Here is a 72,089-nt window from a genome sequence, read left to right as displayed (position 1 = left end):
ATCGAACGCTCCTTCGGCCTCCTGAAGGCCAGGTTCAGGTGCCTCCATAGGACAGGTGGGTCCCTATTCTACTCACCGAAGAAGGTGTGTGACATCATCATCGCCTGCTCCATGCTCCATAATTTGGCATTGCGACGCCAGGTGCCTTTTCTGCAGGAGGATGATCCAGATGACGGTGTTGTAGCAGCTGTGGAGCCTGTGGACAGTGATGAGGATGAAGCTGAGGAAGACGAAAACGACAACAGGGAGTCAGTCATACAGCAATATTTCCAGTGAGACACAGGTGAGTACATTTTCAGGTTTAACATTACATTAACTTTCACACGTCTACCTCTATCCTGTACCTACATTTCACTCACTATTTGTTAATTGAGTTGTCCCCTTCCATTTCAGTTTCACAAATGTGGTAACCTACGTGTCAACAGCTTGCACCCTTGAAAGGCTTGTGATGTGTGACATTGGTATATTGGCCTTCCAATGGGTAACCCTTTTTGACACTGTAATTGACAATACAAAGTTCAAAATCATAGACTGACTCCAGTTTTATTAGTGTTTCAAGGGTGTTTATTTAAGTGCAGAAAAATGAAGGGGGGTTGTGAAATCGGGATGGGTTATGGTGGAAGAATGTCCATGGCAGAGTCCAGTCTATTACTCTCACAGGTACATTGCACATCTGGCCATTGGAAGTGGAGCTGGGGCAGTTCCAATCTGGACAGGGTAACAAAGTGGGACAGTGGGGGGACAATCAGGGTAGTCTTATTTCCTGGCGGGGGTCTTGCCATCTTGCTCTGTCCTGTTCCTGGATCTCAGGGACTGCTTTTGTGGTGGTTGTCTGTCTGCAGGGGGTGGGGTGATGGTGTGGTGGTCCTGCGGCTGGGCATCCTGTCCACTAGCGCCGGCAGAGGTGGTGGGCATTTCATCGTCGTGGCTAGTGTCAGGGGCCCCTTGGAGTGCCACGGTGTCCCTCAAAGTCTTTTGAATGTCCGTCAGCACCCCTACGATGGTGCCCAGGGCGGAGGCGATGGTCCTGAGCTCCTCCCTGAACCCCAAATACTGCTCCTCCTGCAGACGCAGGGTCTCCTGCAACTTGTCCAGGACCGTTGCCATCGTCTCCTGGGAGTGGTGGTATGCTCCCATGATGGAGGAGAGGGCCTCGTTGAGAGTAGGCTCCCTTGGCCTGTCCTCCCTCTGTCGCACAGCGGGCCCTCCCAGTTCCCCTGTGTTCCAGTGCCTCCGTCCCCTGGACCGTGTGCCCACTACCACTGCCCCCATGTCCCTGTTGTTGTTGGGGTGGTGGGTTAGCCTCGGTGCCCTGTAGTGGTGGACACACCGCTGATTGACCTGTCCTGGGTAGGGAGGTATGGGCCCACTGGGTGGGTGCTGTGCTGGTGTTACCAGAGGATGGAAGTTCGGTGTTGGGATGTGGCTGGGCAAGGGGAACCGACTGTCCTGAGGCCCACAATGGTCCGGGCTGGTCATCAAGATCCAGTAGGGCAGAGCTGCTGTTGTCACTGTGGGCCTCTTCTGGGGGTGGAGTGGTGTTGTCTGGACCCTCTGGTGTGGTGACGTTCATTCGGGTTCCTGCGGGGGGATAAGTACGTGATTATTGCATGTGTGTGTTTCATGGTGTGCAATGGTTGGGTGTGCGTGTACCCCAGTGCAGGCATTCCTGTGTGGGGGCTTGTGTGCTGATGGTTGGGGGGTGTTCTGGGTATGTGCAGTGGGCATGCTTTAGTGATAGGTATCCATGCTTAGTTGTGTCATGCAGGTCTTGGGGTTGGGATGGGTGGTTGGTGTTATGGGTACATTAGTGAGGAGTTAGGGTGATAGGGGAGGGTGTGAGGGTGGGGGTGTGTGATTGCATGCAGGTAGGGTGGGGGATATGATAGTGAAGATTTGACTTACCAGTGTCCGTTCCTCCAACGACTCCTCCGAGGCCCTCAGGATGCAAGATGGACAAGACTTGCTCCGCCCATGTTATTAGTTGTGGGGGAGGAAGTGGGGGTCCGCCGCCAGTCCGCTGTACCGCGATGTGGTGCCTGGAGACCGTGGAACGCACCTTCCCCCGCAGGTCGTTCCACCTCTTCCTGATGTCCTCCCTATTTCTTGGGTGCTGTCCCACGGCGTTGACCCTGTCCACTATTCTTTGCCATAGCTCCATCTTCCTGGCTATGAATGTGTGCTGTACCTGTGAGCCAAATAGCTGTGGCTCTACCCGTAGGATTTCCTCCACCATGACCCTGAGCTCCTCCTCAGAGAAGCAGGGGTGTCTTTGGCGTGACATGGGGTGGTGTGGGTGAGGTGTGGGGTGGTGTATGTGTTGATGAGTGTGGTGAGTGTAGTGGTATGTGTTGTTTTGTGCGTGGATGTTGTGTGGGTGATGGTGTAGTGTGCCTCTGTGTGATGGGGTTCTCTATTGTGTGCTGTCTCTCTATGGCGTTCTCTCTAATTGTGGGTCGTAGGGGTTTGTGGGTGATGTTGGTGTGTGTTTTATATTGTGTTGGATGTGTGGGAGTGTTGTTTGTATGTGTATCAGGTGTGTGTATTTGGAATTGTCCAATGTGGCGGTGTTTTGGAGCTGTGTGTGTATTTTGAGCGCGGCGGTGTGTACCGCCAATGGAATACCGCGGTTGAAAGACCGCCGCGTGGATTCGTGGGTCGTAATGGCATGGGCGTGTTTCTGTTGGCATGGAGGTGGAGGATTTGTTTCCGCATGTTTATCGCTGACCTTTGGTGTGGCGGTGTTGTGTGGGTGTCTGAATTTCGGCGGATTCCATGATGTGTGTCATAATAGCTGTGGCGGGCTCCCGCCGCCGCGGCGGTGTGTTGGCGGTCTTCTGCACGGCGGTAAGCGCCTTTTACCGCCAATGTTGTAATGACCCCCTATTGTATGTTGTCAAATTCTTGTCTGAGTTGGCAGATAGGGGTCTGACATATCGTACCATTAATGCATGGAGATCTGCTATTTCAGCATGACATGTCCTTTTGCAGGGGATACTGGTTGCAGAACACCCCTTTGTTTGACGGCTGTTGTGGGGCATTTGCCTCTCAATTCTCAAACACATTATTCCTCTTTGTGGGATGTAAATGTGGAGTTGCAGATGTTGGAATCTTGGCAAGATAACCAATGTCTGTCGCACAAGGAATTGACTGATAAGTGTTCTATTCTTTTGCATCTCATTTCTTGCAGGAGGGTATTGGATGTCCATGCCCTTGATGTTACTGCCCATATGTCTAGCCTCAACTGGGTGCCATTTACCGTCTCCAGACAGACCAAGTCTAATAGTAGAGTAGTACATTATCCGGCTTGCCCAGATCATCCTAACATGTGTGGTCTATTGTCTAAGAGCCTATGAATCAATGACTGAGGACTATTGTCCTGCAGGAACCAGACAACTTTTCTTATCTCTTAAAAAAACCTTTTAAGTTGGTGTCTGCAAATGCTGTTGCTCGTTGGGTGAATGGGTTCTAGAAGAGGCTGGCATCGACACGCTGCTTTTGGGCACACTCTCAGAGCAGCAGATTGGTCTTCAGGCTCTGCCTTTAAGACGTTTTATTTTAAACCCATTACAGGCATGGCATCTCTAGTTGTAAACCAGCTTTAAACAAGTATAATCCAAGCCTCCAGTCCTGTCATAGAATATAACATTTCCTAGCTATTGTGAAGGAAATTTTCAATTCTGTTAAGGACACGAAGACGAGGATTATCCAACCCACAACTTCATAGCTGTTGTCCTCATGCCCTCTTCGAGTATGCAGCCTACGAGTATAAGGATGCGTATAAGTTTCTGACTTTCTGATGTTGATTGCTAGATCTTGTATGTCAATAGTAATTTTTCTTAATTAGGAATAATTAATGGTGTATGCAAATTCTATAATGTTTTGTTTATACATTGTATTCTTTGCCTTTATGGGATGCTATGGTTGCTATTTTCGCTGTTTATCTTCATAGGGTCTGACCAGAAGCAAGCCTTTTGAAAAGAGGATGGTGGCGGACTGCACACATGAAGAAAGAAGTGCTTTTCCTTGTCACTGTTTATATATATATATATATATATATATATATAGGACATTCTATCTGGTTACTGGAGTTGCCTTTTTTAAAGACTCACAGGAGTTGTAGTCTTTGTTGTTTTTTGGGAGGAAAATAAAGGAAGACTGAAGCATAATCCTTGCCTCTGACTCCTTAATAGAATTTAAACTTTCCTTCATGATAGCTAGGACATTTTGTTCAATCTATATTTTACTGTTTATTGTGATGGTACAGTTTAGGTATAAGGACTTTTAGAGTGACAATCTTTTTCATAAAATTCCCTTGTGATATAGATGAAGAACACCCATCTGTGTAATAAAATACAATGACTGTACTGCCATTATGTTTCAGACTCTGAATGAGACAAGGATCTTGACAAGGTTAACAGAAATTCAGGAGGTCTTGCTTTAAATGGTTGTAGAGGAGTGCAGTTAGTGGACCTGTAGAAATGTGAGCTCAGAAAAGAGGGCAAGTTGTTATTTTTAGAGCCGTGCTTCTTATCCTTTTGTGTAGCCTCCTTAATTATTTGTAATACTACATCTTTTGAGCTTCATCCAGCTTCTTCTCTCTCCTCCTGTAGATGTAATTGAAAAAACTATTTTTTTTCTAAATCATACTGCCTTCGCTTTAAAATGTCTCTATTCTAGCTTTATGGGGTTCCCAGTCTTTCATGACTTTTATACTTTCATTTTTTATATTCCCTGTGTCAAAATAATATTGCTGTTTCATTGTTAAGCACGCAGATATTTTTTGATCAGGCTGTACATGTAAAGTTGTAAATAAATAAGAAAACATAAATGTCAGTTCTAAGAAACTGTAAAGCACGAACCGGCACTCTACCTTAAAGTGTTCTGTGGTTTATTATCAAATATTTTACTCCTCTTTTGCTTGTACAATTACCAATAACTACTTTTTGTGTGGCTTAGTCTGAATAAATATAAGGTCATTAGAGTGCTGAGGTATAAACTTTTCCCATATTGATGTTTAACAACATATGCTTGCCCTCTTCGTCTTTGGGTAGCTCCATGTATTGACACAAAAGTGAAAGAAAAGTTATTTTATTTTTTCTGTAAGTTCAGAAAAGATTTTTATTCTTTTATATGTTAACAGAAGGCATAATAATAATAATAAAAACTAAAACAAACAGCAGAATGAATTGGTAGGTAATATCACAGAATTTTATACATAGTTTGTTTGTCTTTGTCAATGATGTAACAATGAGTAGGTCGACAATGTAATGTAAGCATACATGGAACATAGTACTGGATATGCTAATTAATCAAAGAAGAGAAAATAAGAGAAGAGAATAGACAGAGTAAGAGAGAAGGTGAGCGATATAGAGTAAGGTATGTGGCTTATTTCTGTAGGAAGTAGGTAATTTGGTTTGCTGGCAGCTAAGCGGATTGAGCTCTAGGTATTGAGGATGAATCATCCAGAAGAGATTGTTCATGGGGGTTTACTGGAAGCAAAAAATGTATCTAGGGTGCCCCATATGTTATGTGAGTGAGTTTTTCATGGGAAATGTTGGAGCGCTCTATTTTTGGCACCGCGTATCTGAATTAACCACTTCAGCCAGGATTTAAAATTAGTTTTGTGCGTGGTTTTCCAATTTGCGGTAACCAATTTGATTGCTGCAGAGAGCATAAGGTCAAGAAAGAGGCGATCCGATTGCGATTTGATATTGTTATCTAGAAAGCCAGTAATTAAGTATGAAAAATCATTTCTTGGAATAATGTGGAACAATTTGGAGATAAAAAGGAATACTTCTAATCAAAATGGTTGAACCTGTGTATAAAAAAGATCCGGTAAGGAAGATCCCCATTTTCTTTCTGGCAGTTCCAACAAATAGGAGTATCTGTTATGTGTATTGTGTGAAGGCGAAAGGGTGTCCAGAAAATATTATGTAATGTCCAAAGTTTAGTCTGCAAAAGAATAGGGGTGACTTTGTGTAGAGTCACTGATCTCCAGATTTTTGTCCAGTCCGAGTCTGTAATCACCGACCCAGATTGGATATTCCAGAAGGCTAGGGTTTTCTTCAAAGAGTTGGTAGTTGATGGTTGGAGGAAATGGTATAGCTTAGAAACCTGATGTTCAGTTTTGAATAATTTCAAGGTAAGGGGAAGAATTGACGGGTCTTCGTGAAGGGAGTGAGTTTTTGACAGTGCTACTTTAAGTTTGAGGAAGTTATAAAATTTCTTGTCCTCAATATGGTATATATATATATATTGTAGGTTCACAAATGTATGAGGGTTGGAGGGCGTACCTAGTTGCTTTGGATAGAAAATGCCCTTGTTTATCCATGATTGCCAATGGAGGGTTTGTCCTTTGTATTTGATATTTGGGTTGTGCCATAGGGAAGCAGAGTTGGAGAGTTTCAATTTAACTTGTAGTTTATTGTTAATGGAGAGTAGTGCATGTTTCGTATTCCTGAATATATATTTAGAATATGGTATATGTTTGTCAGTAGAAGTGAGTAGGGTTGCCGAGTCTAGGTTCCCTAGTATGGCTTTTTCTGCTTCAAACCATAGAGGGGTGTAATTAGAGACTGGTGAAAGCCAGTAAGATCCTTGTTTGGCAAGAAATGCTGTCTGGTAAGTTCTGAAGTTGGGTAGGTTAGGACCTCCCAGATTTTGGGGAAGTTTTATTTTGTGTAAGGCTATCCTAGGTTTCTTACTTTTCCATAAAAAGTTATTGATTATTTTATCTGTTTTATGGTGGAAGTCATCTGTTTTATGGTGGAAGTCATAAGGGGAGCATACTCACTAAATAGTTCACTATGGGAGATATCATTTTTATTGTTTCAATGCGACCCCACCAGATGATGAATTTAGGAGACCATCCCTCTAGGAGTTGTTGGATTTTTTCCAGAGTTAGGTGTTCATTATGTATTAGGGTGTCTATTAGATCTGATCCAAAATCTAAACCTAAGTATTTTATGTAATTTGGTTGTCATGTTAGACCTGAATTCCCCAGTAGAGTTTGTGGGCATAGTGGGTTTAGTGATTTCACTTCTGATTTATCTCTGTTTAATTTATAGCTGGATACATGACAATATTGTTCAATTGTGTCCACTAAGGCCTGAATGGGGGGTTGAGGGTCATCTGATAAGATTAAGATGTTGTCTGCGTAGACTCTCAGTTTAATTTTTTTATTATTATAGAAGTCTATACGTGCTATCTGTGGATTATTATTGAAATGTGAGATTAATGGTTCAATGGCTTTCAGGAATAGGGAGGGTGAGAGTGGGCAACCTTGTCTCATGCCTTTTTTGAGGTTATAGGGCGTAGAAACGATGCCATTTACAGAGATCGCGGCTCTAAGGTTACTGTATAGTGCCATGATCATTTTTATGAAGACCTCTCCAAGGTTAAAATATTTAAGAGATTGTTCCAGAAATGTCCATGAGACCTTGTCAAAAGCCCCTTCTGCGTGTAATGCAATAGCCACTGAAGGCGTAGATAAGTACTTGGCTTTTCTATGGCATGGCAGAGAAGTCGTGTATTATCATTGGCCATTCTGTTTTTCAGGAACCCTACTTGTGAGTTGTTATTAGTTGAGGTAGGAAGGGATTAAGTCTTTTGGCAAGGATTTTTGCATACATTTTGCAATCAAGGTTTATTAGCGAGATTGGTCTGTAATTCTTTGGCAGTAAAGAGTCTTTACCTTCTTTGGGTATGACAATAATATGTGCGTCGGCAGCTGTGCCAGTAATTTCCCCAGAGGAGGCGTATGTGTTAAATAGTTTTAAGAGAGAGGGATGGAGGGAATTTGTAAATGTTTTATAGAATTTGCCATTTAAGCCATCTGGTCCAGGAGCCTTATTATCTTTTAGTGTGTTAATTGCATCCGTGATTTATTTTGTTTTATGTAGGTATGTCTTACATTGTTCAGGTGTAGTCTGGTTGTTTTCGGAGTATAACTCTGTATAGAATTGTCTAAAAGTGTCTATGATATATTGCGGATTGATGTGGACTACATGTTGCTTATCCGTAATGGCAGATATATTCTTTTGGTTTTGTTTATGTTTTAAGAGTGAAACTAACATTTTCCCTGCCTTGTTGGATTCACATAGTTTAAGGTCCTTAAATTTATTCATCCACACTCCAGCACGTTCGGTAAGTATTCTGTTGTATTCATATTTCTTAGAGGTAAGCTTATTGAGGAACTGTTTATCTAGTGTTATGATATGGGCAGCTTTTAAGAGGTCAATTTCACATTCTAGCTCCAAAAGAGTTGTTCCTTGCTTTGTTGATTCTAGTTTTCAAATCTGAGTGCCTCTTAGGTTAGCTTTAAGAGCATCCCAGAAGGTATGAATATGGACATCTGTGGTAGCGTTATTTGAGCAAAAATCAATAATGGCCCTCAATTTGTTGTATATTTTCTTGGTCTTTTGAAATCTCGTCGTTAAATCGCCATTTTTTTGTCCGGTTTCTGGATATGAAGACGAGAAAAAAGGGAGAAGGAATAAAGGAAATGGAAAAGATACAAGATGAAAAAAGACGAAAATCCCCATTCCCACGTAAGTAACCCTCCCCCCCCCCTTACTTTGAAATCATGCCATGGAGATGGTGACAAAGAAGAGCAAAAACGTCTCTCGTGGCAATGCGGAGTAATAACAGCTGTAACATGTATACGCTGCTAAACGATTACTATTCCAGGGGAGACTAAACAAAGGACTAACTAGTCCTGTACCTCAGGTTAGGATATATTTTTGTCAACAAGTGTTAGTATTTAAACAACAGCACAAAAATATTATAATCTTCTCAACATATTCATCTAGTAAAGTTATTCTAGGAGTGATAACCTAATTGTCTAGCATTATGAGTGTATCAAGAGATAGCCTCATGTATTATGTTCTACTTTTAGCCAACAGGATGGAGTGGGAATTCTTAGTTGATGAAGTGATACAATGAACATAGCTCTGATATCAAACCCCGACAAAGCCTAATAGCAAGGACAGGTTCCTATCGTGTAATTTACATAAGTCTGTAAAAAAAAAAACATTATTTACAAAGATTGCAAGGTTTTGTTCAGTGTAAAGGAAGTTACGGTTTCCTTTTGTTTGATAATGATCTATTTACGTCCATTTCGTGTTCTGCCAAATTGTCCAAATAAGATTTTAGTGCATTACGATCGTTGAAAATTTGGTATTTTCCTTCTACTATGATCCTGAATTTCACTGGTCCTGCAAAAGAAAATTGAATTTTCATGTCTTTATGTCTACTGCATAGCACCAAGAATCCTTTCCTTGTGTCAATTGTTGTTTTGGAGTAATCTTGTGAAATGTAGATTCTAGAGCCGTTCCAGTTGATGTGGTTATTTTTGCGCATATAGAGTAAGATTGATTCCGTATGTTGGAATCGCAGAGGTCTGCAGACTATTGATCTGGGTTTGGATAAAGGGCCATAATGCTGTTTGAAAGATGGGACTGTGTGTGTTCTTTCTAGTTCAAATTTCTCATCAAACTGAAGACCAATAATTTTAGGTATCCATGTCTCAAGAAAGGAGATGCATTGATGTAAAGAGTCTTCTTTTGTCTCAGAGTCTTCAGGAAGTCCCAAAATTCTTAGATTGCCTCTTCTGTTACGGTCTTCCGAATCAGCAATAATCTTCCTCCTAGATGACGTAAGGGTATGGAGTAAGAAGTTCCTTGTCCGTTTTGGTTTTAGTATCTTCCAGGTCGCTGATTCTTTGTTCTGTCTCAGATATTCTATTGTTGATGGTGTTGATATCCTCCCTAATGGCTATTAGTTCAAGTTGCATCGAGTCAGTGTTTGTTTTGGTAGATTTGGCCAGGTCATGTACATCCGAAAGTTTTTTCTGGATCATATCCATCGTACTGTTAATATCAGCTTTACTTTTGTTTGGAGAATCCGGAAAAGTTGGTTACGCTTTGGAACATTTAACATGTGGTTTGTTATCCATCTCAGCCATTTTGAGTATTACGTTTGGTAGGGCTTTGTGCAGTAGTTTATTATAGTATTTTATTTTATATGATGATAATGACCGTTAGGGATCATTGACTGTCTTTAGGTCCTATTTGAACACAGCCGTGAAGTTCGATGTGACTAGTGTCTGATCTGATGAGCAAGGCCCCTTTGTGACCGATAGTATGGTGAAATATATTTCTGCTAGCTTTAGATTTATGACCTGAGGAACATGTAGAGCATTTTAATTGCATGCCAGGAGTTCTTTTAGCTATCTTTTAATATCCACGTTGAGGAGCACTGTGAAACAATGAAAAATTCGACACATGTCTAAAGTCTGTTCTGACTTGCATAGGCTTTGTATGTCTGGTACTAGGTGAGTTATAGATTCTGGCAACAGAATCCTGTGTTGTGGAGGTCATGTAAAGTTAATTATGTGCCAGGGAATCTTTCCTTTATATCCAAGCCGTGTAGCAGTATGAGTAAAACACGAAGCCGGCACATGTACGGAGTACGGGCGCCATTTTAGGGTCAGGCAGAGCTAGAACGATCCATACACTTGAGTATTTTGTGCGCTTGATGCAAACAGGTAAGGTGTGCTTAGTCAAACTATCTATTGCTAGTGCATATTTTATGGGCCCATTGACAGTCTATACGCTTTTGCCCTCTCCTCGTGTAATTTGGGATCTGGGTGCCGCCATTTTGAGCAACGCGCGATCGGAGCTATGCAAGAGAGCAAAGTTGGAAACCCATCAAATTGGTTGTTTCTGACCTTGTTCCGAGTACATATCTTGCGGTCGGTCGGAAGCTTCACACAGCAGAATCTTCTAGTCTCCAGTCAAATGAAGGTCTGAAGGCGGCGTAATTGTTCACTTTTTCTGCCGCATCGCCGGGAGAGACAGCATTATCCACCCATGCGTCTCCTCGTCCAAGCCACGCCCCGAAAGAACAGTTCTGTAGTCATATAATGAACTGGGAGGCAAGTATAACCTACCATACGAGTTGAACAAGAGCGCTTGAAGTAGTACTGCAGCGTATGCTGCGCTATCCTCAGACAGGCTGCAAGAGTTTTTGCTGGAGAATGGGGCCTTTTGAGGTGTAAGTTTCTTGTAGTATTAGGAGATCAGTGCTTGAACGTAATTAAGACAAGGAGCTCATTTTTTTTACAAACTACTGTTAATTTTGCTGTCATTTAGATCTTTGGTTAGGTCTGTCTGCTTGCACACCAGGGCATTTAGTTTTAATTCGAGCATGTTTGCGATATTCTGCAAAACAAAGCATACATCAATTAAAAGAAATAACTTGTTGAACAATTATGCATGATACTTTCAAGAATAAGGTGATAGAAGCTGGCAGTGTCAAATAATAGTACATTTCAAAATATAAAAACGATGTGCTAGTTTTCTCTGTACAATTTACTAATATTTTAAACTACTTTATCCCTGATGTAGTTGTAAATGACTGTACTGCTTCTCCATGCTGGCAATTGTACAGAATAATTTATCTTGTGGTATCATAGATAGACCTAAGGAACCTTTGTTGTATAAATTATTTGCTACGTATTTTTTTCTTTTTGATCTCGGCACGTCCACGTGCTGCAGTTATTTTTCTTACATCTCACATATTTACTTTGAACAAATATGCAGGTTAAGGCACATGGAAACAAAATTATTTTCCTGGTTCACACAATGCTTGATCCAGTGCCAAAACTGAGCTTAGGGCCCACTCAGGTCTCCTACGTGGAGAACAAGCAACTAAGTCACTCCCTTAATTTTATGTGTGCTTTGATGCATGGTTGAGTAGACTTTCATTGTGGCAATCCTTCTGTTTTACCTATTGTTTCTGTAAAAAAATGTAGATGAACCCACTACACCAGTGGTTCCCAACCTTTTGACTCCTGTGGAGCCCCACGTTATTATTACTGAAACCTGGGAACCCCCACTGTATCATTATTGGAATCTGGGGACCCCCCACTGAGTCGTTACTGCAAGTTAGGGACCTAATCTATTAATATTTTTTAATTTTCTAAGCACTCACTGACCCCCTGAGGTTTCGTGGACACCCAGGGGTCCCTCGACCACAGGTTGGGAACCACTGCACTACACTATAAAACATTTCATAAATGCTCATCTGCTGGTTTGCAGTCCTTTCCTGGTCCGCTCATCCTATTCCTGACTGAGTATCCACTGTCAAAAACATTCCCTAGGTGGAATGAGTTGGTAAAAGGAAGATGCGAAGAATATAGTACTTACCACACTCAACAGATTGTTAGGAGCAACCAAAATGAACAGGTTGCTCAAAAATAATAAAAGGAACTTTATCTGTGCCTGTGATTAAAAAACAAAAAAACAAGAGTTGTGAACAACCTCCACCATGGTGAATGCAGTTGTGTAAAGTACTAAAAACTACATTTGACATTGGCTTAGAAGTGCCAGTTTATAGTTTTCTTTCAGAGCCACTACCTGTACACTAAACGTGAATGGTAGGTTAGTGAAGACGAGTTTTTATGGGTCTTGGACATTCAAGAAACTTCTACTTAATAGTTAATTTACCTTGTCATGTTGGAAACTGTTCCGCACCTATTAAATTTGTTACAGGTCCATGTTGTTTGGAGCTTGTTGAGGAAGATTCTTAAATTATATAAAGGCCTGACTGTTGTGGTTATTGGCTTATGTTTCGTTAGTGGCATTGGAGAATTCTTATTGGGGATTTGGGGTGGAAGGAGAATATGTCCCTCGCTTGTGTCTGAAACATTTTGGATCATGGATTCATTTGCCCTTTATATACCATATACACAGATTAAAATAGCATGGGGTGAGTTGACTCTGCAGATAAGGCATAATTACCATGATTTTTTTCTGTGTGTGCTATCAATTTAAGCACTTTAATATCACCAACTTCATTCTTATAGTTTTTGAAGTTGAATCTTTTGCCTGGGATATATGGTGTGTGGAATTTGAGTCACTAATTCTGGTACCTAAAGTTCGTACCCTCTGAGATTACAATATCACTGGGCAGGAGCAAGTACCTTAATGTAAGGGCAGGATGTTTGGTTCAAAGTGATAAGTATGAGCGGCATTTGGGCAAAGTATTTTGTGGTTTGTGTAGGCAGCATTTATGAGGTGTATTTATTGCTTTTTCTAAAACACTGTACAAGAATAAAATAAATAGCAAATGAATTGGAATTAAAAGGGAAAGGCAAATATGTTGGAAAAGCAAAGCAGAGGTTTAGGTGTATATATCTGAAGAGAAGGGGAAGACCAAATGTAAAATAGCGGGCTAATCCAAAATTGTAATTGAGTAATTCTTAGTAATAATCAGATTAGTCATAGTACAAGCTTTAAAACTTCGGTTGGACTATTTTTAATAGGCTCACATACATGTTTTATGTTTTTCCTGAATAGAGTATGGTATTAGTTCAGAAATGCAGACATCTCCAAAACATTGAGTATTCCTGGTGACGATCCACCACCTTCAGTGGCTCAAGAATTGAAATATCTATTGCCTAGATTAGTCGGTTGTTATAAAGTACTGAAAACTGTATAGATCTTCAAGCTACTACATCTGTAGTCAATTAATTGTTTTATGTCATTTCTGTATGTAAATCCACTTGGAGACAAGAGAAGTTATTGTAGTGCACAAGACCCCTGCCTTTCCTGCCCTGGCCCCAGACATGCTCAAGGGGGTTGGAGACTGCTTTGTGTAAGGACGGGCACAGCCCTATTCGGGTGCAAGTGTACGATCCTCCTACTCTCTAGCTCATGAAGACCCATCAGGATATGCAGGGCACACCTCAGCTCCCGTTGTGTGACTGTCAAGAGTGTATTCACAAATAGTCCAACTGTCACCCTGACCCATACGTATATTCCACAGATGGGCAGAGCCACAGAATGATTAAGCAAGAAAATGCCCAGTTTCTAAAAGTGGCATTTTCAAACTTTCAATTTAAAAACCAACTTCATCAATAGCTGTATTTTTAAATTGGGAGTTCAGAGACCCCAAACTCCATATCTCTATCTGCTCTCAATGGTAAATTACACTTGAAAGATATTTCAAGGCAGTCCCCATGTTACCATATGGGAGAGATAGGCCTTGCAATAGTGAAAACTGAATTTAGCAGTATTCCACTAAGAGGTCATGTAAAACAAACCAGTACATGCACTACCTTTTAAATACACTGCACCTTGCCCCTGAGGCTTCCCTGGTCCTACCTTAGGGTGGATGTACATGTAGTAAAAGGGAAAGTTTGGGCCTGTCAAGTGGGTGCACTTGCCAAGTCAAAATGGCAATGTAAAACTGCACACCCAGGCACTGCAATGGCAGACCTGAGACATGTTTGCAGGGCTACTTGTGGGTGGCACAATCAGTGCTGCAGGCCTACTAGTAGCATTTGATTTAGAGCCCTGTGCACACCTAGTGACTTACTAGTAAATCAAATATGCCAATCATGGATAAACCAATTACCAATACAATTTAGATAGAAAGCACTTGCACCTTTATTACTTGTTGCCAGTGGTAAATTGCCCAGTGTCGTAGTTTGGACTCTTGCTCTAGGCAAGACTGCTGGTTAAAGGATGACAGTACTTTTGTTTGTAGTAACTACGTCTTTCCTACAACAAGTTGCAACTGTTGTCCCAACCTTACCGGCTCACTAGCAGCACCTCACCAGAAACAAAATAGTAAAAGGTGATTTGTGGCAGCTTTTACACATGGACTCGAGTAAGACATCTCAGGGAGTGTGGTGGTTAAACAGAGATTACCCCTTTATCACAGATATATCATGTCTCATACAAACACCGGCAATGACAAAGATGCAGTAAAGTTTCAATCGTTTTTATTCAACATACCTGCAATTTGAAATAAGTTGCCTGGGCTGCAATGATTAGGATAATGAATAATACAACAAACAGAATTGTGAAGACGAGAGTCATTATTACCAAGACCCCCACCATCTTGCAATGCATAGAAAAGACATATGAGATGTAATATGCCCTAATACCCTATTGTAAAAGGCCTATCCTCCTACCTAAAGGAGAGCTGGGTTTGTTAAACCTAATCGCTAATGCCATGTCCATGAGAGGAGCCCCCAACCCTTGTTGCCTCCGAATTAAGTCTCTATCTCAGACTCCGCAGGGACACGAAGAATGGGTCAGCATCAAGACAATGTTCAACATCGATATCGGCGATGGTGGCAATGCCCTCTGGTCGGAATCCCTCTGATTATCTGTCTAAAGTGCGATATATTTATACAGATCTTCAAGGACCCCTGATGTAGGTGTGTTCCCAAACAATAGATAACAGACCTGCTTGGGACGGCAATTAATATAAACAATCCCTCAAAAGTATAGAGAGGGAAAATCCCTAAGTGTGAACACCTACTGTTTGTTTGTCTTTGGTGCTTGATTGTGGCCTAAGTCTAAACAAGGCAGCCATTTTAGAAGAAGTAAATAATTAAATGTGCTAAGACAGAGCAAGCTAATAAGATTAAAAGTCACTAGCTGATGGGGGCACGAGTCTGCAAGCCCTGTTATCCCATTAAAACGAAGTGGGATTCACTACACTAAAGCCAGCAAAAACAAAATTCACCACAGGATCAAAAACAGGATTTAAAAAGCTAAAAGACAGGGAAACCACAGCAAGAGCTGCCAGGTCTAACAATGAGGATCATTTTGATCTTCCTTTTTGGAAGTTAAATATTTATTGTTTAACACATTAATTATTCAGGTTGAGCGATGAGCACTTCTAATACACATTGAAATATTTAAATGTAGTAATATATGCTGCAGTTACATTTTCTTTCCATTTTTAGTTGACACTGGCATGGATGATGTACTTATATTTACTTCTTATTTGATTACGAATGACTTCTGATCCCATAGCCTAATTCCCAAATGTCCTTACGACGCTCAATGAACCACGGAACATGATGAATGGGTGCTTTGCTGGAAGTAATTTAATTGTTTCCCTTCTGAAACCAGAAATAAAGGACAGGGGTAAATGTTTTTTAGAGGGGTACAAGAAGGGGTTTTCCAGATGGAGATCTTTTTTTTTTTCGTTAAAGGTACACATAGTTTACTGCATCAACTAAACATGCAGAAAGTCATTGACTAGATTTCCAGGAAAACTCCGGGGATTGTGTGTGAATCACATAAACGTTGCATTCTTCCCAAACATAGGAATAATGAGTCTCGATATCTGACTTGTTCAACTTTGATTTTGTGCTATTAGAGTCGAAGTAAGAAGAACCTTTTTCACCAAAGTAATTGTCTCTCCACACATTTGAACACCTGGCTTGATGACAGTCTTAGTTAACGCATCAGAGTTATCATAAGAATACAATGTATACTCACTACCTAAAAAATAATCAGCCTGTTGTTTTCAGCTTAGAAATACTTTTTTGAGGAGCGAGAATTGTTGTGAAATTCAACTTCTGTACTCAATCTCTGCTACTAATTTAGATCAATGTTAATTTTGATCAATATAGTATGCCATGTTTGTGTTTAGAAATGCCCTGACGCTTCTGGGTGCAGGCAGTTCAGACATGCAGATAGTTTCTTTATTGTGGATCTAGTTTTCAAAGCATTTCTTTTCAGTACCAGTCCCTTACTCCAAGCTTAGGTGTGACTTACGCATGAATATCTAGATGGGAGACATGTTTACTCATTGTAATGTTGGCCTTCGAGCGATGCAAATGAATAGACGGGACACTGTGTTTGCTTGCGAGCACACGAGGAACTGAGTCATCGTAGTTCCAACTTTATTTATACTCGTGCTCTGCGCCCCTCCCGGACATGCAGAGCACGCTACATATTAGAGGAGAGCCCGAGTGGCTCTCCTAATGCTCTCTACATCCCTCCCATGTTTTACTTCGCACAGACAAGAATTACTTTGTAAACTTACACCACCCAAGCAAACGTTACCCTACAAACCCCAACAGGGGTGAAGGTGCTAGGGAAGATAAAAGAAGGAACAACAGAACTAAATAAAAGAAACTCAATGAAAACCCATTGTCCCGTACAACAACACTGTTCACTTTGACCACCGGATACCTCTTCATACCATCGATATCAGTCGTCATCAATGTTCAGTCACGGAAACTGTTAATGAAACACTGTTCACCCACAGCCTGCTTTACAGACAAAATCTTTGAGCTGGCTGCTGGGGGCAGGATTGGGGCGTAAGTCGTACCTTGCATTTCTGGCGTGTAAACCCTCATGCCCAGGAACATCACGCAGGATGGCTTGTTCACCCAACACTGGCCCCGGGACACTCAGGGGGTTATTCCAACTTTGGAGGAAGTGGTAATCCGTCCCAAAAGTGACGGTAAAGTGACGGATATACCACCAGCCGTATTACGAGTCCATTATATCCTATGGAACTCGTAATACGGCTGGTGGTAAATCCGTCACATTTGGGACGGATTACCACCTGCTCCAAAGTTGGAATAACCCCCTCAGTCTCTCCAGGTCTATTTGGCGAGCCGCTTTTGACGTCCTCCATCTCACTTTCTTCTTCTGCAGGGACAACAACACCAGCTTTACGAAAATGTGATGCATTTCGTGTAACTCTCAGTCTTCCTCTGGCCGCTGTTATCATGGCTCCTTGTACTCCGATAACTTCCCAGACTTCAGGTTCAAATGCCGTCCGGAATTTTCCTCCTCCTCTCCGATTTTTCACTACCACTCGATCACCTTCTCGAAAGTCTCGATATTTGGCTCTTCGTTTTCCACTAGCTTTCTGATTGGTGATTTCCAGTCGTCTCTGAGTGGCCTTCACATCCAACACAGGTGGTTTCCACCTTGGACCGGCTGGGATACAGTCACGTGGAGACACCTTGAACATCAAAACGGAGGGTGCACACCCAGTGGTGCTATGCGGTGTTTGACGGTATGCACTCAAAAACTGTTGCAGGCACTGCTCACTTTCCTCCCTTTGTTCAACTCCAATCCTAAGAGCCCTATTTAAAGTTCGCATAAACCTTTCAACATCACCATTCACCTGAGGCCAATACGGAATGATCTTGCGATGCCGGATAGCCAACCCATCAAGATACGAACAAAACTCTTGCCCCTGGAATGGAGGCCCATTGTCTGTCCTGATTTCATCGGGTAGCCCAAACAATGCAAAAGTCTTCTGAAGAACTGGCCGCACATTTTCAAATGCCGTAGATGCTATGACCTCAGCTACAGGGAATTTGGTATATGAATCTATCATGGCGACAGTCAGCCTTCCATCCAGAAAGCTCCCAAAATCCATGCTCACCTTTGTCCACGGTTGTAAAATGGCTGGTTCGGTCACCACCGGGCAACTTGGCGGTTCCGCCGATGTGATGATACAGGAGTGACACTTCCCCACCATTTCATCAACTTGGCTGTCCATCCCCGGGAACCACACTTTGGCACATAATCTGGCTTTTGTTTTGGCCACACCTTGATGCCCTTGATGAGCCAATTCGATCACCCTAGACCACAGACACTGAGGAAGTACAATTCTTCTTCCCCTCAGGACCAGTCCGGCATTATCTGTGGACAAATCATCACACACCTTCCATATGCCTTGCATGGCCGTCCACTGGTCTGAACTGGATGCCTTTTGTTTTTTCTAGAAAGTGTTTCAGTTTCTTATACTTCAACGCCTCCTTCACCTGACTCAGCACCGCATCATCCTTGGTGGTGTTCACAATGTCAGTTATGAGAATGGCCTTGGGACATGCCGACTGTACGACCATGCTGACAAAAACCTCAGTGCTCTCTTCATCTTGTTCTTGGTGAGAATCCAGTACCTTAGGTGACGGATGGCGAGACAGATAATCTGCCGGATTGTTTGCCCCAGGTCGATAAATAACAGTAAAATGATAAGGCTGAAGTAAAACTGTCCATCGTTCAATCCTCGGAGGTGCGAGACGTGGGCTACCCACAAACAAAGAGTCTAAAGGCTTGTGATCAGTTACTACTTGAAACTCATGTCCGTACAGATACAGATGAAAATGCCAGCATGCCCACCGAATCGCGAGTGCTTCGCACTCAATCTGCGCATATCGTGTTTCAACCGCCGACAAAGCCCGGCTGGCATAGGCAACAGGAATCCACTCTTGATGTCTTCGCTCTTGAAGAAGAACAGCCCGAGCCCCACAGGGCTCGCATCCACCACCACTTCTGTCCGCCTACCAGGGTGAAAATAAGCCATGGTTGACCTATCCAACAAAGCTGCCTTAATGTCTTCGAATGCCTTGTGAACGTCGGGAGTCCACTCCCAGCGGCGTTGTCCTTTAGTGAGTTGTCGAAGAGGCTCTGACATGGTGGCAAGCTGTGGTATGAACCTCCCACAATATGTGGCCATCCCTAAGAAGCTGTGGACTTCCGTGGGATTTTGAGGAGTTGGGGCTTGAGGAATCGCTTCAGCCTTACGAGGATCCACCTGTAAACCATCTTTTGAAAAGATGTAACCAAAAAATTCTACTGACGTTTGATAAAATGCACACTTCTTTTTGTGAAGGGTCAGTCCAGCTTCCACTAGTCTTTTTAACGTCGCTCTGAGATGACGATGATCTTCCCTCGTCTGGGAATGTATCAGGATGTCATCGCTCAAGTTGATTACCCCCGGTAGTCCAGATAAAGTCTCTCTGATAGCATTCTGGAATACCTCGGCAGCCGAGGACACCCCAAAACTCAGCCTCTTATATCTTCTTAGCCCCACGTGCGTCGAGAAGGTGGTGATGTTCCTGCTCTCAGGATCTAACTCCAGCTGATGGTATCCAGCATTAAGATCTAGTTTTGAGAACCACTGCGCCCCATTCAGATCCGCAATGATGTCATCCATAGTGGGCGTAATATGTCTCTCCCTTCGAATGGCTTTATTAGGCAAACGCATGTCCACACAGAGAGGAATAGCTCCAGGCTGCTTGGGTTTTGGCGCTATCACCAATGGTGAGGCCCAGGGCGTAGGCCCATCTACCTTTTCAATGACTCCTTGGTCTTCTAGCAGTTGTAATTCTTTTTCGATGGCAGGCCGTAAGTGGAATGGCACCCGATGATGCCTCAGAGCCACAGGGACAATGCTCGGGTCTATGTGAAGCTTGAGACGCCTTCCTTTTAACCGCCCTAACCCCTCAAAGAGTTGCAGAAATTCACTGAGGATACGTTCTCCCTGAGAGTCATACACCTGACGTGCAAAGAATACCAGCTCTAAGTCTTCTGCAGTGTGACACCCTAACAGAGTGCCTCTATCTCCTGCTACCACATAGAACTTTGCATTTGCTGACGGATCTCCACTGGTCACTGACACTTCCACAGTTCCTTTTAGCGGCAGAGGCTCTCGTCCACCATAGTTGTATACCCTGGTTACAGTCGGGGTAAGTGGTGGTATGGGGGTTAACTGCTGATATAGGGTCTCATCCATGACGTTGACTGAGGCTCCGGTGTCAATAAGTACTGACGTCAATGTGCCATTGACTTGTGCATCACTCATGGGGGGCGGTCTCTTTTTTTGTTGCCTCCCGCCAGTGAATGAAATTACAAAAATGTCCTCTTCCTCATCTTCCTCAAAAACGGGGCTACCTGACGCTGTGTGGTCTCTTACCTCCTCAGCACTCTTGGATACACTCCTGACATTGGCATCCTTTCCCTTTTGATCCCCTTGCTTATTCTTCCTCGACCTGCACACTTTTGCAAAATGGTTTGCTTTACCACAACGGTTGCATGACTGTCCTTTCGCCGGGCATCCCATGTTAACTCTGTGTTCGTAGCCACAGCTCCCACAAGCACGTTCACCGGGTCTGGCGAGGTTTGGCCTGCGCGGCATTGCCGGGCGTGTCTGAACAACATCTACCTGCTCCTCTTTCACTTGGACTGAACGGGTAGACGACGCTGCAGCCAACGATTGACCTCTCACAGCCGCCATTGCATCTGCCCGCACCGCACACAGTTCATGAGACCGTGCAAGAATTAGAATTTCGTCAAGGGACATATCCTGCTGTCGAAGAATAAGTTTTCTTAAGGCGTTGGACCTGCAGCCCTGGATAATCTGACCCCGGATCTCTTCTTGCTGGTTGAGTCCCGTGCACGAACTCGCTAACTTTCTTAACCTGGCGTAAAACATGTCCATTGACTCAACTTCCGTTTGTTGCGCCTGTCTAAGTTTGAAACGTTCATAGTCAGAATTAAGTTGAGGATCAAAGTATCTATTTAAAGCTGTTACAGGTGCATCAAAGTCAGATTTGTCCCCTGTGTCTGGGAGGGAATCAAACAGCTCTTGTAGTTCATCTCCGCCCATCAGCAACATTAAAGACCTACGTACTGCTCCATCCGTTTCCCTAGTGGCACAAAAGTAGTTGTCTAGTCGATTTATCCATAGGCGCCATCTTGGCGCAGCAGTGGCCGGATCAATCAGTTGGCTAAACAGGGGTAACGATGTGACTGAAGAATGAACACTGTTATTTAACTGCGCCGGGATCGGGGGATTTCCAGGTGGTGGTGGTGGCGCATTTGCATTTTCTTGCTGAGGAGCACTCATGTTAACACTCTCCCAATACACTAGTTTCAGAGATTAAAGGTTTTTTTTTTTAATCACTTCAAGCTCTGCTTGCCACTAATATATGTTCATTTATTTTCTTGGTGCATTTCTTTATTATTATTCCTCTTTTGTTGCTTTCCTTTCTCTTTGTGCTACTGCCATTAATTATTACAGTCTTTTTCTTTTTTTTTTTTTCTTTTTTTTTAGTGCATCCTGTTTGTTTCCTTATTTGCTTTTTTTTTTCTTAACTACAGTCAAACTGGCTCTGATCTGGAGCCCCAGGCACACACAGCCTCCAGTGTCCATGTGAAGGGACACGCCCCTTTACACTGCTCTTCCGATAAAGCCTCCTGGCTTTATACACGCGACCGGCGTTCACTGTTGCTGTTGCTCAGCAACAGAGCGCCTCGCGTTGCAGAGCGCTCCGCTCCCCGCGATAATTCCCCTAGGGCCTGGGCGGGGCTCACCTTCATTCTGCCCTGGCAGGGAGCCGGGCTGCGATCTCTCCAGGCCAGAAGCTGAGCTCCACCGAGCCAGGAGCATCAACCGCCTTGATCGCCTGACTGCCTTCTTATTTGAGGCGAAGCAGCACCTCAGACGCCACACTTGACAGTAAGCCAGCACCAAGGGGAGCCCTCTCCGCTTTACTTTCTTTTGTTGTTTTATTTATAGCTCCAAACGCGTGGAATAGAGAAAAGGAAAAAAAAAAATCCCGCCTCGTCGCCAATGTAATGTTGGCCTTCGAGCGCTGCAAATGAATAGACGGGACACCGTGCTTGCTTGCGAGCACACGAGGAAGTGCGTCATCGCAATTCCGACTTTATTTATACTCTTGCTCTGCGCCCCTCCTGGACACGCAGAGCACGCTACATATTAGAGGAGAGCCCGAGTGGCTCTCCTAACGCTCTCTACATCCATGTACCAGATTCCCATGGCTTTTTTGTGAGTAAACCTGCCTTACACCTGCAGAATCATGAGAAACTCATTGTGAATAGATTAATACCAAGCAGGTGTCTAATATAAGTCTACGTTCAAAGGTATTCCTTTACTTCCCAAGTGGATAATTTTTATTCTTAAAGAAACCTCTAGATATAATTTCATTTATTCTTCGCATAGCTAGCAATGAAAAGCCTCACTAAAGTTTATTTGTAATTGTAAAGTATGATCTAAAATATTTATTTTTTCCTGGATTGCTACAGAAAGGCTTGTGAAGAAGAGCTCTGTGGCCCTGAAAATGTGCACATCTTTAATCACACATAGTAAAGCGGCAAATAGGTTATGATCTGTTTTGGCCTTCACACACTGTTTGCCTCTAGAAGCTCAAATAAGAAGTTCGTATGATGGAACAACGCAGGGAAATACATTGCATATCTTTACAAGCCATTTTTTACTCTGCATTTTTTTTTTTACCATGTATATGCTTTTACCTCGCATGCCATTACCACACATTGTTTGCCTATTCAAGGTAAGTAATAGTAAGTTAAGTTTTTTTTTTATATATATTTTTTTATTTATTTTGGGGGAAGACCCCTTTTTTAATTACTGTTAAAACCCAATATCCCTACCCACTCCTAAACCCTAAAATACCTTTAACACCCTGCACCCTTCCCTAAAACTAAAAACTTCAATGTGTGTGTGTATTTTGACATAAATATACATATATACTCAAATATAAATATATATATATATATATATATATATATACACACAAACATTTATACTTGCCTTAAATGAGTGGTAAAGACATGCGTGATAAAGGCATTTACGAGTTAAAATCTTGTGTGGAAAACAAAATGCGTTGTAATTGTAGACCGATGTAAAAACTTTGTGGAAAAGATTGTTTCCCAAATAAGAATGTACATCCATTGGTCTTGATGAGCCACATTCACAAATCCTTTCAGCAGTTTCTACAGACTTGGGAGGGTCTGGCTTGTGATTGACATTTAGTTAAAATTTGCTTACTCAGCCATGTCATAAATTGTCCTGTCCAGTCACTTGGATAGTTACTTTATTGTAGTTGCATCACTTAAAGATTTTTGTAGAGACATTTTGGGAGCAACACTGGCTTATGTTAAGCTCAAGTGCCACACTAGTGGTAAGTGTTCTTTGTGGAATATTTTGGTGAAAACTCTCTTCACCCATATTAAGGGAAAAAGACACTACATAGACGCATCCTGATGTAACACTGAATGACAATTTCAGAGCCTCTCGATTATCAGAGCTGTATTATTCTCTGGGTGTAAGTATGAGGGGACCCGTGTGTACCTAGTTTACCTGTGAGCTAATGTTACTGACTGCGCTTTTTTGCCCTCTAACCCTTAATGCCTTAGTCAGTTCGGCTGGGTTGCGTTATGTCCTTTTTGTTATGGTGGTCTTCTGTGGCTAAAGACACTGGTCTTATTACCATGGCAGGTGTAAAAATGTGTCTTATTGGTTCGAGCCACCTAGCACATTACTAAAATCAATTTTTATGTTTGGACCAATTTTTTATAACTGGCCAGCATGTTTCATTGCTTGTGACTTATTAACATTTTCATCAGGGCCTGAGGACCAGTGTTCAATCATTATCACCAGAAACCTGTCAAATTTAAGTGACTTGCTGTTGCGTTTCAACAAATTACCCCGAATTGGAAATCTTCTGAAGATATTAAAGGAACACTGTATGTTACAGTCATAGATTAGATAATGCATGTGTTTATCCTATTTTACTTGCTGTTAAACAACCTTTATGGTCTCTGGTTAGATCGCAATATTCAGAATTTCTTGCACGATTTGCATGTAGATTTATCTGCGGTTGTGAGATACAGTTACTCTGGTAATCTGTCCTGGCCCATTAACGGAGGGCCTGGGTTGTGTCAAGAAACACTTTCTCTCTGTAACCCAAGCTGAGAGAACAGTTAGTGAGCTTAGCAAACCCTCAATACGTGCCTACATTTTTATTAAAGACTTTCACTATAACAGAGCCTTATTTAACAGTGGTCACTAATCCATATCATCGTTTTCAACACGATTTAGTCTAAATCTAGTGCACTGGTTGTTGGTGGAATCCCAGGGCTGGAACAAAGTTGGTGATATGGGTCCCTGTAGTTGCGATTGCTTTGCAGCCCAAGACTCCATGCATGTTGTGATGTTTTGTGACTATTATAGTTTGCTAAAACAATAATGTATGTTGCCATTGTTAAAGGGGATACATTTTGTACAAACAAGACTGTCTTTTATTTACCTACAGATGTTGCTGTGTGCACAACTACGTTTCATTGTAGCAAGCTTTATCAGGGCAGTATCTGTTTCATTTGTAGTTTTATTTATCTGAGTAAAGAATGTTTGACTGACAGGCATGCCAGTGGGTTTTCAGGCATCCCAAATAGCTGGATGCCAAATAGCACTGCTTCTGTGGGCACTGTGTTCCCTGCGCATGGGGACAGACTGCCATTCCTTTGTAGTATAGTAAATAAAAGTAAAACATCAGTCACTCTACCTGAGCGTCCGATACTTCGCATACCAGCACATGCTGATGTTTACACTTTTTACTTACTTTGCTATACTGGGGTGATAATTACTGGCTGCTACTCAGAATATGATAAACTGCTGGCTCCCGGCGAGGCTTACCACTATTAAAATAGTAAAATTAGCAAACAGGCAGCTGAAGTTATCACACACATACCACCAGTAGTGGCTGGTGACATTTGAAAGTGGTAGGGAGTTAAAGTCATGGATGAGTGTTGCGCCAGCAAGCCCAACTATCATAAAGAAGGTTTTTAAGAGGTTTATTTTTGTTTTTGCTTTTTAATAAAAAGAGTGGGGAAATCATTGCTTTCCATGATTGTGAAAATGTAATGCCTACCTATGTGCTGCACCCTTACCACGTTTCTGATGAACAGATGTAGCTCATTTATGACCCTTATGCTACCTTTGGACTTTTCACAATCCCTATGATTTCAGTAATGCAGCATCGATAGCAGCACCCGCACTATGACAATAGTTCCAACACCACTGCAGCCTTTGATTATGGCACACCAGATCTATAGACCTTGACCCAATGCACTTCCATTGTGAGCCTGAGGATGCTGATGGTCAGTGTTGTATTTTCCAAAGTCATCCTCAGGCGGGTGTTGGTAATGATGACATATAGACTCACCCTCTGGGAAGATGCTTTAAATGCGGGGATACATCACACGACTAAAAAGTGGATAGCCTTTATTTCGGAATATTAACTGTATAAAAAACTAAGCAAAGTGCCAAGATAACAAAGTGCAGACAGATGCAATGAGTATAAAATGTGGCTTTTAAGATGCAGTGGTTTAATGCACGGGTTGAAAGTGATGTATGTGTGCCATGAATGATGTGCATGCACCCTGAGCAATGTGGGTGCATTGAGCAGGTGATATTCATGTACTGTGGGTGAAGGGAAATGCCTGCACTGCATGTCTCACATGAAGCTGAGAGAACAGAAGGCAAAGCTGTGCAACCACAGGAGCCTTGCACTGAAATTGCCCACAGGCAGGCACCCACCACACATTTTAGTGCGGTGGGTTTGAAAATGTAGAACTATTTATACTGATCTCTAGAAACAAGATTTAAGGTAACTAGAAGGAATTGTTTATCTTTTACAGATTAGTGATACTCTCTTCAGTCCTGCCATTTCTTTGCTGTAACAGCAAATATCAGATAGCGTAATGCATTGTATTTCTTTAATTAGTGTGTGCTCTTAATGACTGGCTCAGATGTTTGTTCCCCTTTAACATACTTTATTGTAAACTGAAACCTCCCTGTGAAATGTGAACTAATACTCTAAAGAAAGGTCATTCCAAACCTGAGCCCACTTGTCGACCTTAGAATCATCACAGCTGAAAACTGGCACCTTTTTCACAAAGGACAACAAAGTAAAGCTAAGCTTCAGAAAAATACCTTTGAATCATGGACAAATAAGCAGAATCTCAGTAAGGATGTCAAGGGTGAGCGGGTTCACTCTCATTTTGGGATTACACTGCTGTTAGGTAAAACTTCTATTTAATAGAGGGTGGATTAAAGAGGGGGAAAGCACTAAGAGATAAAGCGTCTATTTTCCAATTGTCGCTTGTCAGTTCATGATTAAAACAATTTTTAAGTGAGTTCACAGTGTGTGACTGCACAGTTATTCTATGTGTACCAAAATAGTAAAGAGATATCCACCTGCTCTTTTTCCTTTTTTTCACTTCACCAATTTCCTTGATTTGTTTTTTTGTTTATAACTGCTCATACTTTTCTATTTCTATAGATTCGTCTTTACCTTGCATCTTTCATACTTGTAGCTTCATTGCTGTTCTGTGTACATCATCCTACAAACACCTACTTATGAAACGTATTGGGAGAATTTCTGCTAGGTAAGCTGTTCCCTGATGCGGATGTTGGTGGGCACTAGGCAGTCGGCTCATAGGGCTTTCTTCTGCTGTTAAACCACCCTAGTATCGTTTTCATTTACTTCCTTTATTATTCAGGACTCGATTTATAGAAATCGTAATGCACCGCAACATATATTTCCCAGCCTCGAAAAGTTCTGAAGATCAGATTTGCTCTAATTTTGAAAACGCCAGGCTGATCGCGTAAGGCAGAGGTTACCAACCTGTGGTCCGGGGACCACTGGGGGTCCGCAAAGCCTTCTCAGTGGGTCCGCGAGAGCCTAGAAAATTAAAAAAATATTAACAAATATTGCCAAATTAGGTCCCCAGCTTCCAGTAATGACTCAGGCGGGGGTCCCTGGATTCCCATGATGATTCAGTGGGGGTCCCTGGGTTCCATTAATGTTAAAGTGGGGGTCCACAGAAATCAAAAGGTTGGGAACCACTGGCGTAAGGCACAACAAACTATGCAAACTTACCACGAAAGCAAAATCAGGACTTTTATGACATAAAAGAATGAAAGGGTTCACATACACACTGACCTCACGCACGGGCAATACTTTCACAGATAACAGGGTCCTCTATCCAATTCTGACAAATCAGACAACTGTCACTTTGCGTCCCATTTTAGTATTTTGTTGTCTCTCCGCCCAACTAGCTTCGTTAGCATGCTGCACAGAGGAAAGTTGCCAGCGCCCCTGAACTCCTAAGTCACTGGTTGCAATAGCAGAGAGGCATCTCCCGAGCCAATATCGATGCTGTTTGTTATCCAACAGCATGAAAGCAGTTCCAGGATTAGCTGGAGCAGGAAATCCCAGCACTCCTTAGGAGATTGAGGGATTGCAGCTGTGACCCCCCCCTAGGTTCACTAACGTTGCACATGTAGGAGAAGCTCAAGTTGACCTGTTGAGTTGGGTGCAGAAAGGCACCCATCCAACCCGACATGTGCATTGTACTTCGAACAAAGCCTGATGTACAACCTTCCCCTGCCTGCCCGCCCACCCTACGCTCTCACTCATGCTGATTGGCACCTGGCATAAAATGAAAGCATTGCAACTGGGAAAACAAACCTAAACAAAACTGTGGATCTAAGATTTATTACAGGAGCTGAGGGGGCTTCAAATGCAGGGGGTGACACTCCAGTGCCCTAATAGGAAGCTACCCCTATCAACTACCACCAGCCTAAATGGGAATGTATCTCTACAGATCACTGAAAAATAACTTTGCTGTGCATGTTGAATAACCACGATAATAGGGATTGAACGGAGAACATCAAGCCTTGGTAAAATTGTCAATAATGAGGCATCAGAGACCAGTAGAAGAAACTACTCATAACAGAAAGCATAATAAATATAGAATATATATTTTTTTTTAACGTAAATGCAATATTATTTTTTCTAGAGTACAATCAGTGTATCTCACTTTAATGAAATTCCACTTTGTGGACTAATACGGAAGCACATTTTTTCTTTTTAGCTTTTGGGAAGTTTATTCCTCTCTTTCTCTGCCTGCATTTTAATTTCACCAGCCTTGTTTGTACACTTGCCAACTTCTCACTACCTGGCAAGAAAGAAAATGTGTCATTTTTATGTTGCCATGCATAAAGTACATTGAGGACCCACAACTGTCCATATTTGTAATTGACAGAGGAACTTCAAATGAATAGGCTACTGACTGTAAGCCATCCTAAAGTCTGTCCGACTTAACACCTGATCAGATTAGAAAATTGAATACAGTGTTTAGGTCTCAGTTCAGAATAAAATGCCAGTTATGAACCATATCTTTCAGGTCACGCAGCCTACTGTACCTACAGATCCATTGATGACACGTGTACCTCATTCAAAGTATAACAAAAACTCTTGAAAGAGCGACATTCTACCAGCCCAGAACATAGCACCTTATAGCCTGTGTTTGTGTTAACCGTACCAGCCACCACTCAAAAATAACACTTGAGTATCAATGTTGTTGAGAAATGGTGTCCAAACTAATACCTAAACACCTCCATGATGTGTTTTAGATAAATTAATAGATGACTTGAGGACTGGTGAATGTAAGATCAATTTAATTTTATTACAAATGGAGTCTACTTACCCATTGGTTGTGTACATTTGTCTGAGAGCAATATAAGGACACTTATAAAAACTAATCAAAATCTACATGCTTTATAATGATGTTTTTCCATAGACTATTAGCCTGGACTCTCCTGACCTCCAATGACAGAACTTTGATACATGTATCCAAGTCGTAAATCATGGGCTCATACGTCTTGTCCTCTTGTTCCACCATCTCTCAATGGCATAACTTCAACTGGCTTAGGCTTGGGCCAAGCCACCTCATTGTGGTTAACAAAGTAGCTAAAATCAGTTTGACAGTTAATGAATTTCCCATACTTTTTTTAATTTGTTTGATTTATATCATGCCTGTCTAAACATGCAGCTTGTGAGCTACTGGTAGCTATCCAGCTAACTGTAAGTAGTTCTCCTTTGTGCAGCCTCGTCAACTAAATTAGAGGTTTTTGCTTAGTTGAATTGATATATGTATAACTAAATTGAATAGCATGTGTTGGAGACAATAAAAGTATGTATTTTCTGAATTCTATGTCAGGACCTGAAGCAAGTATTATGCATTTCTTGCTTCACTATTTATTAACAGCCAGTTCAAAGTTCAACAGGAAAAAACATAACACTACATATTCCATGAGTCCAGCACGTCTCCATGGTAACCATTGTCCAATCCATTCACGCTCCGAATGTCCTGATCTATATCCTCCGTTCTACGAGTCCTCTTTCTTCACTGCTCGAGCGTCAGTTAAGTTGTCTCTCTTAATGACTTACCATGACTATTTGTTGCGATTGTATTTCGATCTGTGTGCTTTATTGCCTGACTGGTGTATATTTTTTCTGACTAATGCTGTATATCACAAAGCGATCACGTAGTCGTCAACAGCCAGAGCACAGATTTGCTTCTTGGTGACATGTCGGGTCCACCAGAGGGCGCTCTATCGTGCTGCTGCTGGGTTCTGAAGTGCGTCTGTGAAATTGATCGAGTCACTGAGGGCCCTCAATCATTTTCTTAGCGCACCTAGGGGAAAGAGCCTGTAAGGGACCGGACTCACTTGTTAAACCCCTCCTATCCCTGCTGAACACTGCATGGCGTCGGCAATAGCCAGGCAGGGCCCCTACAGCGCGCAATTACCAGAAGACTCCTGCAGAGGCTGGTGCCTAGAAATCTGACAGAGGAGTGCAGGGGGCTGCCCATAGTATCCTCAAGGCGTTTTCTGTCAGGAATTCATCCTATCTGCCTCTGTGTACTTATACCCTCAATGATGCAGTCCCTTCAGGACCACGAATGCTCCCCCAATATGCCCTCAGAGGAAGGCTCCGCCTACCTCCTGAGGTGGATCTTATTCTATCACAGGCCATTGCAAAGGCCCTGACCTCTCTACAGGAGAGCGTGGCCAGCTGTCAGGGTAGGCATGTTTGGGGATACGGGAGCTGACCAGGGTGACAACAGGGCAACAGCTCTCAAGAAATCACGCAAGCATGTCACGGGGCACCTGGATGGATTTGAACACCTCACCGAAGCCTTCCAGAAGAGTGCACGCACGCTAAAGCGAGCACCCTTCCAGGAGGGTGTATGGCCCAAAGAGATTGGTGAAGGTGTTCACCCCATATCCGACCCTAAAGATGGGCCACCCATTCAGGGGGAGGGCGACACAGATGGCGATGTATCCTCAGATGAGGATCAAGCCTCCTGTTGGCCATGGCGCCCGGCTACGGCTGCTCCAGACCCTGAAGAAGAGGATACATCCACATCAGACATGTTTGATCCAGAGGGTATATACCACCCTCAGAGTGGTGACTGCATCAGAAAGTTGCAGAGTATGTGGCCGGAAAGATCAGACAACCCCTGGAGATTAGGGTCAGATTGAGGGCAGAATGCCCTCTCCCTACTCTTGCGGGCAAAGTAGCAGCCACACAGAACATTGATCCAAAACTATGTACTTTCTTTGGAAAGTACACCAAGGACCCGAAAAAGAGCATTGATCCTTCCTGGAGAGCGTGCCAGGACAAACCTCTGGATGTGTTGGGACCCCTGACACAAATCATTCAACTGGCCGAGCAGGCAAAGCACACAGGCAGACCCCTGCCTACGGATATTGTGGCAGGCTTGGCCCAGATAGCGCAATTGGCATTCCCCAGGACACAAACTGCTATCTCGGCAGAGAGGCGCCACTCCCTACTAATAAAGATTGACCCTAAATTGGGGGAGCTCTCCAGCCCGGAGGCAGAGGCGGTTGCCCAGGGCCACCTTTTTGGCAACCCCCTTCGTCAAAGAGCTGGGGAAATTTGTGGCAACTTTTTCAGCTCTGCATGAAGTGCAGATGTCCATCAAAAAGATTTTCCCTGGGAAGGTTTTTGGGGGGCTGGAAGAGGCAGGGGTCGCTCCTCCGGCTGTTCCAACCAACAAGGCCCCAGCACAACCTTCGCCAAAAGGAAAAATGGTTGGCGTGATGGCTGACAGGGACATTCTTCCCCAATTGGGGAAGAGGGAGTAACAGACCCTGTCGATGCACCCGTGGCAGAGCGAATGCCCCGGGAGGACCCAACGGTAAGCATTATCCCTTTTTCCCCTCGAGCCCTGGTGCGGAGTTTACGGAGGTTCGCACACAGATGGGCAGACATCACCTCTGATGCCTAGGTGTTGCAGACAGTGGAAGGCTTCCACATAGAGTTCGGGGGAACCCCATTACAAGGGTCACCTCCAAAACCTATCATCTTCTTGGAAACAAACATGGCACTAATAGATTCCGAGGTACAGGAACTTCTGGCAAAGAAGACATCCACAGATCAGTCCTCCACCCCAAGGGTTTCCTGAGCAATATTTTCCTGGTGGAGAAAAAAGACAAGGGTTTCCACCAGGTGAGCAACTTACGAGCATTCAACGAATGGGTGGTATACAGACATTTCAAGATGGAGGGCATCCACATGCTCAGGGACCTTCTTTTGCAAGGAGATTGGATGATACAGTTGGATCTTAAGGATGCATACCTCACAGTCCTGATTTCTCCTCCATACCGCAGGTTTCTGTAGTTTATATGGAGGCAGCAAGTATTCAAGTTCAGGTCTCTCCCATTCGGACTGTCATCAGCACCCTGGTCCTTCACGAAACTGCTAAAACCAGTGGTGGAGCATCTCAGGACTCAAGGGGTGCACCTCATAATTTACCTGGAGGATATCTTCCTGATGGATCAGTCTCGCTCCCAACTTCTGTGTCACGCAAACATGGCTATTGTTTTGCTCTAGGAACTGGGGTTCATAATAAGTCAGGAGAAATCAGAACTTCTCCCCTCCCAGGCTATGAGGTTTCTGGGGTTCCTTATAGATTCCAAGGCAGCTTCTCTCAGCCTCCTAGCCCTGAAAGTATCCAAGGCCAGGAAGGAGCTGGGGAAGGTCATGAGAAGGGACAGGATCTCCCTCTGACAATTGGGCTGAAGTGTGGGTCTCCATTCATCCTCAATACAGGCCATCTTCCAGGGACCCTTTATTACAGGGCATTGTAGCGGCGAAGGCGCAGCACCTCAGACGGGGAGTGACTTACTCCGAGTTGATATCCCTCTCTCAGGAGGCGAGGACAGCGATCCAATGGTGGTTAGACCACATGGAGGCATGGAATGGCAGAGCGGTCTTCGGGTCCTCTGCAGATCTGATCATAGATTCAGATGTGGAGAGATTTCCATGGGAGGCCGGCGGACACAACAGGAACTCAAACTCCATATCCTCTGTTTGGAGCTCCTGGCAGGCTCCTTCTCAATCAGGTTCCTGACATGAGACAGAATATCGTGTTGCATCCTCCTGAGAATGGACAATTTGTCCACAGCCCAATATATAAATCACCTGGGAGGCACTCGATCAAGGGCCTTGGCGGAACTGGTGAAGGACTTTTGGCCTTACTGCCTCCAACATCAAATCTTGGTGACGGCTGAATATCTTCCGGGTACACAGAATACTCTGGCTGACTGGAACTCCAGATATCTGGAGGATACCAGCGACTGGCGTTTGGACTGGGGCGCCTTCTTGGCACTCATGGATCCCTGAGGACCATGCTCAGTAGATCTCTCTGCGTCCAGACTGAACACACAACTGCTGAGGTACTTCAGTTTGTGACTGGACCCTGTGGCGTCAGTAGTGGATGCGTTCCTGCAGGAGTGGGGGAGGGAACAAGCCTATGCCTTCCACCCCCCATTCCTGATACTGAAAGTGACAGCTCAAGTGCGTTGTCAGGGGGCATCAGTAGTGTTAACTTCACTGTGGTGATCACAAGTGTGGTTTCCAATCCTGCTGGAACTCTCTCTCGACTGCCTGCTCCTAATCCCGATCTTCCTGCAGATACTCTTAGACCCGCAGGGTCAGGTACACCCTCTGGTTTTACATGGCGATCTCAAACTCATGGCATGGAGAATTTCGGGAGTTGTTGGAAAGGCAACAGACTTTCGAAGGAGACTAAAAAGCTCCTCCATGAGGCTTGGGCCCCAGGGACATGTAAGAGATATAGATCAACATGGAACCAGTGGGATCGTTGGTGTGTGGAGAGACATCTCGATCCCATGGGGGCCCACATTACAGGCATCCTGAACTTTCTAGTGGAATTGGCTGAGTCTGGCCTATCATACTGCTCAGTAAATTCCATTAGACCAGCGATCTCAGCAAGTCATCCTCTGCTCCATAATTCCCCGGTGAGGGAGCATCCCCGGGTTTGCAAGCTACTCAAGAGCATCAGGATGTCTAGGCCTCCGGAACCTCGATATTCAGATATTTGGGATGTCAATTTAGTGTTACGTTTCCTATGCTCTTGGCAGGAAACCAGTATCTTTCGAGAAAGAAACTGTTGGTGAAGTTAGCTATGCAGCTTTGCCTCATATCTTGTAAAAGAATATCAGATGTGAGAGCTCTGGATATATCAGTGAGGATGTTTTCGCTGGAGGGTGTAACTTTCATTATATCCCAGAGAACCAAATGTAATACTAGGTCGGTGACTTATCCCGCTTTTGAGGGTGCACCTAAGTTGTGCGTGGTCAGATGCTTAAAGGCGTATAAGGAGATGACGGCAGAGTACCATCCCCTGGGGGAAAGACCGCTATTCATCTCTATCAAAAAACTCTTTAAAGCAGTGTCTTCCCCATCCATAGCGAGGTGGGTAAAATGAATTGACAGAAGCAGGTATCAATGTGAGTGTGTATGGGGCACACTCCACTAGGGGTGCCATGGCCTCCAAAGCCATTCACGTAGGTGGTAGATTGGAGGACGTCATGAATGCAGCTGACTGGCCATCACAATCCACTTTCAAGAGATTCTATTTTAAGCTGATTCACGGAGTGGCTTCGCTGGTGGTGAGTAAGCTTTGAACATGCATAATCCTTGCCTCCAGTCATGACAAAGAATGAGAAATTTCTTAGCTGTTGTGAAGGAAAGTTTCAATTCTTTTAAGGACACTGAGGTGAGTATTATCCCACTTGACACATTATCTCATGTTGCCCACCATATCAGACATCTGAACCAGGACTGATATGAGAGGTATTATGCAATTTCATACTACTCTTCTAAGTTGATGTTTTGTAATATGCACAGCATTTGGTTTGCTACCGTTTAATTGATTCAGGACAGGAATGTGTTTTCAGTGTTAATATGACGTGGTCGTAGGTGTGCTTTTTCTTTCACCTTAGATTTAAAATAGTTGCGAGAGGGTTTTTTCAAAGATTGCGTTACTCTTGTGGGACCGATGCAGCGACAAGTTGACGGTGCCTTAGCTTTCAACCGCAGTGTTGTCAAGGAAGGATTGGGAGATAAGAGGATATACTGTATTTATACAGGGAGTGCAGAATTATTAGGCAAGTTGTATTTTTGAGGATTAATTTTATTATTGAACAACAACCATGTTCTCAATGAACCCAAAAAACTCATTAATATCAAAGCTGAATATTTTTGGAAGTAGTTTTTAGTTTGTTTTTAGTTTTAGCTATGTTAGGGGGATATCTGTGTGTGCAGGTGACTATCACTGTGCATAATTATTAGGCAACCTAACAAACAAAAAATATATACCCAGTTCAATTATTTATTATTACCAGTGAAACCAATATAACATCTCAACATTCACAAATATACATTTCTGACATTCAAAAACAAAACAAAAACAAATCAGTGACCAATATAGCCACCTTTCTTTGCAAGGACACTCAAAAGCCTGCCATCCATGGATTCTGTCAGTGTTTTCATCTGTTCACCATCAACATTGCGTGCAGCAGCAACCACAGCCTCCCAGACACTGTTCAGAGAGGTGTACTGTTTTCCCTCCTTGTAAATCTCACATTTGATGATGGACCACAGGTTCTCAATGGGGTTCAGATCAGGTGAACAAGGAGGCCATGTCATTAGATTTCCTTCTTTTATACCCTTTCTTGCCAGCCACGCTGTGGAGTACTTGGACGCGTGTGATGGAGCATTGCCCTGCATGAAAATCATGTTTTTCTTGAAGGATGCAGACTTCTTCCTGTACCACTGCTTGAAGAAGGTGTCTTCCAGGAACTGGCAGTAGGACTGGGAGTTGAGCTTGACTCCATCCTCAACCCGAAAAGGCCCCACAAGCTCATCTTTGATGATACCAGCCCAAACCAGTACTCCACCTCCACCTTGCTGGTGTCTGAGTCGGACTGGAGCTCTCTGCCCTTTACCAATCCAGCCACGGGCCCATCCATCTGGCCCATCAAGACTCACTCTCATTTCAACAGTCCATAAAACCTTAGAAAAATCAGTCTTGAGATATTTCTTGGCCCAGTCTTGACGTTTCAGCTTGTGTGTCTTGTTCAGTGGTGGTCGTCTTTCAGCCTTTCTTACCTTGGCCATGTCTCTGAGTATTGCACACCTTGTGCTTTTGGGCACTCCAGTGATGTTGCAGCTCTGAAATATGGCCAAACTGGTGGCAAGTGGCATTGTGGCAGCTGCACGCTTGACTTTTCTCAGTTCATGGGCAGTTATTTTGAGCCTTGGTTTTTCCACACGCTTCTTGCGACCCTGTTGACTATTTTGAATGAAACGCTTGATTGTTCGATGATCACGCTTCAGAAGCTTTGCAATTTTAAGAGTGCTGCATCCCTCTGCAAGATATCTCACTATTTTTGACTTTTCTGAGCCTGTCAAGTCCTTCTTTTGACCCCTTTTGCCAAAGGAAAGGAAGTTGCCTAATAATTATGCACACCTGATACAGGGTGTTGATGTCATTAGACCACACCCCTTCTCATTACAGAGATGCACATCACCTAATATGCTTAATTGGTAGTAGGCTTTCGAGCCTATACAGCTTGGAGTAAGACAACATGCATAAAGAGGATGATGTGGTCAAAATACTCATTTGCCTAATAATTCTGCACTCCCTGTATGTGGACATTTGGAGCGTAAATGGATTAGACAGTGGTTACCATGGAGACGTGTTGGACTCACGGGATATGTGGTGATATTTTTTTTCCTGTTGAACTTTGAGCTGGCTGTTAATAAATAGTGAAGAAAGAAATGCATAATCCTCGCCTCCGTGTCCTCAATAGAATTGAAACTTTCCTTCATGATAGCTAGGATATTTCTCATTCATAAGCTGATGTTTGGAGAAAAATGGTTGAATTTCCAGTACAAATGTGAAACTAATATTTGAGTGATAAAAATCAAACTGTGTTAGGGAGACTTATTACTCTATTAACTTGGTGCTAGGGCATCACAGCTATGGCTGTTATGTATTACCCATCTACAGTACTGCTAGCAACCATGCCTGATGTGCTGAAGTTATCACTTCTGGTAATCTTTGCTTATGGTGTCCACTAATATAATCTTGTCTAATGTGGCAAATATTAAGTCTCTACTATTAGTTGATCTGGTGGATTTTATTTGAACGTAAGCCACGTTTAATACAGAAAGGGTTGGAGACCCCTGATCTGTGCAATACTTGGACCTGAGTGTATGCTTTAAAAGGTGCCACAAACACTCCTAATTCCTCAACCTCTCCTACTCTGTTTTCTCTGTGTTCTTTGTGTCCCTGCTTGATTATGAGTATGATCCTGCATGTCCTGTAACTATGCCACTTGGATTGTTGATCTGACAGTTATACTAGATAAGACCTTTGGATGAGAAAATAAGTCCTTTCCTTCTGATGGGGTATCCTGTAGATATATTATTTAAATCTGTAACTGTACCTGATGTTCCTGAAACTATTCCAGTGCATAAAAACAGAAGCTACCTCTCTATACTGTGAAGGTTGTTCACTGCACAAAAGGTACTTTGTTACATGGACCCAGCAAAACATCTAGCCTTTCCATGTAAGAGGCTTTTAAAGATCCACTACTGTATGTTTAATTCTTTTTAAGCTCAAGGAAGAAGGTCATAAAGCTGGTAGTTTATGTTGGAAGGGCTCTTTTAGGTCCAGCCTGCGCTGTCTAGTTGCAAAAGACCTATTTTAAACCTAGCAAGAAGTAGTGGCTTAAAGCCCACCAATTACTTACTGTTGGTTGGCTTTATTGCCATATTTATGTGCTTACTTCTTATTCAATGACTTTCTTTGTCCCAGCTTGTCCTTCTTGTGTTTGTCCTTCCCTTGCAGCTTAGCCTCTTTATCATCTCTCTGATTGGCTGATGCCACTGCTAACTTCTAGGTAACTATTTTTTTCTTTTTGCTTAAGCACTCCGTATGAGTGGAGGTGTATTCCAGCTCTCTCCCTCGTGTGCTTCTCCCCCGCCAAATACCTGCTCCTCCCTCCTGGTCGCCATGTTGCTCTCTCCTTTTTGTTGCAAGTTCTCTCTTGTGTGCAGCTCTTACACTTAATGTTGTGTTCTCACTGGGGTGCTTCTCTATGTCCCGCTGGTGCTCTGCCTCATGTGCTGCTTTTCCCCTCCTCCTTCCCACTACTATCCACTCTCAGTTGCCCCCCCTCATTCACTCCTCCTTTGACACCCCCCATTTAATTTTTTATTTTGGTGGTAGGTGGCACCAGGCAGCAAATTGCTGCCTCTCTGCCTTAAAACGATGTTCAAGCTACTTGTGTTCTTTTTTTTGTTTTTGTCTTTGACATTTAAGTAAAAATAATTAAACATACCACCCGCATAGCTTTTTCGTTGGGCATGTGTAAAGATGCATACAAGTTATCACATGACGCTTCTGCCACATCATTGCCTCCTTTTATTTTCTTTCTACTTTTTTCTTCTTTTCCATGGGGGGCCTCGGCGTTGGAAGAATGACTGACTTCCAGTTGTGTAATTAAATCATAGCACCTTATTTCTCTTTCTAGTCGCTGTCCACTTCCACTGTAGATATGTAGTGATTTTCACTGTCAGTAAGCTAATAAGTCAACTGGAAGGTTGTTTTGTTAGTTTTTAACCAGACGATCTACAAGAAAGCCCTGTTTCTTTAACATCTCCAGGTTCGCTTAATTTGGTGGCTAGTGAAGCGCAAGGCACGACCTCACAAAGATTGTGCAGTGGTTATATATAAACATCGGTTGTAACATTCCCAGGAATGGTCCATTCACAAAGCACTAGGACTTCAGAAGCATCATAACCTTTCAATTATAGGTTATAATAATAAAGTCTCTAGTTTTCACTATACTGTACGTTGTTATTATCTGTGAAATAATAATGGCCTTCATTCCATTAATAATCTTATTTTCTCTTATGATCCAACGACTGTCTTCATAAAACATACATTTAAACCAGATTTGCAGTTTTTCATGAATTGCATCTCTTTATGTACCAAGATATAAAAATAAATTGTACAAATCAAGATCAAATGTTCCTGGCACGTAATTTCGTGGAACAAACCCACGTTGTTCATCCGTAGAGCTGAAAAGATTAAAAAAAGAACCCCTACCCAAATTGGACCAGAAGGAAACGTGTTGCAAGAGGTTACCTTTTTTTATGTTTAGACATCTTCAAAGTAATTCCAAATTCAACTCCACATTCTGTAGGCAACTTTTTTCCCTTTAAATATTCTTGCTGCTTGTTATGCGTTAAGGCTTAAACTCTCATGGATACCCTTTTCTCTTGATATTCGTTTGAGTAGGAGTTATTACAGATCTTCAAGCGAACAATCCAGGATCCACAGGCTTAGTTTTTTAATAAACTTTGTTTTATTGATTTTGTACAACAAAATACAGCATAAACAAGTAGTGCATGGCCCCAAACGTATATAAGGAGTAACCTCACAGTCGCAGATTGGGGCAGTACAAGTAGTATAGCAGTGTACAGGGCAGAACATAGGCAGCAGAAAAAGAAATACCCAGTAAGGGAGCAAGAAATATCGAATCCAAGTCATCGAGCCAAGTATACAGCAAGTAATACAGCAATTTCATACTTGGTTGTCACATCCAGTATACATCGGCACAGATTGCACAAAATCATACCTCAACATCTGAGCCAGAGTCCCCCCTCATCCGTTGACCTATTAAGTAGGGATCTCCAATACACAATCGCCTCATCAGTACGGGTAAGGCGCATGTGCATCTCCTCCTCCACTCCCCATTACAGCCCATCCCGCAGCCACAAAGACTTCAGTGGCGCTTGAGTGCCTATCCACCCAATGGCTATTTGCCGTTCGGCCAAAAGCACTGCAAGCTGGTAGGCAATCTTCTGCCCTTTGGGCTTCACCACCACCCCATGGTGGCATGCCACTGTATTCAGAGGGATCGCCAAGCTTGCTGTCCTCACAATTCTATGTATCACCTCCCCCCAGAATCCCTGAATCCCCACACAAGCCCAGACCAAATTCAAGAAGGTGGCCCCAACAGCCCACACCATGCACAGTGTGCCTCCCTCGAATCTATCCTGGTCTGCAGCCTTAGGGGTTACAAATGTGTGATGTAAAATAACATTGAAGTAGAGCAATTTAAATCTATGATTGCTGGATACCCTCCAGAAGAATGACTTCCGGACATTGACCCAAAGGCCAGATACCCTCCTCACCAATCCAATGGGCGCCTCCAATTCCCATGTCTCTCCGTATTGCCCCATAGAATCAGATAATGAGTTGCCTCCCTTCCCTCCCACACCTTGAAGCAGTCCATCAAGTACTTAAGAGGGCTGAGGTGCAGTGGGAAAACCAGCTCACACCTCTCATCGTACAACACTCTCCAATTTAGCATAATTTAGGAAGTGAGCCGATCCCACTTCAAATGTCTCCTGAGCCTTCTGAAAGGTGAGGAAGACCTCCTCAGGGTATAAGACCTCTGCCATCTGGCAACCTCCCACCCTCCATTGGTCCATGGACATATCCACATCAATTGCCCAGAATGGAGCAAGATCCCAGGCATAGCTCTCTGTCAAAGGGGGCCTGTGCTCTACCGTCCCAACCATTCTCTCCCAAATTGCTGCTGTCTGTTTCACTAGGTAAGGGACCGGGCACTCAGCCTGACCCCCTGAGTCAGCAAGCATGCCAGTGTGTCTTCTCCTAGCATATCCAAAAACAACCTTTTTTTTCCCAATTATCCTGATCAGTCCACCACTGCACTGCATGCTGCAAATTAGCCGCATAATAGTAGTGTTGTATATATGGGGGATCCAAGCTCCTTTTCTCCATGTCTCGCTTGAGGACCGACAGCGCTATCCTGCTATGCTAATTTGCAGATGAATTGCGACCTTAGCGGAAACATTGCCTTCTGAACAAGATAGAGGCAGTGAGGAAGGAAAACCGTCTTGACCACTGCGGCCCTACCTATGACGTATAAAGGGAGTCTATTTCAGAATGGTATGGAGTCTTCAAGGCCATCCACCACCCTATCGACATTAAGGTATTAAGGTGCCAATACACTGCCTCAGTGTCTCCCTCTGTTTCCCACAAAGGCCTAAATCAGGCAGTTTGGTAGTCAGTGCCCCAATCAGGCTCCCAAGTGGAAACAAGAGTGACTTCCAGACATTGACCCAAAGGCCAGACACCCTGCCAAACCTGTTCAGTAACCCCATTAATATTGGCACAGCCCCACTGGGGGGTGTGAACGTATACCAGTGCATCATCTGTATAGAGTGAGATGACATGTGAAGCTTCCCACCCTTATCCCCCTTGGCTCCATCTCTTTACGCAGTAGTATGGCTAGGGGTTCAATTGCAAGAGCAAATAGGGTGGTGAGAGGGGACAACCCTGCCTGGTACCTTTCCTAACTCACCAACCACCCCTCCGAGAGGTCTCCCCCTATCTTGATGCAGACCATGCGGCTGGTATAAAAGCCGTACCCAGCTACAAAAAACAGACCCGAACCCATTCCCCTCAATACTGCCATGAGATATTCCCACTCCACAGTATCAAAGGCTAGGGAGTCTAGGGAGACCAAAGCTATTTCATGGTCGTCATTCATGGATTCGTGCAGGATATGCATGAGCCTCCATAGATTGAAGGTAGTGCTACAGGCTGGCATAAAGCCACAATAGGCTTCATGCATAAATTCTCGAATCAGCCCTCCCAGCTGTGTTGCCAGACGCTTGCACAAAATGTAAACCTCAGTGGTAAGCATTGTGAGGGGTCTATACGAAGAAGGGTTTGTAACATCACCTCCAGGCTTCAGTAACAGGGAAATAACTCCCTCCTTCATGGTGTGCAGGAGAATCCTGTTTGTGCGTGCCTCCCACAAGACTTCCAATTTAGTTCTCTTTAAGGGTAGCGGAGTATGTCTGATAGAATTCCACCCCCACCTGGAGCTTTAGATCTATTGAGAGCCCAACTGGCCTCACCTAGCTCCTCTAAAGAAATCTCACCCCTCAGTTCCTGTGCCAGTTCCAGTGGCAAGAAAGGATACCCCACTCTTATTACATCCTCATGTATCCCCGTGGTGCCCAACCATCCAGCGCGTTACACCTCCATGAGGTGGTCTACAATACACTCAGGATATCTTGGTGGCTGGTCCCCAAGCCTCCACTAGGAGCTTGGATATGAAGGATAAGGGGGACCTCCTGCTCTCGCTGCAATATCCATGCCAAAAGCCTACCAGACTTGTCACTGTCCCTGTTTAAGCATTGACGGTATGTCTGAAGTGTACACCCGTACAGAGTGTCTAAAATCATCAGTGCCTCCTGTTGAACCTGCAGCACACATATGCGGTGAGGAGACCTCATAGTGCTGCAGGCCTGCCAAACGGCGTTCCTGTACCCCTAGCCCAAACTCTAACTGATGCCTTACACACAGGTGGTTCCAATACAGGCCTCCCTCATGACTTTCTGAAGAGCCTCCCAATCAATAGCTCTGGAGGCTGCAGCCCTCCAATTGGAATCCAAGGAGTCAGTGAGGGAAGTCACCAGCGTGTATGGGCACACTATGTCTACCAGAAGTTCGGAGGGCATACGCCAGCAGTAAGCAGGGTGCACATCAGCGCCCTACTGTAACCAAAACAACATCAGTGCATGATCAGAGAGGAACTGCCCCAGATGGGACACTCACTAAGCTCCGAGGGTCCATCTTAGCAACCAATAAATGATCCAAGCAACTATAGGTATTCTGAGTCAGAGAATGACAGGTATACTCATGGTCATATAGATGCAGGCTGCGCCAACTCCCATGGAACTCCAAGTTTTGCATGACCGTGGCTAGGGAGGAGGTCATCATGGGCTTGGTTCCCTGTTTGGGTGGGTAATGGTCCTCATCCCCATCTATGACACAGTTGTAATCTACTGCCCAGATCACCGGAGTCTCAACACTGTCTTCTAAGAGGTTCTGAATGTGGTCAAAGAAGTGTTCATCATCTACATTTGGCGCATAAATGTTCAGGCGTGTAATGGCCTTACCATCCAGTGAGCCCTGAAGCAAGATATAGCGGCCCTCTATATATCCCTCACTATATGCGTGACAAAGGGAACCTCAGGCACAATATAAATGGCCACTCCTCCGACATAAGAAGAGTATATAGCAAAGAAGAATTAACCCCTCCATTTCTCCCGGACCTTCTGAGGTTCATCTCCCATCAAGTGAGTTTCCTGTAAATAAGGTATGTACCCCCTGCGGCGCCGAAGAAACAAGCCTTCGCCGACCAGGTACATTTTGATCGCTGCGTGTAATGCATAATAATTAAGGGATAAAAACAAATTAAGACTTTTTTCTTCCTACCTATACAGGTTTCGGTCATGAGCAACTGCAATATGGCAAAACAGTTATGAAAGATTATTTCTAATAAAAGAACACACCTATCTATAAACTTCACTGGATTATAAAATATGTTTTTAAACTGGGCTGCCGTTATCAGTGATTTTCTGACAATTGCTTCTAATTGTGCATATCTGAAAATACCTATGTGCAAGTAAGCGTTGAACCTCTTTATGATATCTATTTGCTACAGACTGTTACTCCTCCTTATGTGTTGGTTTCTTTCAATGTCAATTGTTGCTGCCCAGACGTTTACTGCCTTTTGTCCCGATGACTTACTGTCTATATTTTCCCTCTGACAGGAAATGGTGTTCAGTGTCCTTAGGAGAAGTCAGGAGGAGAAGGGTGCTGCTTCCTCCCATGTGACAAATCGCTGCACAGTTTCTAAATAAACACCTATGAGTGAAAGAACAAAAAGCACAGAGCAGAATAGAAGAATGTATGACTGTGTTATGTGGTTCACTCTGATAGGTCCAAACGACCTGGTTTGAGGGTTGTTTGAATTAGCTTGTGGTCTAGCTATGTTTGTTGTATGGTTGTCTTCAAGTATAACATGAACAGCTCTATCATTCCATTTGCTTGAAGCCACAAAGATGTGGTTTTCTGATGTCAAACAGTCATGTGTTGCAAAGGTTATTGGTTATTTTTTATTTTTTTTTGGGCCTCGTAAAGGAGGATCTTTGTATTTACCACTTCTGATACACTCCATGCTACAAATAGTTTAACTTCTGCAGGGGTTGATTTGTCTGCACTTGTTGAGGAAGCTGCCTGGCCAGCAAAAATCTCAAATAGCTAGTATATATTTATCAGATTTCAGAGAACTGGGGAATTAAAGTGCCTCCTCCTATCAGGTGCTCTCTGGCAGGACTGACATATATAGTGGCAGGTATTGATACCCATGACTGATTACCTGGACCAAATGACAGTCACACTGAGTGGATCCCACTAGGATATCTAGATTTGGAAACCAAACTTTCTCTATCTGATAGAGACTTCTAGTTGCAGATTCCTTACCTTAGAATTTCCCCCAGGCGTCAGACTGGATCCGGAGATTTTTCTTCAAGCAGTACCCTTGTGCGCCATCAGGTGGAGTCGGTCAACTCTGTTCGTCGTAGGCGTTGAGATCGCCCTGATGATGTTGCAGTCACACTTAAGCGCTACCCCGGCAGGCTGACGTCAGTTCTTTTCTTTCTGCGCCACGTGCAGATCTGGAGAAGAGCAACCCTGGTCAATTTTTGACCGACTTTGACTTTTTTGTTGTATTTTTGGAGTTTTTGGTGTGTCAAGGGATGTCTCGTAAGACCGGCTTCAAGCTTGTGACACCAGTCACAGCATGATGTCAGAGACGGACCCGCACCTGGTCAGTTTTTGGTGTCTGGAGCCCGACCACGACCCGAAGTCGTGCTCTGAGTGCTGGGTCATGACCCTGAAGGCTTTGAGGGAGCGGTACCTAAAGCTTATGGTGGCCCGGCGCTCGACTTTGCGTCGATCCCCTTTCACTTAATAGGCAAGTCTCAAGACCTCTCGCAGTCTCATCACCACTCCTCCTCGTCCCATTCGAAATTGATGGGACACTAGAATCATAAGAAGAAGTTGAAGAAGGCTAAACGTTCTTTGACTTCACCCCATCGCTCGCCCGATGTGACAGGGGATGAGCATTGATGTTTGAGGCCTCCATCTGCGGAGCCTACTTCTGGGTCCGCTCCTTGTCTCCCAGAGTTTCTGGGAGTTGGCGCCACCCCATTCAAGTTAAGAAGTTTGATGAGGTCATGTGCCTCATTTTTGGGCAGACCGAACCCCCTACGGCGCCTGTGGGGCCTGAGGATTTGAATGGGGGCTCTTTGGGTTCCACGCCGGTGGCTCCCGCCCTGCAGACCCGTTCTCAGGTCTGTGCCGAAACTGGTCGTACCATTGCGACCTTGCCTGGCGCCGGCTAAGACGTTCACTCTCTCTACGCCAGTTGGGCCTGTAATCAACGTCGACCCAATCCTAATCCCTGACAACCCTGAGCTAGAACGGTGTTGATTGACGCTGCTTCTGACTTCGACAGGGTTTATTCACCCCAGGTTGGATTCGGACCCTTATTATTATGGGTACGAATATGAGGAAGGATTGGAGGAGTCACTAGACCCTTTAGAATACCAGCTAGAAAACTCTAACTTGGACTGGGCACAGGAATTGGGTGACATTAGTGGTCTGGATTCTTCTCCAGACGCTGATGTGCTTTCTCCTCCTACCATGGCTATGGCATGGGGAATGTCGTACTCCATGGTGGTCAGCAGGATGGCTGAGGTTCTTGGCCTTGAGCTTCCCACTGTGACAGTCAGGATTAACCTCCTGACAGAGGTGCTTCAGACTGAGGCTTCTACTTTGGAGCCTCTGCTTCCATTTAATAAAGCCCTCATTGATGTTCTTCTGGGTACTTGGTCCACACACAGCACAGCAAGCCCTAGCACAACCTGCAGTGCGGAGTGGGGTCATGGCCCTTTGTCAAGAGGCTCTATGCCTCTGGACTTTGGCTGGACAGCAGGACATCGCCCTGGTGGTTCAACATCTGGTGGGCTATCTGAACGCCAGAACAGACAAACTCAGCCATCTATGCATAGGCAATCACAAATGGCGTCTCAATCCAGAGGTGACGCAAGGTATCCTTCAGCAGTGGGGAGAGCCTTGGTTAGATCTGTTCTCCTCCGCAGAGTGTCCGCAATGTCAGCTGATTTGCGCGTTGGAGTTTCCCTGGTGGCACTTGTTGGGCAATGCTTTTTGTGTCGAGAGGAACTCAGGCCTCCTTTACGCCTTCCAGCCAATACCACTTCTGTCCAGAGTTTTGAAGAAGATCAAAAAAAACCAGGCCCAAGTAATCCTTGTGGCTCCGGACTGGGCATGAAGAATCTGTATCCAGAGCTACTGAGCATAGCTACGGATCCTCCGATCAGACTGCCCCTTCGATAGGATCTTCTGTCGCAGCAGCAGTGGACGGTTCTCCACCCGAACATGTCCAGTCTCCACCTTCTTGGACTGGACTCCAAAACGGTATTCGCCTGCCATTGGGATAAATTTGTGGCATGATGTACCAACAAGTCTGTTGACCCCCTTTCTGTACCTCTCTCTGAGGTTCTCTCAGGGCACCCTTGAAGGTTATTTATCGTCCATCGCTGCCTTTCTTGGATTGTCAGATCAACGTTCCTTATTCAAATCTTCCATTTTTGGAAGGTTCCTTACCCATTTGTTTCCTCTGACCCGTTCATTATGCCCCAATAGGACTTAAACCTGGTCCTAACTTATCTCATGTGTGCCCCTTTTGAGCCATTGCACAATTGTCCCTTGCAGCTCTTAACCATCAAGAATGTTTTTCTTTTGCCATCATGTAGGAAGCTGGCCTGGTGTGTGGTGGGTACCTAAGGTACTTACACCTTATACCAGGTCATGGTATCCCCTCTTAGTGAAGTGGTGGCAGTGTCTAGAATCCAGGCTCTCTAGAGGTAGCTGTGGGTGAGCAGCCAAGGCTTATCTAGGAAACCGGCAAAGCTCATGCAATACCTCTGTAGTCACACAACACTAACACACATGAAAGAAAACAACCAGTGTACAAAAATAAAGGTACTCTATTTTTGGAACACAGTACCACAAAATACTAGAAGGGAAATTCTCCAATAAGAGATAAGTAATACACTAAATATATACACTAGCAATCAGAAATAGGCATTGAAAGGGTTAGAAACCAGTGCAAATAGCAATAACCAATAGTGACCCTAGGGGGAGACCAAACCATATACTAAAAAATGGAATGCAAACACAGGACCCTCACCTAGGTAATTGGAATATGTAGATGGGAGCGAGGAGTACTAGAAACCACAGAGGTAAGTAACACAGTACCCCTTAGTGGCCAGGAAAGTAAAAGTAAATCACTGGAATTTCCCAAAGGAGGAAAAGAAGAAAAAGAACACACCCAGACAAGACTGCAAGAAACCAGCAGTGGATTTGTAAAGAAGACCTGTGGAGTGAGGGGAACAAGTCCACAAGTCACGGTGCAGTCCAGGAGGAGTAGGAGCTACTACCCACCCAGCTGTACTTGCAGGAGTTGGCCGAAAGTAAGGAAGAACAGGTTTGCACTGCAGCCCTAGAGCTGGAGAAGAGTTCCTGATGGATGCAGAAGATGTCCCATGCTGGAGTGAAGATTGAAGACAGGTGTCGGTGCAGGAATTCCACCAACAAGCTTTGGCAAAGGCAAACTTGCGATTAGTGGAAAGTGGTGCTGCCGGGGACCAGCAAGGCCCAAGAGGGGGACTCACAGGGAACTCTCAACATTGCAAAGAGTGCACAGGAGCAGAGGCCGCACCCACAGGAGTCCTACAGGACGAGGACACAGAAGTCACAGAAGGAGCCCACGCAGCACTACAAAAAGGGATCCCACACTGCAGGAGAACCACGCAGCGGGCTGAGCATCACAGGGAGGAGTGCTGGTGGCTGGAGCTACACGTCGCCTGAAGATCCCTTGGAGGAGATGCAAACAAGCCTTTGCAGCTGCAAGAGACGCTGTGCACGGGGGTACTGTCCTGCGTGGGAAGGCAAGGGCCTACCTCCACCAAACTTGGACAGCTGGCAGAGAGGACCAAGAGGACTAGTTCAGATCACCACCTGTGATGCAGGATCCACGCAGTTCAGGAGGAGAGGGGATCCACGCAGCTGGTTGTTGTTACAGCAGGTGCCTGTGGATGCAGGGGAGTGACTTCCTCACTCCGAGGGAGATTCCTTCTTCTTCCTGTTCAGGCTGAAGAGTTGCTGTCTTCTGAGGATGTACAGCAGGGGAAATGTTGCAAAGCTGGCAGGAGCCATGGAAACAAAGAGTCTTCTTCATTGATTGCAGCGTTGTCGGTTCCTGGAGTGTTCATTTGCAGTCCCAGTGGCCAGAAGTCGAAGTGGAGGTTGCAGAGGAATCTTGCTGGAGTCTTGCAAGCTGAATCTGAGGACCCACCCAAGAGAGAAACCCTAAATAGCCTTGAAAGGGGGATTGGTTACCTAGCCAGGTAAGCACCTATCACGAGGGGGTTATGATGTCACCTGCCTGGCCTGGTCACTCAAATGCTCTCAGGGTTCCCTGCCAACCTTGGAAACAAGATGGCAGGACCGAGGGACCTTCTGGAGGAGCTCCGAGCACCATCCCTGGGGTGGTGATGGACAGGGAAGTGGCCACTCCTCCTTCCATTGTCCAGTTTCACGCCAGAGCAGGAACTGGGGTCCCTGAACTGGTGTGGACTGGTTTATGCATGGAGGGCACCAAATGTGCCCTTCAAGCATACAAGTGGCTTGGGGAGGCTACCCCTCCCAGGCCAATCACACCTATTTCCAAAGGGAAAGAGTGTTACCTCCCTCTCCCAAAGGAAACCCTTTGTTCTGCCTTCCTGAGCTTGATCAGATCAAGCAGCAGGAGGGCAGAAAGCTGTCTGAGGGGTGACAGCAGCTTGGGCTACCCAGAAAACCCTGTAAGACTGGTGGTAGCAATGCTGGGGATCCTCTAAGGAGCCCCCAGAGTGCATGGAATCATACATCCAATACTTGCAACAATATTGGGGTATGATTCTGACATGTTTGATACCAAACATGCCCAGGTTCGGCCAGACTATGTAGCTGGGCATAGGTAGTAACCTATGTCCAGTACATGTGGAAAATGGCATCCCACACTCACAAAGTTCAGGAAAATGGATCTGGAGTTTGTGGGGGCACCTCTGCTAGTGTAGGGGTGCCCTCACACACCGGTACCTGCACCCTGCCCTCTGGGCTGAGAGGGCCTACCATAGGGGTGACTTATAGTGATCTGGTGCAGTAACCTGTAGTGAAAACAGGTGCATGCACCCATTTCACACAGTCTGCAATGGCAGGCCTGCAGAACCCTTTGCATGGGCTCCCTCGGGGTGGCAGAATAACTGCTACAGCCCACAGGGATCCCCTGGAACGCTAATGACCTGGGTACCTAGGTACCATATGCTAGGGACTTACATGGGGGACCAGTATGACAATTGTGGGAAGAAAAAGGTATAGTTACCAAGTTAAAAGGGAGAGCGCATAACCACTGGGGTCCTAGTTAGCAGGATCCCAGTGGACACAGTCGAACACACTGACAACAAGCAGAAAATGGGTGTAACCAAGCCAAGAAAGAGGTCACTTTCCTACACATCACCTGTGCTCAAAGAGTGAGTGAGCTTCTAGGTCTTTCTTCCAAGCCACCATTTTGGTCTGTCCATCCTGACAAAGTGGTGCTTTGTACAGGTGCCTCCTTCATTCCCAAGCTTGTTACCCCTTTTCATGTAGGCCAATCTTTCACTTTGCCTACTTTTTACACACCACCACATCCCTATCAGGAAGAGGAGACACTCCATCATCTGAATCCAAAAAGAGCGTTGGCGTTCTACCTCAATCGTACTAAAGATTTCTGGGTGGATGATCAACTCCTTGTTGGATATGTGGGTGCAAAGAAAAGGAAGGAGGTGCAGAAGCGTACCATCTCATTATGGGTATTGCTGTACACCAAAATGTGAAAGGGTTCTGGCATACAAGCAACCCCACCTGAGGGCTTGCGTGTTTATAACACCAGAACAACTGCTGCTACCTCAGAGTTCCTGTCCTGGGTATTTGCCAGGCAGCAACTTGGGTATCTCTGCACATGTTCACAAAACATTACTGCCTGGACTGTCAGGTCTGCAAAAATGACTACTTTGGTCGTTCATTCCTGGTTCATAGCCCACCACCAGGGTTGGTATTGCTTGGGAATCTATTCTTAGATAAGGAATCCGCAACTAGAAGTATCCATCCGATGAACAAGTTACTTACCTTCAGTAACGATTTATCTGGTACAGACATATTCTAGTTGCAGATTCCTTACCGAACCACCAGTCCTCCCCGCTTGAACTAATTTCTAGGTACACTGATTTCCTTTTCAGGGCCCTCGTGCTGGCGCACCAGTTTCAGTGTTCTTCATGGCTCCGCACTACTGGCGTGGAAAGTCATGAAAAGAAACTGAGGTCAGTGTGCCAGGGTGACTCTTAAGTACGACTTCGACATCATCACAGCGACCACGATGCGTACGGTGAACGTAGAGTCGACCAACGCCACCTAACAGTGTGCAAGGGTACTGCTCAAAGAAAAATCTCCAGATCCAGTCTGACGCCTGGGAAAAACTCCAAGGTAAGGAATCTGCAGCCAGAATATATCTCTACGAGATAAATCGTTACCAAAAGTAAGTAAATTGTTCTTTGAGGCTTTCTCTGTGACTAGAATCCTTTGATGTCCTTCAAGTGGCAGATTCAGATTCCGTTGTGAGTTTTTCTGGGATAAAAATCCGCCAACCTTTCAGCCATGTATCAAGTAGAGCAGTTGACAATATCTGTTGATATGCTTGAATGTCATTGATTCTTTTCTGTCCATGCCTGCTGGACGAATTTGAGTGTCAATTATGTGTGACCACGGTTAAAAACAGCGTGCTGGCATCTCCAATAAGATGCAATCTTTAATGAGTTTTTCTGTGATTATAATGGCAGGCAATGACTAAGGAACTCTTTATTCCATTTTAAAGGTAATGTTTTTTTTTTCCTGCTGCTGACCCATGCATCCTTTTGGGAGTCTGCCTCTGCAAGAGCAGTTCACCTCTATGAAGACATCATCTCAGTAGCAATGATTCTGCATTTCACATCCAACAGAGGATTGAAGTGACTTAATGGGGGGATGGGGTTTTTGGGGAGAATTCTACAGTGAAGGGCTTCTAGAGTGACAAAGCAACATAATTACAACATGAAAATATAAAAGCAACACCATATGAAAATGGAGTATTGTTGGTAAATACAAATCCTGCATTTCTTGCAGAATGGAACTGTGAAACACATTGCACAAAAGTGTAAATCCAATATGTAGGTACTTTGTACAACAGCACATTTAACTCTACATCATTCCCATTTTATTTAATATCAATACTAGCCTTGTGGTTTTGGTTAGCTATATCAGGTACTTCTGTTACACAGAGTTTCATGTTTTAGTTGTCCCAGATAAAATGACTTCAAAGGAAGCGTGCTCAGTGATGGTGCACAATCTTGTTTTAGGCAGTTGAACCCGCCCCCTAAAATCACCTACCATTGGCCAGAGGGGCATCAGGGTCCCACCTGCCCTTGGTGCTTGTTTTTTTATTTTTGTGAATTCCTATATATCATTTAAGGTTTAGTTCTTCCATAGCGTGGGAGCAAAACTATACCTCAAACTTTAGACACCCCCAAATTACCTCATTTGTTTTTTTTCACAGTTTACCAGATTGAAGACAATGTTAAACCTCAGTTTTCTGAGGCAATGTGTCCCCGCACTGACACATCTCCAAGTAAGGAGGTGCACTCAGTAATTGAGTACTAGATCAGTGAAATGATAAAGGGTTTTATTACAAAAAATCAATATAAGCAGTACACATTCTATGTCATAAAAGCTCTCAAATGCAAAGTTATTCAGAGTATGTAAAAATCAGGTAATATTCTAAGTCCCAAATGAGGAGCCAAAATCAGAATTAATTTATGCAGCGTACTTAGTAGAATAGGAAAGTCATTTGGCTCACCCCAAAATCAAGAAGTACTTATACACAATTCTTGCATAGCACAGGAAGAAAATTGCAAAATCATCATGGTATGAGCAAAAGTATCAGTTCTTTGTAAATCCCAGTACAAGAATAAAACTCATCATTACCTTAACATAATAGCACCATTCAGTCCTAGGAAATGTATTCAACATCGTCTATGGTAATATCTTCCAGAAATGTTCGAACAAATTTGAAACATCCTAGACATTAAGACTTACTTCCAGAGAATGAACCCCATGAAGAAACAGAATGAGATTAATATTTCTTGCAATCTTGCATCCACACCATAGCAAAATCAACTCTAGCAAGGCAACTACTGCAGGGGAAATAAACCATGATGTCATCAGCTTAACTGTGTGCTGTGTGCAACTTGCAGTGAGAGGCTGTGTGCATGGGGGAAGCAGGAATGAGTGACAAGGATTGCATCCATCTTGTTCAAAATGGAAATGTATACAAACATGTTGCATAATCAAAACATAATAATGTTTTTACTTCTACACGTCCCAGGAAATTAGTTTCAATTGAAATTATATTAATTATGTGTATATATGTAGGATCATGTGTATAATTGAATATTCTCCATTATTGTTTGTGCAAAAATGTAATCTTGAAAATTCCACATCAGCGCCTGTATCCCAAGGATTCAGATTGACACCCTTTGATAATGGAGAACCTGGCTGTTTCTTCCGTTATGAATTTGTGGAATTGACAGTGATATTCTAATATTTTTAGTTACATGACAAAATCGTCCATACTGTCTCCCTTTTCTTTGTGAACTTAAATATGTGTCTCTTGTAGTTTACTTTTTTCTTGTGCATGTGAAGCTGTTCTCAGATATTGATTGGTCTGAGTTTTCTCATGGTGTCTCTCCTTTGAAATTCTGATAATGTCCTTTCTTGGCAGATTTTTTATTGTCTGCATTTCATTTTTTGCATCTGAGACTTCTATGAAGTAATCACATTCTTCAACCCATTCTGTCCACGTTGAGACTACACTGCAATCTGATATTGATGGCAAAAGGCTCACGGGCGCTCAGATTTGTGCCAGCCCTTTCTTCTCCTTCTTCCATTTTACTTATATGTTAGTGCACTTCATTTTTTTTATTTTATTCGTTATGTCCTTGTCCTCACTTACGTTTGTAGTGGTTCTGTTGGTGCACTTTGTGGCTGCTTTATGCCTCCTTTTTTACTGTGGGACCAGTCGCTATAGCAGCAGTCTCTTTAGGACTGTTAAGTAAGGCTTTATTTGTATTATAACAGGGAGTTCCTAGTTTCTTGTCAATCACTTCACATGATTAAGATGTGTATCTTTCTTCGTAGATTGTTGGCCCCTTTTCAAAATGTCCACCTTAAGTGGAAGTCTCATAAGACTTTGTAGGAAGGGTGCAACAATTCTGCATTGACTGGTCTTTCCTACTTCTCATTTGTTGAGATGTCTTCCTATTTGTATTTGACTTTTAAAGATGGCTGCCGTTTTCCAGGTGCAACTTTCCCATTTGGCTGATATGAAAGCCGTAACCTGTGGATGCGAGTAAATACTTTTTCAGCATGGCAACCGTATTTGAAACTGGACATTTGTAGTGAACTGTCACCTTGTGTAATCGCATTTCAGTCAAATAAATTAATTGAGGCCTAAGGAAAGGCCCTTGCGAAGTCACCACGTGTTAGCTCACCCTCCACCATTGAGGAAGTATGGAGCCCAAACCACTTTGATCCCCTCTCCACCACCCCCACCCAAATCTCAAGAGGATCAGTGAAATGGCAGTGATTGTCACTGGGACGGCAGAACTGAAATTATATAAAAAAACAGCAACCATGAAAGCTGCAACGTGAAAACAACTCTTGAATGTCTTGGGAAAAAAAAGTTAGAAAAACTCTTCTTATTACAATTCGTGCTGGTCACTGTAGATCTGTTTGTTATTCTTCCTACTTGAGCGCGTTGCTATTTTAAGATAATGGGTCTGTGTTCTATTTTTGTAATTAAATTGGTTTACGTTTGATTATTCTGCATTGTGTACTTGTTGTTAAATGTATTTTCTTTCACCGATAAGTATTCTAAGTCTTTGAACTTGGCTCATTCGTAGTCATATCTTGTTTCAAATAAGCCTCTTTCATTGACTGTCCTTATATGTTATGGTTTCCTCCTTCGTTAAGACATAGGGTGGCCACTTTCGATCAAAATGTTGTACTGCTGAAAAGTTTTTCTGGTTCAGAAATGCCTCCTATATTGCTTCCTGTTTTACGATTCAAAGCACAATTTCATTGCATTTGCAGCTTCCCCAAGTCACTGTACTCACAGATGCCCCTGAAATAACATGTGTTAATAAACTAGGTCCACTGGGAAACTCGTATGAATCTTCACCAAAAGTTGTCTACTGCAAAATAAAACTGAGGTGTTTCTGGGAGGCTCCAAATATTGGGGCCTCAGGCTGAAAACTTTCCAAGCAGTTCTCTCCTTCGAGAAACATTTACTCACAAATCAACCAGAATGTAGACCCTGCTCCTCCCAGTATGGTCACCTTAGGGACAATTTGTGAAATGCAATTGTTCTCAAAATATCATGTTTTACACAAGTGTTGCTTCGATGTGTACTCCTACATATGTTATTAAATTGCGGTTTTATTATAAACTTACATTCAGGCTTAGACCGACATTTAAAAAAAAAAAAAGATAAATATATCTTTTTTGTACACCTGAGTACATCTAAGTGCTGCTTGCTACACCATTATGCTGGAACGGAGCATATGCGCAGAAACCTTGTTTTTGATGTTCTGAATATTTTTGACAACTCTTCTCTCCTTAATTCTCTTCCAAGTCCTGGATTTTATAGTGTTTAAAGTGAAATTGCCATCAATATGGATATATGTATGTGGAAAGCAGGCTCCCTGGTGTGCCCTCTGGCAATTTACCCAGTCTAATTAAGCATATAGAATGATGTGTCCATTTCTGCGAAATGCAAGTTAGTAGGTGAGGCATGTAGTGCTGTGGTGGGTTTGATGAGAGACCCCATGTAAAGTGTATGTATGTTTGGGTAATTGTATATGCAACAACGTAGGAATGCTATTTTTCTGTTGTCAAAAATATTGTGATATTCAAAGTTCAAATTGTTTCGATCACAACAACGCCTGATATGTTGTCAATAACTAAACTTGGTCTCCTGGTTAATATTCAAGAAGGGGTGGTCTACATTTCTTATCCATCGATCTTTATAACCAGCCCCGTGTATCTAATGGGGGACCTGGGTAGGCCCCGTTTAAAATTTAATTGATTGATTCATGTCTTCCTCTGAGGAAGACACCATGTCAGTGTAATAGACTTTCTGGAACAACGTATGGAAAATTGTGGCGTGTAAAGTACACATTGTGAAGGCGCATGTTGGGTATTATATATTGATTGACATCTACATTGTTGAGGCAATTGTACATTTCTATTAAACATCAACAAATGTACTGCTTCTTGTTTAGTTTGCTTTCTATGCAGAGTTCGGATTATGGATGATGACAGTAACAAATGAATGTCCATGTCTAGTGCCTTGCGGAAGGACTTGTAGAAGTTAGTTATACATTCTGTCAGTACCCCAGCCAAATGTTGTGATTTCTCTACCTGTCCAGATAATATCAGAAATGAAAAACCTTGATTAATCAGAACAACTGAAATTACAGACTTAAGACTATTTGAGTGATCTGTCAAATGTATTGTGAGTGAAGTGTATCAGTGATCATCACACATTCACTGGTTGATCCTTGGCTCCTGGAAGCATCTGGCAGTTGAAAAAAAGACCTCTTATGGCTGCGGCGTGGGAAGAACATTATTGCAGGTTTTCGAGGGGGCTCTTACTTCTCTCACCTATACGTCTCCTGCTTGCCATGGTTTTGCATGCCTTCTGGTCCCTAGGAATGGGAAACGAGTCCAGTGGGGTCTGGCTCACAACAATGGACGTGATTTGGTGATTCAAGGTACACTCTCAGACTACCAGTTAAAGCATGATAGGCCACGTTTTCATCTTGGTTTTTGGTTTCCCACAAAGCTCAAGTTCAAGGTAGCTTGCTATGTGCATGCAGCACAGAACAGGCAGGAGACCAATACGCTCTGCTGCCCATGGTTCAGCTTGTAATTTCTTTTGAGTACAGAATGGGCCACGGAATAAGTGAGATGTACTGCTAAAGTGAAGGTGCATGGAAAGCAGAGCCTCGGATCAGGGCGAAAAATTTAAACAATAGACATCTACAGTATGCGTATTTGTGTTGTGCAGGATTCGGATGGTGGTGAGTGACACTGCAAATATATCAACAATGATTTCTCAACCATCAAGGGCCAGTAATATTGTCTAGCATTCTCACAGCACTAAACAAGTTACACAGATCCCAAGGCCAGTGAACGGATCCTAGAAAGCATAAGATGCCATATTGCGGGGAAGTATGAGGTTAGGCCGGAACGTAATCTCACATTCTGTTACTATGTCCAAAGCCTCCTAGAATAAATATGGAAATTGCACGTTCCCATCTAAAATCAGCATCGAAGTCATTGGCCATAGGTTTAAAGTGCCATAAAGGGGGTGAATACCCTACAGTAATGAAGCAGTGTAATATCCTTGGTTTTGTGTCAGCCATAATGTAGATATGAAAGAACACGTGTGCTGTGCATGAGTCAGCAGAGGTAGTTGTTCTAAAAGCCCATTTGTACCAGTTTTATTTTCTTTAGTACCAAACCAGGTAGTACAATTTTAAAACCAGACGTTTGATGTAGTGTGTATAGAAGGCAAGCACTGACACTATGTTAATGTCTGTGTTTTTAGTTTTTGCCAGGTAGGCTGACATAGCATACATAGCTGTGCAAGGTTTGTGATCATAATGATCTAGCTGAACATTAATATAGTTGCCCATTTTTACTGAATGTAAGGAGTTTTCCTTTACTCTCGATTTCATCTTTTCAAGTTCGAGATTTCTCTCTACATCTTAATTTAATCCAGAACCATCTTCACAATGCGCATTGGCCTTCCCTGTTGAAAATATGTTCACAGGACCATCTCAGTTGCAGCGCTGTGAAATGGCTGACAGACTCTAAATTCTACTATCTATGCACACTGTTACAGGATGAGGTGCTCCTGGTAAGTAGCGGCATCCTTCCACCACTACCAAAAGCTTCCGATTGCCAGTGGTGAGGTTATGTTCTGCTAGACTCACTTATCTTGAATAATATGCCACTGAATGGATTTTCCCCGTCTCCGGATACCTTTGAAACAGATTTTTGTCTATATTAAATGAAACATTAGATTTGCATGTTGTGCAGTTTGAGACAAGTAACTGTAAATGCGCTCTATAGCTGCCAAAGTATTTATCCTCTTATAAATTCTAAACTTATTGGGTCGCTTCCACCCAACACATTTAACAGCAAATTGTCCCACAGTACAAAAACCAAAGTATTATTTAGTCATCTTATTTTTTTTCAATGTGCCTTCTGTGAGATTTTCCAAATTCAGCTAAAAGTTAACACTACAGCAGCCACCTTTCTCCCTGCCCTCCCTGCACTGATTCTCTTACACGGAGTAAAATCCTCTCTTTATTCACCCTAGCCAGAGGCAGAAGCTCTGAATATCTTGCATCTCAAATTAGCACTTAAGGGGAACAGACATGCAGCCAACCATCTCCACCTTATCTCAGGTAAGGGCTGCCATGTTTCTTCTCGTGCATGTGTACCAACAGCAGGAGAAAGACCTGGATAGTTTGTGGCTCATGCCCTCTCTTCAAAGCTTAGCAGATCTCTGCATGCCTTGCAGGCATTCCCACTGACATACTTGCCCCCTGACTTTGGATAAATCTAGAAGTATTGCTAAAAATTAAGGTTAGTTTAGCTATGTTTGTCTTGCTATTTTTGGCCACATGATTAAGTAATAATAATAACTATTAGTAGGAGGATTGTTAAAATTATTACTACCACTACTGATCCAACAATTCATCTCCCACTATCCCAACCAAATGCATTTCAAATATATTCAGTACTGTGTGAATCACTGGACAACTGCTGTTGTCATCAATTTTAATTTGGAAGCTAAGTTTTTGACCAATTTGTATGGAAAATGTTAAGACATTGATACACGTTACAATAATTATCTGGGATTGCAGCCAAGCTATTACATCACATTGGATTTTTTGTAGGACTCTTTTGATATGTTAATCATACAGACTTGCTCATCCAGAAAACATTCTCACAGTGTGAGTGTGAGGCAGGGCTTCCAGTACATCACTGCCTGGACTATCCCTTGAAGAGATGATCCAATGTAGGGGGTGGAAAGGCTTAGAGTGGTAATGGCTTAAGGCACCTCCTTTCAAAATACAAGAAACAACGGTTTCTCAAGCCACCTCGGGGAGCTTGTAAAATCCACATTTAACATGTTTGGCGAGTTTTTTATTTTTATATTTCCCATAATTGTATTGCATGGTATCAAATTTCTGATGACGTTATGATATCAGAATTATGGTAAAAATTCAAATGCAAATTTATAAATTATTGGTGTAGGCATATTGAGAATATAGATGAAAACAGGAAGTTGAATGTTGATTAATTACCCAGCCCTTGTACAAACTGCCGTCAGAGGCCTAGTCTCATCTTTGCTCTCTGTTCCATCTTCCGTTTTTTAACTACCTTTTCCACCTTCAGTTTCCATCTTCCCTTGACCCTCACACCCCTGTTTGTATTTATTTTATGTTTTTATATATATTCGCTAAAGTCAGTAAGGTTGGAAGTATAACAGAATTAACGACGATTGACTAACCTTTCTATTGGATCTACAATGCAACCAGCTCTTTTGGAAAATCAATTAGTTTGTAAATGTACATTTGTAATATTTTTAAATTATTTACAGTACCTATTTAATCAAAGGGGGATGTGGGGGGCAGCCGACCATTGGGAGGTCTGCCCCCCGGGCAGATTGGGAGGGTGATGCAGCCCATGGGCTGCCATTTTGTAGTTGAGCTATGTTTGTTGCCAAAGATAGCCCAGCTTATATATTGTAGATCATTGGCTCCCTGCCACCATTTTGTGTCCAGGTGACCTGGTGGCAGGAAGCTAGTTAGCGTTCATTTGTTATTTGTTGTGACGTAGATTGAGCAGTTAGGCAATATTTACAGTTTGAGGAATACTTACTGTACTGTGATAGCCTTGGTTAGGGGACAGAGGCTGTGGCAGACAGGAAGATGGCCAAAGCCATGAGGCTGCTGCACGAGGCCGGGTGCCTCGACCTTATGAGTGATGGTGAGGCAGTAGGGAGTGAGGCCAACCCGGGCCACCAGGCCGCTGTTGTGGCTGCATGCGCCCCACTGTGCAAATGAAGGGTGGTGTCATCCCCTGTGCGGGTAAGTGTGAGGGGCCGCTCCATGTCCAGGAGAGCGGCCTCTCAGGGCTTGGGTAGGAGCAGATGGTCTGTGTCGGGGAGTGCATGGCATAGAGCGGAGCTGGAGAGGATGTGCGGGCTCCAGCTTACAGGCTGATCTAAGTAAAGCATGGGCAGCTGTGGCTGCGAGCTTGCTGTGCCCACTGCGTGTGTATGGGGCTGCAAGGAGGCCACCTTTGAGGATGTTGGCAGTGTCAGTAGACCCACACTTGAGTCTACAACAACCTAGGGAAAACATTAGAGCTGGGATGCAAGCAGTGTCTCCTGCACCACTCCCAGCAGCCTTGGGCCCTTATGAGGAGACTCAGCAATGGGCGGGAAGAGGGATTATGATCAGATGCAGTTGAAGGCTTGGTGGGGGGCATTTTTGACATTCCACTACAGGGGGAAGAACAGGAAATCGTCACATATGATTACCTCATGATAGAAAAAGAAGAGGGTGTTGATAGTTTAAATGAAAATGTTAGACACTCGTAGAGACGGTGTGGGGGGGTATTGACAGCAAGGTCATGTGGGGAGCCCACTGACTTGGCAGGGTTATCCAGTTATGAGTTGAGGAGGGGGGCATGGATATGGTTTCACTGTTGGATAAATATTTGGGAAGGAGACTGTGGCAGAGGGATGAGGGGATGGATAGCACCTTGGAGAAGGAAATGGTAGGAGAGGAGAAACACTGGTTTTGGAGGGGGTATGGCGCAAGATGAACAATACAGCATAGCAAGGGCCCTACGTCTTCAGTGGTTCCCATGTTAGAATGGAGCGGGGAGGAGGACATAGGAGATGTGGAGTTCCCGGGGAGGAGGCCTGTGGACAGGGGGAACACACAGCAGAGTGGGGAGTGAATAAACATATGGCACGGATGGAGGAAATGGGTTCCAAGAGGGCAGAAGCCTTTCTGTGGCAGGGGCAGGGACCCAGCACACCAGGCCTGTCTTCTTTTTCACAGGAGTGGTGCAGATTTCCAGACCCAGCAGAGCTGGGAGCGGTTTTTGGGTACCGAGGGGAAGAGAGGGTAGAGCCATGTGTGGTTTGCCTGGCGTCATTGTGGGATCTCTCTGAGGCAGACAGAAGACGGTCCGGTATGACCTCATCTGCCTCACGACTTATAAGTGTCCAAAGGCCTCAACTAATCATAGTGTGGTGGACAAGCTGGTAGGGTTGGTGGAACAGCATAATGGGGTTATTTTATCCCCCCTGGGTGCCGCACATCAGCCTACCACTTCCAGACCAGTGATGATTTCCAGGCAGGATGCGGGCCCCAGTTGGGGTAGTGTAGTGGACTCGCTAGGCGTAACAGTGTTACACTATGATATTGCAAGCCTGGAAGAAGGTGAGTTGTGGGATCAGGAGCCAGGAAGTGACGGGGCACCTAATGTTCTGCCCAGTGCATTACAGGCAAGAACAGAGCGGCCACGTACGACGATGGAGGTGTCCACACCACTGGCAAGGTGGCAAGCAGCAGTACGGGCACCATTGTTGGAGCCAGGTAAAGCTTGTGCCATTGTGGTAGGTATGGTAATGGTGTCCACAGACGTGGACGATGGGGGGTTCCTCGGAAGAGTAGAAGTGCTGCTGCATAAAGGGAAATATGTCACTGATGTGGGTGTGGATGTGAGCACAGAAGGAACACACAAAAGCAGTTGGGGAGACCAAAATGGAGCAGGGGACAAAGGAGTGGGTAGCGATGAAGGGACAGATAGTGGGAGGGTCACCGGAAAAGGGAGAAAACAAGGAAGCGCTAGAGAGCAAAGAGCTCAAGATAAGGAAATTTCCTTGCATGGGGGTCACGAAGCCATTGGGGATGCACTTAATGCTAGCCACAAAGGAGTGGATATGGAAAGTGGAGTACATTGAAATGCTCAAGTTCTTACTTCGGGAAGTGTGCTTTAAAAAGGGTTCAAAGTTGGAGGAATATAAGCTGGTGAAGTTGCTAAAAGTACCCTTAACAGTAGAGAACTGGCCTGCAGCATTCTTAATTTACGCCGGCGTTTACTGCAAAAAATATTCAGAGCCCTGCATAGCCATGTTTAAGTACATGGATGTTATTCGGAAGGCCCAACTGACAGGGGGAGGTTATGCATAGGTGGAGTATGATGAGTAATTTCGAGCATGATTGGCAGGGGATTCTGAGGCGAAGTGTGGGGAGTTGGATTTAGACCTGTGGCAGCACACCATGGGGGCAGCAAACATGGGCAAACCATTTTCATAGCAGGTGGTATACCATTAGTTTATTACCCCTTTCAGGGTGACCGACCTAGGGTGGGGTGGGTTTCACAGAAAAAGCCAGACTGGGGAAGGGGTTACTTGCTGGGACTTTATTATGTGTGGGTAGGCATCCCCTCATTCACTGTTTCAGGGCTGGCAGGGGCCAACCAGGACAGGGATCAAGTAAATGAAAGCAGTATGGGGGTGGACAGGGGCCACACCCACAACAACAGTTTTCTGGCAACCAGAGGGAAGGGGGACCCAGGAAACTGGTGCAAAAGGCTCAGTGTGCTTAGACTGTTTTCACTGGGATCCTGCTAACCAGGACCCCAGTGATCGTGCTCTCTCCTCCAAAGTTAGTTGCTTTGGTACTTCTTATACCCCACAACTGGCATACTGATGTACCCTTGTAAGTCCTAGTATTTGGTACATTGGTACCCAGGGAATTAGTACACCAGTGGTCCCTCATCGGCTTTAGCATGTATTATGCCACCCATGGGAGCCTATGCAAACTCTGTCTGCTGGCCTGTCATTTGCAGCCTGCGTGAAAAGGTGCATGCACCCTTTCACTGCCGGTCACTACACCAGGTCACTTTAAGTCACCCCTATGGTAGGCCCTTCCAGCCCAAAGGGCAGGGTGCAGGTCCCTGTGTGTGTGCGTTCCCCTGCATGAGCAGAGGATCCCCTAGGAACTCCAGTTCCAATCCCCTGGACTTCATAAGTGTGGGGAAGCTATCTTAGTTATGTACTGACCACTGGTCACTACCTGTGGTCCAGCTACATAATGGTAACTCCGAACCTAGGCATGTTTGGTATTAAACAAGTCAGATATGCACCAATACTGATGCCAGTATTGGTGGAATGATTCCATGCACTCACAGGGCTCCTTAGAGGACCCCCCTGTACTGCTCCGACCAGTTTTTTAGGGTCTGCAAGGAGCCCACGCTGCTGCAGCTCCTCAGACAGGATTCTGCCCTCCTGCTGCTTGACCAGCTCAAGCAGGGGAAGGTAGAACAAATAATTTCCTGTAGGAGTTCAACCTCCTCTCCCTTTGGAAATAGGTGTTACAGGGCCAGGGAGGGTTAGCCTCCTCACGTCACCGGTTTGCTTTGAAGGGCACATTTGGTGCCCTCCTTGCATTATCTGGTTTGCACCAGTCCAGGGACCCCCAGTCCCTGCCCTGGCAGAAACCTCACAAAGGAAAAGGGAGTGGCCACTTCCCTGTCCATCACCAACCCATTGGTGGTGTCCAGAGCTCCTCCAGGTGGCACTTGATTCTGCCATCTTGGAAAAAAGATGTGCAGAGGCCCCTGGGAGCATCTGTCTGGTCAGGCTAGGTAGCTGACGTCAGTGACCCCCTCTGGTAGGGGGTCATGTCGGAGAGTGACCAGGCCCCTTTTTGGACTATTTAGGGACTTCCATGCGCGGGGTCCCCAGATTCGTCATGCAAGATTCCACAAGGATTAATCTGCAAAGACCTCTTCTGCTCCTGGCCACCAGAACCGCTGCTGGACTCCACTGGAACCGAACAAGAATGCAATACCAAGATGACCTCTTCTTACAACATTGTTTGTGTGGCTATTGTCAGCAACTTGCCACATTTCCATGGCTGTGTATCCTTTGGGGTCAGCAAAACTTCAATTGCACCAAAGACTCAAGAAGGAATCTCCCTTGGAGTGAAGGAGTCACTCCCCTGCATCATCTGGGTCCTATGTGCCTTCTGTCAAACTTGGGAGACAGTGAGCCCTTGCCTCTTCTTCCAAGACAGAAGACCTGTGTACCACGACTGTTGCAGCAACCAAGGCTTGTTGACTCCTTCTCTAAGGGATCTTGGGGCTCCAAGTAGTCCTCAGCACTCTACCTCTTCAAGGACAGTCTCCTCTCTGCTGCTCCAGCGACTCTGGACTCCTCTTCAGGTGTGTTGCCTGCGACTCACTTTGCCTGCTGCTAGTGGGTTGCTCGTGGGGGCTCTGACTGCTTCTGCTGGCTCTCCTGGCTCTCCTGGCTTCTGACGGTCAGCTCGGACTCCCCTCCAAGGGTCAGGTCCCCAGAACCTTGCTGGTCCTCTTCAGCTCTGTAAATTTCCAACAGCTCCAGTTGCATTTTCTTGTGCTTGTTTGTGGTCCTTCTGACCATGGACCCATCTGCAATCCAGCGACCAATGTGGGACAGCTCATAGGTGGCTTCAGGGTCTCCGCTGCATGTCCTGGACTTCACAGCTGGGCTTCCTCCATCACTGTCGACCCTGGTTTTCACCCACAGAAGGGTGGGCATTGCCTCCTGGCCCACCTGGACACTCCAGCAACACAAAAATATGATTGACGGAGTGCTGAAGCTTTTCAACACTCACACTCACCCACAGTCACAGATCTGGGATTAATCCATTGTTCTTTTGCTCACCATGCCACCTCAGTTTGGACCCAATCATATGCAAATCAGTGGCACAGTGAGCAAGGGACCCACGTCTGGGCATACCCTTCCCACTTAGGGCGACAAATGCAAAAACACAACAACTGGTGGACGGAATGAAGGGTAAGTGACCTAAGTGTCCAGAGTATGCCCACATGTGGGTCCCTGCTCACTGTGCCACTGGATTCAAGCTAGCCTGGCTAATGCTTTGCCTCTTTCACAGTGGGGGAGATTCCGTGGGTTGGCCAAGGATGCTGCCCATGCCAGAGAAGTTGTGGTTAGTAGGCAACCCAGGATGGTACAACTGGTGGTAGGGTCCCTCTCAGAGCCTATCTGAAGAACATATGGTCAGTCATGGCTTGAGTTCTTGGCTTCGTGTGCAGCATAGGGTGGAAGGTTGATTGCAGGCAGAAAATGTGTTTTAGTTTATACTGGTAAACTTGATAAAGACCTCTTGAGTCACAATCACAGGCAAAGTGGCAGGAGTTTTGGTCATGGGAAAATTGTTGTGGGGATACGCTCCTTCTGCAAGTGAGATGGGATGCAAGAAACCTCTGCGGGTGAGGGGGGAAGCAGGAATCTGGAATGGTGGGCAAACAAACCTATCACTTGGTAGCTATTGTGCAGCATCTTAGGACAGTTTTTGAGGGTCTGCATCGAGAAGTCGGAATATTGCTTATTCTCAACCCCCTTGTTGTGGATGTTCTTTGGTGCTTTCCATTTGTCATAATTGTTGGGAGGCAGGAGTCAAGGTGGGGTGTGGTGTGACAATGTCTCTCGGAGGATGGGTAGTTGTGAGGTCTGGATTCGAGCTCCAAAACAGACCAAAGAGTGCAAGGTAAGTGCATAGTTTTGCATGTGGTTGGCTAGCCTGGGCAATGCCCAGTGGCTTAGGGAGTGCGTTGTGCATCATGAAGTGAATCTAGCACTGGTTTGGTTTGCAAACACAGATCTGGGAACAGGGTCTCTGCTTTTCAGCTGGTATTGCGAAAGGCTCTTGACCGTTTGGGTTTGCACCCTCTGGATTTTGCAACACACTCTTTCTGCATTGGCCCAATGTCAGAGGCAGGTCGACTAGGCTAGTCATGCGAGGACATTATGCACTTGGGGTGTTGGTCTTTTGATTGCTGTAGGCACTATGTGCGGGTACTGGGAGAGGAAAGGAGGGTGGGTGTCAGTCTGATTGAAGCCCTTATGCTATTTTGTTCGATTCCAGGTTCTGTAACCGGTCCTGCGGTGTAAGAGGTGAGACATTTGTTCATCAAGTGGACAGAATTCCAAGCTCATCTGAGAGAATTTGGGGCAGATTTGGGTCTGAGTAAAAAAAATTCCCCCCTCACATAGAAAGGAAAAGGGTGAATGCTTTGCAGGGACTTAGCTCAGTGACTAAATGGTATGCTAGTGGGTGGCAGATGTCCAGATTTGCTTGCTGATTATTCACTTAGAAGAGAATGATCTTATGAAAGAGAAGGGCGTTGTTTTAATGAGGGCCCTGAAAAAAGATTTGCTACAAATCAAGGCGAATTGGTCTGAATGGTTTGTCCTATGGACAGAGTTTATCCCGAGGAGGTCTTGAAGAGGGGGGAGTGAACAAGTCCGCTGCCATTGACAGAGTGCACAGGAAGGACGACCAGGAAATTGACTGTTTGCAGGGAATTTTTTCCCAGTGACTGGGTTCATCTGTTACACGTCAGCATGGACCTTTACTTGTTGGAACTGAGGGAGGTATTGTCTAGAACTTTGAACATTAGGAGATGAGGCAGTTTACAAAGAGGCCGGGGGACTGAAAAAGCTAGCAGGCTCTCTTTTACCGGGCGGCAGGGATCTCAAACGTTTTGCAGGACTTGTCAGAAGTTTGATTGGTATTGCCAGTTGGTGAACAAGTCCAAAGGTAGGGTAGGCAAGGTAGTTCAAGGTTCATTTTAGGACTTTTGGTTGCTTAGGGGTTAATACATGCAGTCCTAGGCTCTAGGGCAAATATAAAGTTTGAAATGTTGAAAATAACAACAACATTTAAATGAGATAGCTGTGGGGTGGGGATGGCGGGCACTGGTTAGTTACATTTGATATTTAGCAAGGTTTAGTTTTGTAAGGGGGTTTGTCAGGTAAAAGTGTGTGATGTGCGCCTGTTTCAATTAAGTGGCCTTTTTCACACTACAAGGTGGTCTGTGATATGTGCTGCACCCCTCTCTCCCAAATATATTATTATCTCATTCATTTCAGCTTGAAGAAGCAATTCTTATTAAAAAAAAAGTTGGGTGTTATTTGTTTGTAATGTATTTTTTATTTATGTTTCTTTAGCTTGCAACGGGCAGACTAGATAAACAGAGAAAGACGTTTATTTTACAGGAGTGTCTGGCTTATTCGATGTTATCTACGCCTAGCAGATAACCACTGTACTTTACCTTCAATCGTTATTGGGCATTTCCCAGTAACAGAAATGTTTTTATAGTCAATTCTTAAGCTATAACTTTTATAGTGACAGGAACTTCTGCATTCTTACTTCTCCTTTCAACCCGTCTAGCGTGATAAATGTAATACTAATGGGACTGTTGAAGAATTTATGGCGAAGCTAAGGTAATGATTGCTAATGTTATCATGTTGACAGAGAACATATTTCTGCTTCTGTTGCATATTGAACATAAGTTATTGGCTGATAAATTCCATTTCAGTTGGAATACACTTTAGAGACAATTTATGAGCATTCTAAAACATAGAAAATCCAGTTCAAACTCTATTGGAATTGGGAGATGGACTTGCCTTTTTGGGAAAGAGGAATTATGGCTCGGTGATCTTTGAAAAATGCGACCTTTGAGGTGCAGATTTGCTGGGAGTGCTCATTAGCCTTCATTAGCAGCTGACTTTCAGATAATTAGTTGAACAGTGATACTTTTGCACTCATCATGCTTTGAGTATTTCTTGCAAGATGGCAATTTATTCTCTATGAATTACTGACAGCTGAAAGCAGATAGACAATTTGCAGTGTTTGGTCACAAGCGAATGCGTGCAGCATTGTGAATTCTTACAACAACAATTGGCACTGCATATGGCTCTCTAAAGGGTGACATAGAATCATTTGAGTTGCATTCCAGTCCATTCCCCATTGCAGCCCCCACATGAATGCTCTTAGCCTATCATTGTCAAGGTCACAAATATAACAAACGTGCTTACATCTCTGCAGGGAGCCTATCGACCGAGAAGCGACTCCTCTACAAGTGTAAAGAGGAGTGAGTTGCACTGATCTGAGGTCATTCTTTGGCGAGAGTACCAAAGCAGGAATAGTCTTCTGCTCTCACTTATGGAGCGGGTTATCAATATTAAAATATACATTCTCTCAGCCTTGCTCTATTTTTTTACAAGCTAGTCCGCCTACTAGCTAATGTGCATTCTCCCAGCCTTCCTTTATTTTTACAAGGTAGGCTGACTACCAGCTCTGTCGTCTTCCATTGACACACCAAATCACCCAGGAGATCAAATCAATGGCTGAGCCTAAAATCTGAACTGGGATCTTTTTCGCGCTTGCCGATGGTATGACTATTAATTGATATGAATTGTATTATATTCATGAATAAACCTACATTGGCTATCAACTTTCCATTGTGTTATTGAATTCCCCTTGTTAATGGGCCCCACTTACCAACTTTGCAAGGTGTAATTTCAAAATGCATTTCTGGTGTGCCACTGAAATCACTTGTATTTCTACAAGTTTGCAGACACAGTTCGATGTTCTGGAAGTATGCTCTTAGTCAGTCCACTGTTAACCTGTTTTGTAAAGGGATCACTGCTTTGTCGAGCAAGTTGGACTTCTCTGGAACACATTGCCACATAATTTCACAAAAGAGCTCTGGTAAACGTCAGACTCCACTCAAAAGTCACTTTTTTCTAAAGTGCTACCTAGATCTTCATTGCTTACAGACTGCATTTATGGTAAGAGTTTGCCGTACAAATGCCTTAAATTAGTTTTTTTCAATTGTTAGAAATGGGGTCTTTAGCTGGCAGAGGTTTACTCCCTTGTCCAAGTAGGGACCACAATCCTAGTCAGGGTAAGTCACGCACAGTCCAAATTATCCTGTGCCCACCCTCTGGTAGCTTGACACTGAGCGGTCAGGTTTAACTTACAAGGCAATGTGTAAAGTATTTGTGCAATAAATCATGCAATAACACAGTGAAAACACCACATAAATACACCAAACAGATTCAGAAAAATATAAGGTACTTATCTGGTTAAATTAAGGTCAAAACTATGAAGATTCAATAAGTACAAGTTGAGATATTACTTTTGCAAGTTAAATCTTAGAAATCTACAGTTGTTTCTTGTTTGTACGAAGTACCTGGTTTGCGTTAAATTACCACACACGGAGTCTGCAGAGGAGGAGATGTGTGAAAAAATAAGGTGTGCGTCGGATTTTCTGACGTGGCACAGACAATGCGTTGTTTCTTTCCATTCTACAAGGGGCTTTGCGTTGATTTCCGGCGCGCAGCCTTCGTTCCTCACTGTGATGCGGGGATCTGTGGACACCCAGGGAAAATGCAGGGAAAAATCCTGGGTGTGCGGAAAGAAGTCACAGGCATTGCGTCGATCCGGTAGGTGATGCGTTGAATTTTCTGTAGCACAGCAGGCGCTGCTCCGATTCTTCACTCAGGAAGTCGGACCGCGTCGTTCCGACTCGGCTGTGCGTTGATCCGGTAGGGCCATGCGTCAAATTTCCAGTCGCAATGCAGGTGTTGCGTCGATCTTCGCTTAGGAAGTTGGGCTGCGTTGTTCCGGTTCGGCTGTGCGATGATTTTCTCATCGCAGGGCAGGCTGTGCGTTGCTTCCAGCGGGCTGTGCATTGATTTTTGGAGCACTAGGAGTTTTCTTGAAGATATGAAGTCTTTTTGGCCCTGAGACGTCCGAAAAGAGAAGGCAAGCTCAATCCAAGCCCTTGGAGAGCACTTCTCAGCAAAGTCAGAGGCCAGCAAGGCAACAGCAAGGCAGCAGGCCTTCACAGCAAAGCATTCCAGGTGAGTCCTTTGGGCAGCCAGGCAATTCCTCGTGACAAGTTGCAGGATCTGGTCCAGAAGTGTCTGATTTGGTGGGCTCAGGGACCCAATTTCAGACCCAAAAATGCCTTTGAAGTGGGGAAGATTTCAAAGAGTGGTTTTGAAGTGCACAAGATCTCCTTTCAGTACAGGTCTGTCTGCCAGGGTCCCAGTAGGGGTTTCGGCAGTCCATTGTGTGAGGGCAGGTCACTAGCCTTTGAAATGTAAGTGTCAGGCCCTCCACCCTTCTAGCCCAGGAAGACCCATTCACTATGCAGATGAGTGCAGGAGAGACTGAGTACCCTGTGTTTGTGGTTGTCTGGGTGAAATGCACAAGGAAGCTGTCAACCAGCCCAGCCCAGACATTGATTGGAGACAGGCTGTAAGGCAGAGATGGATTTTAAGTGCAGAGAAATGCTCACTTTCAAAAAGTGGCATTTCTAAAATAGTAATGTAAAATCCAACCTCACCCATAAGCAGGATTTTCTATTACCATTCTGGCCATACAAAACATGACCCGTTTACCCCCTTTCAGATCACAATCTATCACTCAAACAGTATATGAGGGTAGCCCTAATGCTAGCCTATGAATAGAGCAGGCCTCACAATAGTGGAAAACAAATTTAGGAGTTTTCCTCTACCAGGACATAAAAAACACACAGGTATATGTCCCGCCTTTTACCTGCATAGCACCATGCCCTATGGTTACCTAGGACATACCTTAGGGGTGACTTATATGTAGAAAAAGGGAAGTTTAAGGCTTGGCAAGTACTTTCAAATGCCAAGTCGGAGTGGCAGGGAAACTGCACACACAGGCCTGTCAATGGCAGGCCTGAGACATGGTTAAGGGGCTACATATGTGGGTGGCACAATCAGTGCTGCAAGCCCACTAGCAGCATTTGATTTACAGGCCTTGGGCACATGCAGTGCACTTTACTAGGGACTTACAAGTAAATCAAATATGCCAATTGGGAATGAACCAAATATTACCATATTTAACGTAGAGAGCAAATGCACTTTAGCACTGGTTAGCAGTGGTGAAGTGCACAGAGTCCTAAAACCAGCAAAAACAGTGTTAGAAAAGTGGAGGGAAGCAGGCAAAAGGTTGGGGGATGACCACCCCAATGCTGTCAGGTCTAACATCAATCAACAAAAATAAAAACATGTTTGTTGGCAATTAATAGGGCTGTTTCACAAATCTCCATAAAATATTTGTGCTGTTATGTTATTGGCATTTCTTTAACACATTTGGCCTTGTAGCGCTGTGCTTCATTTGTCTCTAAAGAACACAACATTTGTCACTTATGTTGGAGTGCAAACATTATTAATACAAATTGTGTCACTTAAATATAGTGTGAAATAACATATAATAAAAGGTTTACTTGAAATTGCATATTAATAAATAAAAAACATGTAGCTATTATGGTGGACACCATAAACAGCATGTATTATTATGAAAATAACTGTAATGAAAATGTGTTTTGTTCATAATTAAATGTACTGAAATATGAATATTAATATGTACTAAAAGGATTAATAGTTTATCATGAAATGTTTTATTTTTCATGTTTTAACATTGGTTTTAAAAAGGCCTCATATTTTAGTAATTTTCCAGATGCAATGTTGATCTGTTAACGGTGCAAATAATGTTTCTCTAAGCATCCTGTGTAGCTCGTACACTGTGGAAAAGTTATGTTCCTATGTTGTAACTTTTGTCTGCCTTCCTGGGATGAGATAATATGTACCCAGGAACAATAGTCTTCAGTGCTCATGTATAACCTGAAATAATTGTATTCTACTGCAGAAACTTGTGAATGCATTAAGAGAAGATGAGCCAGTCATGAATGCAGAAAATGAAGAAAAGATTCTTCTGAAACATGGAAGAAATTTAATTGTTCCTGACCTAAACCACCCCATAGACTGAACAACAGAAACTTAGCTAGTTGCTTTCTAGGGATTTAATATAGCAAAACTTAGAGGATGTAAGAGCAGTTCCTTTAAGTGCCTTGCAGTTCTCAGCTGTCTGCATATTTTCCTTTTCTCAGCTAGTGAAATGATGTGCTCTTGTGTTCTTAGCTCTTTGCTTATGATTCTGACAGTTCAGATGCATTAAGTTCAAATATTACTGACCTGTTCCCTATTATGTCCTTGCCCAATGACGAAGACCAGAAGGTGTTCTACTGATGAAGACGTTGCTGCTTGCTGATCCATCTAGGAGAGGTATAACCAAATGTGCATTTGTTTTTCTTGCAGATTCTTATGTTTTCTGTCTCTAGAAAATGCAATCAATATTTTGGTTAGCACCATAGTCAGATGTTTTCCAAATTCATTTTTGTCTTCTTTTCTCTTTGCATGAAGCCCAAACGTGCTTATCGAATTGGAATAATAGTTAAGGATGCCAAATTCTAAATTTGACTGTTTCATATAAATTGATTGTAAATAATTCATCTGCGATAACTAAGGGCCAGATGTAGCAAGCAATTTTGCCCATTCTGTGCCTATGGGAAAATGTGTTCATACATATGGCCCTAAATGTGGTCTGTGTCTATCATTCATTTGTTATTGTTTTATGCTGCATTGTGGTTCTTGAATGTTTAATGATAAATAGTCTATCTAAATTAAGATTCTTTCGAAGATTTGGTCAGCCTGTATTGTGCCTGTACTTTTATCAGTTGGTCTTGCATTTGATTTACTTGCTCTTAGCTTTGTTAATCTAAAGGGCAATAAATGTTTGAACTTTATTCAACTGGTGTGGTGATTCATGGCTCTGCCGACCTCGCACTTGCCACAGTCCCCCGCATCCAACGTGCCACCACCGGAGGCAGATCCTTCTCCTACCTCGCCCCCAAAACCTGGAATTCCCTCCCCACCAACCTCCGCAAGACTCAGGACCTCCTGTCTTTCAGAAAACACCTCAAGACATGGCTTTTCGAACAGTAATCGGCAGCCTCGCCCCCTACCTCCTTTTCTACCCCCCAGTGCCTTGAGACCCTTATGGGTGAGTAGCGCGCTCTATACATTTTCTTGATTGATTGATTGATTGATGGTGCGTGTAAATTACTGACTCAAATATTGAAAGTGGTGTTTATTTGATTTGATATTGTTGATGGTGATTGTTAGGATGGTACCTCACTCCTATCTGAGTCCAAAGATTCATGTTGACCTCTAAGGGTAATTGATGGTTACCCTATATTAGGAGGGATTTGGTTTTAGAAGTGCTTGATCAAATGTAAACAAACAACAACAACAAAAAAGGTTTTGCCAATGCTTGTTTGGATGGAACTTAGTTTTGCCAATGCTTGTTTGGATATGTTCCCAGTGTTCCTAGTGTAATTTGTGTTTGGGTTAGGGTTTGCGCTTGCAGTGCTTAAGCAAATAGCAGGTGAATTTTGATGTTTGAGAGAAATAGAGTTTGTGTACTTCAGCGTAGTTTGTTAGCGTGTGCACATACTCCA

This window comes from Pleurodeles waltl, chromosome 1_1 (assembly GCF_031143425.1).
Source record: "Pleurodeles waltl isolate 20211129_DDA chromosome 1_1, aPleWal1.hap1.20221129, whole genome shotgun sequence".
Taxonomy (NCBI): domain Eukaryota; kingdom Metazoa; phylum Chordata; class Amphibia; order Caudata; family Salamandridae; genus Pleurodeles; species Pleurodeles waltl.
The sequence above is the reverse complement of the archived record's forward strand: the minus strand, read 5'-3'. Positions refer to the sequence as shown.